The following is a 71,256-nucleotide window of genomic DNA, read 5'->3' as shown; positions in this document are numbered from 1 at the left end:
GTCCTCCCATGAGACGGCAGCTGTCAAACAGCTAATAGGCCACAGATGTGGCCAGATGTTGCCCCCTCCCAAAAGCACACATCACAGAGACGAACACAGACAGAACACACACACGTGCAACTGCCCAAACCCCACCTAAACACACTTGCACACATACTGTACATACATGCAAAACATTCCCCAACTCAGTGCAAAAACACAGCTTCCCTGACCGGTTAACCTGGACACGCATAGAAAACACTAACACACTTCCTGGTCCCACCGCACCTCAAACAACACAGCTTCTTCTGACATTCTGCAAGCCGCCTTCTCAGGCAACATCAACACACATTTATGCATGCATGTACAAACACACACATTCAAACAAACCATCAACTTAGGCCAAATAAACACACACCCACCACCCCATGCAGTGTGTATGGTGTGTGATCCCTGCTGTCTCCCCTGTTGCTTCCACCCACACTGGCTCTCGTGTGTGTGTGTGTGCGCGTGCGTGCGTGCGTGCATGTATGTGTGTGTGTGTGTGTGTGTGTGTGTGTGTTTTTCCGTGGGTGAGTGGGTAATGAATGTGTTGCAGTGTAGCTGTCATATGCTTTGTGATGTAGAAGGTACTATGTGAACCCTTAGGTGTTCATGAATCCCTGTAGTTGAGTTGTAATATAATTTGTGGACTAAAATAAAGTAAAATAAACACTCAAATGTGTGTCTGTGAATGCGTGCGTGCGTGCGTGCGTGCGTGCGTGCGTGCGTGCGTGCGTGCGTGCGTGCGTGCGTGCGTGCCGTGCTGTGCTGTGCCGTGCATGCCGTGCCATGCGTGTGTGTGCGTTGAGCAACCAGAGAGGCCTAGCAGTACTATTGGCCATCTGCTGCCTGTAACAGAGCACTAATGACATTCTCTTCTCTGTGGTCATGACCGAGAGTTTGCACACTTCCGTTCCTTGTCTGTGTTAGTCTGGCTCCCCCTGTGACCCTTTACAGGTGCAGGTTATTGGTGATGCGTAACTGTGTGTGTGTGTGTGGGTGTGGGTGTGGGTGTGTGTGTGTGTGTGAGAGTGTGAGAGTTAGAGTAAGAAGAGGAACTTCAACCACAAGAGAAACCGCTGTTTGTCGTGCACTTCTCTCTCTATATCAAATGCAAGTCTCAGTGATGAGACTTGGGGAAACTAATCTACCTCTGATTCACGCCTTTTATGGAGTTGTTGTATTCATTTCACCAACAGCAAACACACAGAATGCAACAGCATTTCATATAGATAGATAGATTGGTCAGCCCTATTTTCAAGACAGTAAAACCAAACCAAACCAAAACTGATCAAATTAGAAAAACTGTTACAAGCAAAGTGCAAAATCTAAACCACAGAAACAAACATACAGTATAAGTAAACCATAAAATCGTAATTTGGTGGATAAAGGCCAATCAATAGATGCAAGAGCTTGCGGAGAGACATTTTCATGATTTACATGTGTGCTTTCATGAGGGCAAAGTGAATTACAGGCCACCCTTGTACATGTACTAATTCTGTAGCTCTGTAGCATCTTGTTTACAATGCAGGGACGTAAAGCCACAGCCTCCTGGGCAGAGACAGAGGGTCTTTGACCCTGACGACATTCCTTGACAGACAGCCCAGTAGTACACTTTTTGTGACAGCGTACTGGGATAATAGTGCACTGGGCTAATCGAGTGGCCCATGACAAACGGGTGTTAGAGATGCCAGCAGCCTCTGGGAGCTGAATAATGCCACCCTGCCAAAGTGACATCTCCCCCTGGGAACGCAGTAATGTGTGTGGGCCTGTGTATGTGTGTGTGTGTGTGCATGCTGCGCCGCGATAGGCCCCCTTTCAATAACAATATCCCCTGTTGTTCCCATTTTAGCTGAATGGGTGCATCTCTCTCTTTTTCCCACACTCTCTCTCTCTCTCTCTCTCTCTCACTCTCTCTCTCTCTCTCTCTCTCTCTCTCTCTCAGTCTCTGACTGCCTATCTCTGGCTCTATGTCTCAATCAATCTGTGTTGATTTGTCTGGACCACCAGCTTTCTCTCTTTTACATGATCTGTTTCCGTCTCTTCCTAACCTCATCCTCTGTTACGCAGCAAAATCCAGAGTGCTAAATGAACCCCAGAGAGTTCTCAGGAGTTAAATTAAGACTCTGGATTTGGCCGTGTGCATGTCTGCTCTGCAGACACTAACCAATGCATCAATCACCAGCACAAAGGCCGCCAAAGTAAGCATCTCCATCCTGGCAACCCCGGCTTCGTTAACAAGAATGTCGCCATTCTCCAGCCCCACTCCACCCAGAGTGGATGAGTAAGACCAGACTCTCCAAACAGCTGTTCAGAGACTGATCAAAAGAAAGAGAGGGACTTCTTTTTCCCCTACCGATTCTTTGTTCACTTCATCCACTTGAATTCTATCCGTCACCGACAAGGCCTCTTTTCGAGTGCACTCCCAAGCACAGTGAATTCACCAGTGGAATCTGAATTTAGGATTTTGTAGTGTATTATATGTGACATTTTATTGCACAAAGCAACCGCACCGCCATTTCATTAATGACATAAAGTTAACAAATTAGGAGTCTGAACACAGTGGCCTATATAAAGTGTACACACACGAGAATCCCACACATCCCTTTCTATCATGAGTCATGCAGATTATAAAGCCTAATTTAAACTACTTGTATATATCAATCAATCAATCAAAGTTTATTTATATAGCACGTTTCATACATCAAGTGAAGTTCAATGTGCTTCACAGAATAATAATAATAATAATACAGTTTAAAAATAAAGAGAATAACAACAGTCACTCGCCCAACAATGCGTAAGCATGATTTAGCCCTTACTCTGCAATATTTCGAGACTCAGGTGGAATCCCCCACTGTTTTGCGGATCATCTTGACCCCTCACCCCTTTGTTCCATCCACTATCATTGGCTACCAGAGAATAGTGCCCTCTTGTGCCCTCTTCCTTGAGTGCCTTCTTACAGGAAGCTGCACCCTGATCCTGGGCGGTTTGTTTTGGCTGAGCTTAAAAAGTACAGACTAGATGAAACACTTCCCTCATACTGTATCTGCCTCACTATCTCTACTGGGTGATAGTGTTGGGCAGCATTATGAGATTATGATTATGAGAGATTTGCCCCCTGGGCATAGACGTGTAAAAGCCCCCCCCCCCCCCCCACCCCAGTCGGGCAGGTACGCTGACTTGCAGCCAACAGCACAATAACTAAATTCACCTGTACCTTAACAGGATTTACAGCATATATATACACAGTTGACTGCAACAGCATATTCAGACTCTCAGGTGGTACCCCATGCCAGATCCAACACTGTCCCATAACCCACTTCCCCTTATCTGGTCCGAACATTCCCCTCTCCACCGCACCTTATAGTCACAAACCGCGGTGTAACGTTTGACCATCAATTTACCTTGAGCATCACATGGAAAAACCTCTGTAGGTCCTCCTTGACCACAATAACGTCACAAGATTCTGTCCCACCATGACCCACTCAGATCAAATCAGTTCATGCCTTTATCCCCTCAAGGATTTATTTATTTATTGGATAGGGTCCATTTGGTTCAATTTGTTAAATGAACACTGGGGATTTTACAGTGTAGAAATGATCACAGTTATGGTTTGCCTTGAGCCATTGTTTTGAGATGGGTCTTAAAGGTGGGATACTGTGTATGTTCAATATTCAATATTTATTTTTGTTGCATCTTGTAAGATTATTTGATTTTGGCTCCTCAACATTGTAGAGGCAACAACAATAGCAAAGACATTACTAAGAATAGAAACAATACTAAGTAGAAGGTAAAGAAATACAATTATATGTAGATACATACTACACTTTGCAATGCATGAAAATGCTGTGTGTATGTGTCCTATACTTCTAAATATTATCCATGTGTATGTGTGCGCACTGTGTGTGTATAAATATGTATTAGTATATGTACATTCATGTGTGCATAATGTTTGTCTCAATGTCTCATGTCTCAATAGGCAAAGTGTCGTGCCAGTGTGTAAATACTGAGGTAGGGGTGCTACTGTATGTGGGTAGATACTGCATGTGCTATGTGTGTAGACATGTGCTACATGCATATGTTCCTTATTGTCTCCGCCAGGCCGAAAGGCATGGCGAGAGAGTATGTTTTGCACCCCGTCCGTCCGTGAGTGTGTGTGTGTGTGTGTGTGTGTGTGTGTGTGTGTGTGTGTGTGTGTGTGTGTGTGTGTGTGTGTGTGTGTGTCCGTCTGTGACCAGCTAATCTCCGGCACCGTTGGCTTGATCGCAGCGAAACTGTGCACACACACTACCTGGATGCCAATTCAGAACCTTTGCCCCAAAGTTTTCACATGGGCCTGTTATAGTGCCACCAGGAGGCCGTTTTTTGCAAAACACATTTTTGGACAGTACTCCTACAGATTTTGGCCAAACGTCACGCAAATCGGTACACAGTATCTCTTTAGTCATTAAACGAAACTGCTCTTTCAGATTTTTCATATTCCATCATGATTGGCTAAGATTGGCTTCCAAAGTTTGCAGGAGTGCTCCGTTTTGAACAAAATGCCTCAAATCATGAACACAGCATGCAATTTCTGTGAAATTTTGCACGTACATTCCCACTAGGCTGAGGAAGAAATGCCACTTTAAATGTTTGAAATCGGCCTTATGGTGGCGCTATAACAGGCTGATTTGTGTTTTTACCCGTAACTGCACCAATCTGTGTAAAACTTTGTATGTGCACTCCCTAGAGACCAAGGAAAAACCTTTGCCCTGCATTTTCCACATCTGCCTTTTATAGCGCCACCTGGAGGCCGACCTATGTAAAACCCATTTTTGGATATTAATCCTTCAGATTGTATCCAAATTCCGCACAAATCGGGTGATCTCTATAGTCATGTGATCAAGACGGTTCTGTTTGATTTTTCATATTACATCCTGTTTGGCTAAGATTGACATCTAAAGTTTGCAGGAGTGGCCCGTTTTGAACAAAATGCCGCAAATCATGAATGCAGCGTTCGATTGCGGTGAAACTTTGCACGCACATTCGCACTACGTTGAGGAACTAATGCCACCCTTTCAACACTGCACTATTATAGCGCCACCAGGAGGCCAATTGTTGCACAACATTTTTTAAATATTTTTCCTACAAATGTTGTCCAAACATCACGCAAATCAGTACATATTTTCTCTTTAGGCAAGTGATCAAGACGGATCCGTCCGATCCGTCCGATTTTACAAATTCCAGCCTGATTTTCGAATTCCGAACATTGCTGGCCCACACTAACCTACCTGACCTGGCGGAGACTTGTGCTCCGAGGAGCACTTTTTCTAGTTGCAAATGGTTTACTTACCTTTTCTGAAAGCATATTTTATTCTAATGTGGTGCGCTTACAGTATATATGACACTTCACAGTTCACAGGGTGCCATAGATAGGTCTAATGGGTGTGATGTAATAGCCTGGAAACCAGACAAATCTGCCATTGCAAAAAAGAAAATGCCCTCAGTGATATTAGTCTGGCCATGCCAGGCTAGTGATGTAATGGTCATAGACATTTAGAGTTCGGCGGTACTCCATTTTGCATGTGTGCGGCTTCTATACTCATTATAATCTCATGGGAATGTACATTTTGTAGACTTCACAAGCTTCAATTTCTTAAAAGAACGATAATAGGCTTAAGAATATATCTGCAATACATATAGGACATCCCCTGATTTTCACAAGAGGTGGGCCCCTATAAACTGTTCAAAATAGTTTATGTTCATGAAAGGAGTCTCACTTGTCCCAGTTAAAGGCCTAACACACTGGTTCTCAAAGTGTGGTCCAGTGACCCTCAGGGCCCAGGGGTCCTTGGACCCTTTACAGGTCTGTATCTCTGAGAATGTACAAATGTACATTCCAAATCAAGTAATCAAATGGACCCGTGGTTACATTTGTACACTCTCAGAGTTATGGGTGTCCTTGAAATTAAAAAGTTTGAGAACACCTGGCCTAGCTCTAAAACATATTTAAAAGAGCATACAGTCAAATGCTATAATGTTAGGGGCTCCATTCTGTGCCCTGCGCCATGGATCCTCTAAAGGGCCCTATGCATGCAATATCCTAATCCTAATGTAGGCTACTACATATATGCTGAATAGAATATGAGACACATCCTAAGCATCCTCGGCTGATATGGCCAATTGCCTCCTGAATCTGCATTTTAGCATGGTTGCAGAAATAGTTCTACCAAGTCCTCTTTATGTAAAAAGATCCTGTTATCAAAGGCTTTTCCACAATGCCTGACACAGATTTCAAAGGGAGTGGATACAACACCAACTTTGTGATCTGACACTTTGTAGTGGCATGTAAAGACCCACTAGCCATCCTTTGAAGAGTCACACAAATGACTGATAATTCAGCTGTGCCTCTAAGAACGCGGCCCTGTATCTAGACAGCAAGCACATATGAACACATTATTCACAATGTTCTCAACAACCAAACACAACCATTCTTTTTTTCAAATCAAGATCCAACTTGAAGGCTATACTCCTAATAGAAACTCTATCGCAGAGGAGGACCTTTTCAGTAGTGTTCTTGTGATAGACATCCACCTAGTTATTTGGTGGGCTTGTTAACACTGTGTAGAGAGCTGTCATTTTTCTAGGCATGCCTGAGCAAGAAGGGTTTCTGGGAGTTCCCGTTCCACCCCTTTTTCCTCCTTAGCTTACACAAGACTCCACCGTGGCTGTCCATCTTGGATGCGTGAACTGAATCCAACTTTTAAAAGTCTGAGAAATGCAGCCGAGAAAATCTGTTTGATATTTACAAATGTTCTCTCTAAACCAATTTTCTTCGCCAAAAATAACCAATCTGCAAGCTCACAATGCATTGCGTTGCGACACGTTGTGAGCTTGTAAATCTGCTGTTTTGATGAATGTTCACCTCCAGAATAGGGAGGCTAGGGTTCGTGTGGTTAAAGTGTAAGCATTGAGAGTCAAATGAACTGTGTGCAACCCACAGAACAGAGTTAAGCAGGCCCACTGTGAGCGACAGTGCCCCCCAGTTAGGCCTCTCCTGTGTTTGTCTTGCTGCTGAATCCCTGCCTGCGTCCCCCTGCTAATGAATGGACATTTAATGATCTGAGAGGGCCATTCAATTGAGTGGAAAATGTGCAGGTCTGTAGAGCACCGCTCCTCTTGTCATAGGAAACAAAGGCACAAACCCCCGTATTCACACACTGCAGAGGGGGAGAGTGGCTGGGGTTGCACACTAGGTCAAGAGGAAGGTGCACACACACACACACACACACACACACGCACACACGCACACACACACACACACACACACACACACACACACACACACACACACACACACACACACACACACACACACACACACACACACACACACACACACACGTCAAGGACCATCAAATTAATAGATATTTGGTCACAGACCCCCATCTGAAAATAATTTGTGCCAGGGACCCCCATACACGATTTGTGTCTATTTATTTATTTAATCTAAAAAATTCAAGATGGTTTGACAATGGCAGATCTACAAGCTCACAAACGCATCACATCGTGACTCGTTTGTCTGCTTGTAGATCAGCTATTTTCAAATAGCACATATGGTATATAGGTTACTCTGGTACTGTATATAATATAAGATATGGTCTACGTCTATCTATTGTCATTCTCTACACCTACTGTATGTCTGTGTATATTGATGTTGTTTCATTGCACACCTATCAGGTTACTTACATTTTCTACACTTGTTTTTTATTCTATACATGTATGTTGAACATTTTCTGGAGGAGTCTGCCACACCAACCTTTCACTGCACATACAGTACTTGCATGAACTTGCATGAAACCTCTTGAATCTTGAATTTTATTGGCTCAAACACCTTTCCAATTGCAATTAACATTCAAGCGTATTTATTTGTGAAGTGGCTGGCTGTCAAAGTTTTATTTGCGTAAGAGTTGAGTTACGACTGTTTGCCAACATGATCCTACTGTATCTACACTTCTTGTGATAAATCAGTCTGTGGATACAGACATTGATATTCACATCCCAAGATGTTTATTGACGTTGCCGCAGTAATATTGCCAATCCAATCTGAACCATCTGCCAGGATCAGCCCACTCACTATAAACAATGTCTATAACCAAACCGGTAAGCTTATTGAAAACAAACACACACGTGTTCAGTAAATTCCCATCTAGAATATGTAATATTTACTTGCGGGTCGTATAAGTTGTCATAAACAAAATGACACCATGTGGTCACCGAGGAGCAGTTGGAAACAGCCAATCAAAGGCAAACAGGAAAGAGGAAGTGCCCAGTGTGTTTATGAAGAAGACTAACTAAGGGATAACCACGGAGCCATGCGGCTTACATAGACTGGAAGGAGGTTTATAAGGAAAGCTCATAAATGATGCCAACTCTCCTGACCACAGTAGGTGAAGACTATGGATGGGAGAGTCTGCTGAGCATCGTTTTTGCTAGTTGGTTTTGCAGGTTATCTCTAAAGGAATAATTCAGTTTATGGCCTGACTACCAAAAGCATTTTCAACTATTTGACAAGAACCAAGGGATGTGTGATATATCACACCCAAATATAAAATACGGAACTATTCCTTTAACCACTTAAACCCTGTAGATTTAGTCAACTGGACCTGAGTTGGCTCTGTACTTTTTCCGTCTACACCAAATGTCTTTGCCAAAAATAGACGATCCACAAGCTCGGCTCTTTTTGGCTAATGTTCCCCCCAGAATAAGCACACTGGGGTTCAAGTGGTTAAACTTTTGATAGTATAATGGACGGAGGTAGACATGGGTGACAGGGTAGAGAGAATCTAGGTTCGAATTCGGGTCATCATGATTATGTGGTCAGTGCACAAAAACTGCACATGCTGGTTGAACTTCCAGGACGCTTCTGTGTTTACTAGTCGGATTCATTGTAGCATTATTCACTGGTCTGTCCACAAGATTACATTAGGCTTGTTCTCAGCACACATGCATCACCTTTACTGCTCTTTATGTCTACGTAATTGTACGTAATTGCCAGGTTGAAGAATAGCAGACCTATTGGAAGTCGATGTTGATAGGAATATAATTTTCCGCTTCATAACGTGACAATGTGACGTATTGGGACAATCATAAGCCACTTGTCCCTTGTCCTCTCGTCATATATATCTTCACAGAGATAATATATGACAAAGTACAGACATATGCCTGTGTTTCCTCCACTGTCTTGCTCTTCCTGTGTCCACCCATAAAGGTAATGTACCACTTCCTCTGCTCCGTGACGTCCGAGAAGAATGAATGAGGAGACTGTTTAGGTCTGGGGCCTCCAAAGACAGATAGCTGCCCCTTTGGTAAACATTACAGACAAGTGATGGCATGGGCTTCAGGGCTTCACAAGGTTGTTAAGCGTCAACTTGTGCGGTAATATGTCCCAGGAGAATAAGGTAAAATCTTGACACATACCTTCTCTGGTCCCACTGGAAGACAATTTGTCTTTCTTGTATCCATGGGATCATTTAATCTCATAGAAACAATCCCCTGCTGGAGTTTGAGGGCAAACTTCCCTGATTGGGTAAACTGGTTTCACACTTAACCAGGGTTTAGATTTGATGTGTGGTTGAAGGTCAAGCAGATGTCATTCCCTAGAGAGATAGCCCCCTTGACCCATCCAATCCCCCAAGGTCTTATACTCACCGCCAGTATACACACAGCTAGACTCCACGCGTGATGGACGAGACACTGTGTATATTCTTCATGCATTTTCCATTGTACTCATTAGAGTTGCTCTCGTTCAATGTGAGATCCTGTGCCGTGTGTTATAAGACCTTAAGGCACCAAGCTAGGTTAAACTCAATCCCTCAAAATGTTTTATTTATTTTTTTATCTTGAACTTCTCACAGAAAACCCATTACATTATCACAACTGTTTCTATGTGCCAAGAAAGGAATTCTGTTCTGGTATGACTCCCTTTTTTAATGATTAAGCACCACTCAAATAACTCCATTGTACAGTAAAGTCTTTCAATTGCGTTCTTTTTGTCTCCCCTAGTAAATAATTTACTTCAAGGTTCCAAATGGAACCACAAGGGTAATATTTTACTCTCTCAGATTGAAATGAACAGTGAGGCTTTTATTGTGTATTAATCATTCCAATAAGCATTGGCGTGAGAGACTTGGGTGCAACATTCTGTTACTGATTCTTTTTGGCAATTCTCCTTGCTGCTGACATCCAGTGCTACTGCTACTGCTTAGGAGTTGGCATTGGGGCATAGGAGAACAAATGAATGGCTCAGCCCGGAGTGCATTTTTGGAAAATAATAAATTCCACTTGGAAACTGCACCCCTCCTCCCGCATTTTAAAATGGCCTGATAACGTGAATGGTTTTACAGTATCTGTGAATTAATCGCTGGCATGCCAAACTTGGGCTGTCTATCTTTATCTCACTGCAAATCCAAGAGTGGAAAATACAGTGGAGCAGAGAGGAACTGTGAAATGTTAACTACAAGCATTGTACGTGTGTTGTTTTGCCCTGGATTACGAATGTACAGTATGGATTACGTGAGCTTGAGGACCAGCTGTTTTGTTTCCAAAACAGAGCAGTATGGCTGGCTGTTGCCTGTCTTTCAGTCTGCCTCTCTGTGTGTGTTTCTCTCTTCTCACTGAGAACTAAGCTAAAAAACAGGTGCCCTCGGACAGTGGGAGAGTGGATTGAACCACGCCTCTCACCTCAGGCTATACATTCCTCCGCTCAGCACAGATAGGAGACATGACAGACAGCAAGCTGCTGTGTGGGTCCCAAATCCCTGCTGCATTTCCTTCCTGACACACGCACACACGCACGCGCACACACACACACACACACACACACACACACACACACACACACACACACACACACACACACACACACACACACACACACACACACACACACACACACACTCATACACTATACACTCAAAAAACATATGTGGATATATCTAACATACTGTAAGTACACTTGCAAGAAGGAAGTTAGAAAACATGTATCATGCACGGCCACATGAAACCATTACACCCCCCCCTATGAAGATTTAACAAGCCTTTGCAGAGAGAAGAAGAAAAGTCAGAAATCAGAAAAAGTCATAAAAAATGATTTCTGTGTGTAGGGAATAGTATATATCATATAACAACAGCCTATTTGCTCCGTTTGTCATCTATAGAACATCTGTAACACATTAAGGGAAGAGGGGGGGGTTGATGATGGGAAATCCATCAGCTAGTATGGAAGCTTTATCTCAGACCTCAAGATACATGATTACAAATTTCATTCCAAGATGATATATACACCACTTGAAAGATTCTTCCTCCAACTCTCCCCAAAACCTGTAAGACCTGTCTGCAATATCTCTCTATCCTTCCAGAGAAGGTTAGAGGAGAATAGAGGCATCTTTATTCCTATTGTGATAGATTTCAACTGTAGGCTGAAATTTGTTATAATACTACTGTATTGAACTTGAAAATGTAGAGTTTTGCTATCAACCCCTTCATCTTATGACTTTATATTGGACCCCCAAGTCAGAGGAACTCATGTTGCCGATAACTCTCAACACATTAATTTACTCTCTGGTTCAGGGAGGACACATTATGTAATAATAAAAATAACAAAGATATTTTACAGTGTAAAAAAAAAAAGACTGTATCCTCCCTCCATACCAAATGGTGATTGGTAGTTAAGGCATTGCCATTTGTTTCCCTGCTGTTATGAACATTTGTTGAGGGAGATTGAACACGTACGGACAGAATACTAATATGATTGTCCCCTCACTTGGCAAACAGCTGTGTATTAGAACAGTACTTAAGCCATCAGCGGTAGAAAGAAATTGGGAGGAGCACTAGCTTGTTCAGGCAACTGCTTGGTGCATGCAGTGTTGCCATGTCCACTTATTATGAGCGACTCCCATGTAAAAATTGGTTTTAAAAAAGTTATAGTTGCTTATTTGGGCTTGCTGTCTAATGTTGTTTAAAACAGTGGTTCTCAAACATTTTCATGTCAAGGACCCCCCACTTTATATGTATTTGTCCACGGACCCCCGTGGACAAAATGTTTTGTGCCAGAGGCCAGGGATTGGTGTTTTTAAAATGTTTCAAAGATTTTCCATCGCATCAAGACGTGTTGTGAGCTTGTAGATTGGCTATTTTCAAATAGCCGATGTACTGTATATATAGAGTTAACGCATTAAAACTGTGTCATTTTCGATTTTTGCGTTGGCTATTCAAAAATAGATATACAAGCTCACAGCGTGTCACTTTGTGCCACGCTGCGAGCTTGTACATCTGCTTTTTTGAAAATTTTTGAAAAATCGAGAAAGTTTAAGAACTATTGATTTAGAAGGCATTTGTGGAATCGGCCTCAGGTCTTAATGGGTTAAAGTGGTTTGCTGGGGACCCCCGGTGTGTGTGATCATGCAGCCTAGTCGCTTCTTTTGGGCTTGTTTTCGTAGACCTGGCAAAACTGTGCATGAGATGCTGCAGAACGCACCTTACTTGAATCTACCATGCATGTATTTTCAAACAATGTTCTCACGTGAAAAACACTGGATATTTGTTTCTTATTGCTTATTTTGTTCTAAAAATAGGTTATATGTGTGCCGAATAGGTCAGGTTTCAGCAGGAGAGTGTGTCGATGTTCATTGTCCTTTGTGTCCCCGGGGAAAGCAAAAACGTTCACTTGATATTCTAAAATGTAGCCAAGTATTGAGGAAGAGCCAAAGCTTGAGAGGTTGTTATTCTCACAGCAGGCCTACTGTACCTGTCTATACAAACAGAGTAATGAATCTTGATATGGTTACACAGTGTGTGGTTTTATATACTTTGTCTGTGTGAGTGTGTGTGCTGTGTCTGGAGTAAATCAGCGCTTTTAGTGGGTGCGATCCAGAAATGAGTGGATCCCGTATTCTCCATGTGAAAGGTCATCTGAGCCTGGCGACGGACTTGGTTGGAGCTTCAACGGAGATTCACACTGCCCCCCCCCCCCCCATCAGACACCACAGTCGCTTTAGCACACTGGGCACATAGCAACCCGCGGCTCCATGGCAACACCTCGCTCTGTCGTCGAGGTGCAGCGAGGACTTGGTGTGAGAGCGTGCTGTGTTTCATATTCTGCAAATGAATGCGTTATGTGCTTCAGTCTAGCTTATCTGAATTCATATTCATGGCATTCACGCCCACGCAACGTTAACCCATGTGAACTTCTTTCAAGGACTTCTGCTCCTGTTTATCCGCGTTACTTTGATAATTTCAAGGTTGTACTGTAGTGTTTACTTTGTATCTTTCAAGGATTTAGGCATAAGACTCGGAGTTGCCTTCATTATCCAGTAATGGAAATACTGCTAGTCAAGAGTAGGAAGAAAGACAAGAAAGAAGCCATACAATACAATACAAAATTATTATGGAATTATAGATTAATAAAGAATCCTGCACACACTTTCACATTCAATTGACCTCTAGTCTAGTGCCTAGCATTTTACAATACTTTGTTGTAATCCTAAAATATACACCTTTTGGTGACAATTTCTTTAGTTCTTTAATCTTCTGACATAAAGTTCTGACATAGAACTTCTAGGCAGGTACAATATCAATCAATTTCCATTTGTTATAGTACTGTATAATCCGACTATAATGGAGCATACTGTATTCTAAGTGCTCTTTACTCATGCTGGCCAATAATTGCTCCTTGCCTGGCCAGTGCACTCCATACAGTATGGACTCTCCATACATACAGACTCAATGACTTAATGACTACTGTAGTTCATTCCTCCTATCACCTCTTTACATCAGGAAGTCCAGATAGCATCCCGCGATTCCCGCCCACCCATGTCATCCACCCCTCAGCCCCTGTTTCAAAGCATGCATAGGGGGACGGGACGGAGCCAGTCAGCATCCACAACAAACCACAAAGCTGATCCCAAACTTCGGCATATAAACACACTTAAAGTATGTAGGCTTAACCTCCCCAATTAAACGGATATTACGAGGGAGAGCAAAAACACAGGAATAATGAGACGTGGGGAATTCTGTTTTTCCGGGACAGTATGGGAATGAGGGTGGCGGTGGATTTGAAGGGGGTGGGGGCGCAGGAAACTGGGAGATAAATTGCAAATTACATTCCATGTGTGTTGTGGGCTTGGGCTGGGACTGGGGGGGGGGGGGGGACTGCTGTAAGGGTCTCTGGGGGTGGTGGCTGTTGCATTAGGGCCTTTGTCCCTGCAGTTCAGAGAGACTGGTGTTGGCTTACAGTGGGATCTAGGGAACGCTCAGCTAAAAGCCGGAAGTGCATTGTTACTGTATGGTTACTGTAATTGTAGGAAGGGGCTGTTTTTACCCTATGTTTTTGTACAAAATGTGTTATATATATATATAGTATGATTGTTGTTGTTGTTTTCTTCACTTAGCCTAATTTTGAATTATTTGCGACTATGCAACTGTAGAAGTTGAAAGTTCCCACATTTGTAAGCGCTGTTCATGAAGCATGCTACCTATATGCTTGTTCAGTCAAGTCATTTTCTAACAGTGATTTAAAAAGGAAGTTAAGGTTTTCTTTCAAGTAGGCTATTCTATAAACTGCATTCTCATTGCATCTGTAAATATAATAATGGCCACATATGTATGACTATATACTAGTTGACTGGTGTGCAAGAGCATCCATACATCAGTGTAATCATATACCTTATGCACCTGAAAATATTTTTTTGTGATGATAATGAAGAGAGGATCTGTATCAGCTGCCAGTCTCCCGACTGACTCAGTTAACATGGTAAAAGGGTGGGGTTAAGACCCAGAGGGGTTGGGATCAAGTACCCTCTCTACCCCTCTTACAATATGAAAGGGAATCGATCACACAGAACAAGATATAGGCGTAGGTCGCGTTGCAGTGGTTAAATTCCTCTCTAATGTCTCTGTTTGGGACGTTGTTCTCGCTTCGTGTCAGCGTGGTCAAGCTGTGCCTATGTGTGCATGATCTCGTGGACCTGTTAAACATCACTTCTGTGCCAGGTGCATGTCTCGATATGGGATGTTAGTATGTTGACACTGTATACACTGACATGTTGTGCGTTTGGTTTGAACACTGTTACGGTACACTTTGACAGGTGATATGAACATGCAAACACAATGTAAAAGCCTGGATGAAGTTAAAACACTTTCAACCTGGCGTCCCTAAACATAACCTCAGTAAAACTATGCATAAACCTAACCTTAATCTAAACGTAACCTCAGTAAAACTATACCTAAACCTAACCGTAGGCCTAAACTTAACCTCAGTAAAACTATGCCTAAACCTAAACTTATTCCTAACCTTAACCTCAGTAAAACAAATACAAGAATACAAGAACCGCTGGGGTCGAGCGGTCCGTGAAAAAAACATTCCGGTTACCATCTCTACTAGGCCCCCTCTTGTTTTTGCCCTACACTAAATATATCCAAGAATAGCCGATCTACAAGCTCACAATGCATGGACGTGTTGTGAGCTTCTAAAGCCGCTATTTTCTCTAAATGTAAACAACATAGTTTAACCAACTCGGCTACACTATCTCTGTATCTTAGAAATAGCTAAGGGGACATATCTCTGAACAAAAGGAGAGCTCTGGTTGTCAACCTGTGGAATGTGCAGCAGGGGAAAGTAGTATTTCCAAAGGGCATTATTTCATTGGGGGCAGCAGAGGGATTACTTTAGGAAGCAAGAGGAACTCCCAGACTGTGAGGAGAAGCAGAGAGTGGGAGCCGGCTCTACAGCTGGAGGAGGTCAAAGTAGCGGTCCATCCACTCCCTTTATATTTTTGTCTTCCTTGGGACTGACAGTAGGAAAGCTGATATAGAGAGATAGCATAGTTGAAGCATTCTTGGGTGGGTGGGTGGAGGGGGGTGTTAACCACTAGGCCTACATTATCTCTGGCTACATGGCATGAGATTTCATCCAGGAGAAGACAACCTGTTGAAAGGTCACACATTGTGGTGAAGATACGAGCAAAGTGAGGGATAACGCAGTAAGGCACAGTCCCTCAACACCAGGGGTCCCTAGGGAAGACTTCAAGAAGGGTAATTGGGGGAAGGGTGCAAGGGAAGGGGACACTTTTAAAAACCTCTTTGGCCCATTCCCTGACCTCTCTAAGGGGATTAAGGGTTTAATGAACTACCTATTGGAGGCCAGAAATTTAAGCGACACGCAATAGAGCAATGTGGAGGGTGGCTCTTATTGGAATGCTCATGTGAGCACGCTGAGAACAAATACGCTGGCCCTGAGGAGTTGAGTCAGGAGGCTCACAAGGCCACTGCCAATACTCATTAGAAACAGCAAAATAACCCACTGCAATCACACAGTCCCACTCCAACACAATGTTGAAACACAAAATAAGCCGACAAGGTAGTTTTACCCGCAGGCTCTACTGAAATAAAATGTCACTCACAATTGTGTGAAATGTTTGAAAAGAAACGATACAAAAAAATAAATAAAAAAACTGTGTTTTTTTGGACTAAAAGGATGCAACAACTTCTGAATCCATCCAGAGTTATACAGCAGCTAATTACTTTGTACCGTAGTTGTTACAATGAAACATATTGTTATATAGTTGCACTAAGGTGCAATCATGTTCAATTTGTACCTTAGTAGTTACAATGAAACATTGTTGCACTGAGAATGTTTCATCTCGCCATTATTTATCCAACTCCCACACCTTAATAGCAGCTTGCCTGGCGAAAGTACTTGAGTAGTACTTCGTCGTACGACCGTGTCACTGTCTGTCACTCGCCAAAAATCGGGCTTCAGGCGACATGGATTTATTGACTGCAGCTTGTGATGCAGCGGATTAGCAATAAAATCGTGCACTTTTTGTAAGAAGCGTGAAACTTTCAGCATAGTTAGTAAATATCATAATATACATTTTCAGATGTGGAGGGAAGTCTGATTTGACCACTGAGAGATCAAATCCAAGATGGCCGCCATTCCACTAGGTCTAAATGTCAAACACATATAGTTTTGGAACTAAATACTGTAGAAAAACCTTTAAGGTGTTCTTTCCAACTAAGTTGGGGTTGCCCATTCATTTGATGATACTTTGGAGATTGCCAGAACCCAAGGACATACATTTAAATCCAGGTCAAATTACATACTGTAGAATACGTATATTTTAGCTTGGAAACTGGATTATACTGCAATATAGTGAAACTTTACTTCCAAATTAAAAGAATAAACCCATGGTGGTAGTCTATTTTAATACTATATTAAAATGACAATAAGGTTCAAGGTTGTTCTTTATTGTCACATCTTGTGTACAGGAAAGAGAGAAAAACAAGACATTAGTGATAACAAAAATATTAGTGATAATAATGATAATGATAATACATTTGAGTGCAGCTTTGGAACACTTGCATCGTCCAGTACACCCTTTTGTGCAGTGACAGCGGATCAATTCATGGCGCAATTTTGCTTCTGGGGCGAGTGGTCCAAAACGGGTGCCATCCAGTTATTTCCATTATCCAATCAGAAGTCTCTGGCATCTCTGGTTCCAGGACCAATGCCTGGTTCCAACAGTTGGCCTGGTAGCAAATACGCTTGATGTGTTGCTTGAGTGCTGCCTGCGTTGGAGGAATGTTCTCTACTAGTGTTCTTGACTTCTGTGTGAAGAGCTGTTTCATGGCATCCTTCACTTCTGTGGACTCACTGGTTTGGTAATACACGAGCACCACAAATTGCTCTAGCAGGAACATTGATCCTTCACTGACCTCACTTGGCATGCATAGGAGTTCACTGAAAGCTTCATTCACCTCTGGGAATGACTTCCAAGTTTCCCAGGCAGTCTTCTTTCCTCTGCCAGCGAACGCAGATACAGTGTCACACCCGGTGAAAGCGTGAAAGACTGGGAGAGTCAGACACTGTGTTGGAGTCATTGTGGCGACCATTTCATGAACAGCTACAACATGTACTGAAAGTTTGATCCAACACCAAAGGCAACCCACTGCTCATCGGGACCCATCTTGCTGAATGAAGCCAAAGCCAGTACTACCACATCAATATCAACAGTACGTATGGTCACCTTCTTACACCCCTTTTACACAGCATCTGACACATGCAGAAGCAGACGAGTGTCAGCGTCCTCTTGCGAACATTGGGCAAGAAAGGCCAAAAACTTCCCAAAAGAAATATTAAAAATAAATGAAAAACGTTACAGAAAAAAACACGTCCCCCTCGCGTATTAGGAGGGCAGGGTGAGTCACCAGAACCAAGGACGGGTGTTTTTGATGAATCTAACATGTTAGAAATTGAGTTTGAAATTATAATGGGTTTGTATAGGAAGGGGGCGTGTCTGATAAAAATTAACATCAAATATGTAAATACTGAATCAAGCAACTTAAAAACGGTCTGGGGTGTTCACAAAAGCCTGAGTAGACGATAAAATGACCCAAAGTTTTTTTGAAAGTGAAATATCCCTTTAAGTTGGACTATCGGCCATTTTGTTCTGAAAATGAACATTATGGCATATACCAACTATGCTGAAAGTTTCATGCTTCTTACAAAAAGTGCATGATTTGCTTTAAAAAAAAATGGGAGCTTATCCGCTGTACTATGATTGAAGCTACACTTCACTTGTTCATGTGGGCGTGTAGAGAGGGGGACAGGAAAGGGGGGATCGGCCGGGGGACAGCAGGCAGCACCACCACAGAGCATGATGCACCGACACCTATAGGCAGTATACCACTGCAGAGTGCGAGAGGCGAAGGAGTCAAGGACGTTCTTTCATTTCAATGGGGTGCTTATAGTGAAGCCTACCTGTTGGATCCTTATAGTGAAGCCTACCTGTTGGATCCGCAGTGAGGGAGACGGCGGAGCTTACAGACCCCCCCCCGAGCGTCGGGATTCAACTAAATCTCCAACATGGCACGAAGGCTGTTGCTGTTTGGATTCTTGGCGGTCTCTTTCTGCAGTGGATTTAATATTGACGAGCGGTTCCCGGTGATCAAAGAAGGGAAGACGAAGGGAAGTTTCTTTGGACTCTCGGTCGCCCTGCATAAACAGACGAAGGGACCCAAATACCTGTAAGTTACCAGTGCATCAGGTGATCTCAGCCTACTTGTCCCACTTTGTTCAGCCATGTCCTACTTTCTTGTCAGTAAACGTTGTCTTCCATTTATAGGCATCAAGATATAGCTTAAATGATAAAACAGCCAAATGTGGCTTTTTTTTACGCTTGACAACGCGATTATACATAATAAATAAGTTAAAGCAACTGAAAGGCATTTGCACCCGCACACGGTGATGAAACATTGTCAACACCTGTCCCTTCATTTAGCCTACATGGAAATGAATGTGTTTTGCGGTTTGCCTTGCGCTTTCCAACTTTTTAAATTAATATTTCGATAGACCCCTACATTACATACATCAACATTTCCCTCTATTATGTCAGCCACCTGTTACTGTCTGTCTGCACAGTGGGGCTACTGTACCGAACCAACCGGTGGGGCTTTCCCATATGATCTAATGATTTGCATTACGTCAAAAAAAATTATCTAGTCTAATAAATCTCAGCATGTGGAGTCGACAATGCACCTGGTAGACAGACATGAGAAGAAAGGCTGCCGTCCTTGACAATGGCTTGCAAGTGTGCGCAGTCCTTGAAACAGGATTCGTCTACGTAGGCTACTGCTTTCCAGTGTGCGGAAGTAATACCTGTGTTGCTGCTGGACTTAAAAATGAATAGATTAATTGTAGTCACGTAGTGAGCAACACGCACCATGCTGTCAAACCTTAACATAGCTTTTAATTTATTAGAGATGTGTTGGTGACTACTAATTACAGTAGGGTGTAGACCAGTGTTTCTCAAACTTTTGAATTACAAGGACCCCCCTTAACTCTGACAGTATACAAATGGAACCAAATGGACCCATTAGGGTCCATTTGGTTCCATTTGTATACTGTTGGAGTTACAGACTTGATAGGGGTCAATTTAGAACCCCCCCCTCCATTTGTAAACTGTCAGAGTTATAAACTTGATAAGGGTTAATTTAGAACCCCCCCAAGGAACCCTGAGAGTCCCCGGACCCCACTTTGAGAACCACTGGTGTAGACTGTGTGTGTGCTTTAATATGGCCTGTGTCCTCATAATGTTACCCTTTACTGTTTCTTTAACAACATTCAGTTTGTCTATTTGTTTATTTATTCCTTCCATTGACTAGCATGACGACCCAGTGCCTCTATTTATTATTTATGAATACTGGCTTCTTCAGACAGCAATAATAAGTTAATAACCATTCTATTATCACACTTACTGCAAACAAGTGCCAAAAACTAAAAGTTAATAAGTTAATAATAAGCATTCTATTATCACACTTACTGCAAATAAGTGTCAAAAACTTAAAGTTATACATGACTCAAGGGTAGGCCTATTATGAGGTGGGGTTTACATGCCTAGGGGACTGTCATTTGCCATGTCTGCAGGCTACACAGGTGGGCCAGCCAGGTGACCCTATAGATAGTCTGTGGTGCAGGCAGTAAAAGGAATCATATACCCATGAAAATATATCCTCAAGCAGGGCTACAGCATGAGGGAAATATGCTACTCTACACATACGAAGATATTTCATTTTAGCGTCACAAGATAATGTCTTAATTCCCTCATATTGTATCAATCTGGGCTACCTTTGTCTTGATTGATTGAATACTTTATTAGTCAGAAATGTAAACAACATGGAGGTACAGTAAGACATTTAGGCTAAAAGGATAACACAAAAATGTCCTGGGAACTTGTTTCTATTGTGGTCCTATACGTATTCAATTCATCAACATAGCATAGAATATTAACACATCAATACATGTCATCAACAAATACAAACAACTAGAACATACACATTCTGTTCTGTGTTCTACAGCCATCAGGAATGCAATAGAAAGCTGTGACGTGCTGTAGCCTATTTGACTTTCTATTCCATGTGTCCTGAGGCTATTGCATTCAACTGTGACAGAACTGGATTTGTGTTTCACAAATAAGTGAATCCATTGCATTGGTTTGTAGCACTTCCAGGTTGTTCTTACCTACAGTGCTAGACGTATAACTGCTCACCCATAGAATCAACACTGATAGTAAAGCTTTACATAGAAGTAGAGGGTCAAATAACACCTTTATTCTAATGCTATTTTAACCCAGTAAAACTGGGAAAGCTTCCGTGTCATTTTAGATTTTAACCGCTTTAACCATTATTTTATACTTTGGCTATTCAAGAATAGCAGATATACAAGCTCATAGCACGGCTATGAGCTTGTAGATCTGCTATTTTTGAAAAATACTTTGAGATGGGGGTCCACAGACCAATACATATAATTTTGGGGGTCTTTGACATGAAAAGTTTTACCACCACTGATATAGCAACACACTTTTTTTCAGAAAACTGTTAAGATTTAGGAGACATTTGTAGAATCGGCCTCAGGTCTTAATGGGTTAAAGCGAGATGATCGATGTTCAGGCTTGTATATGTTAGAAGCCTTCCTGGTCTTCCAAATGATGTCAGTGTAGGATTTCCTTTAGCCAATTAAAGTGGTGTCCTCATCCTTCCCCATCCGTGATACCACAGTGTTGTCATTTAGCTGCCTATTTGTTTCCTTGATGAAAGTGGCCGTATCACCAGTAAATGCTTTGAAGAGTTATGCAGGAAAGAGGACTGCAAACCCAGCCTCCCTACTTCCTGAACAACGTTTGCTAGAGGAAGCGATGACCAGTGACTTAATACGTTTTCTTTATCTTGGAGCACATATTAGACGTATCAGCCATTATCTCTGCAAAGTGGCAGATTCATGTGGCTTTAGATTTCCACCAAGTGGTAGAAGGGATAGTGGTGTCCTGCTGACAGACACATGATCGATGGCCTATCCTGGGAACCGTCCCCGAAGGGATGGTGTCACCGTTTGCAGGCTGCAACCTTAGATGGGGGACCACATGGCCGTGCTAAACAGGCTAGAGGCCTGGGGACCCATCGGTCCTGTAAAAGGAAGAGTGTAGACTAGAGATGCACTTGCCATTAGCATCTCTTGCTCCTATCAGTCACAACACAAGCCAAGAGTAGTCTCATTTTACTATGGAATATTGCCTATGCTGTAAAAAACAAACAACAACCTCAATTTAGTTTGAGTGTAGTAGAAAATGTATTTTTTATGCTAACCCAAGATGAGAAGTGCCTGGCCATTTGTCAGAGGTGCTCACTTCTCTTAAAGTTAAGTCAATTGAATCACCCATTCACTAAACATTGTCTCCCAGCAGGCCAGCAAGCTTATGAGACCTATTACCCATTATGTATTGACAGTGCTGAGAAAAGAAACGTGTCTATGAGTATTTTACAGTAATTGCCTGCGTGATCTTCGTTGTTTTGGTTCTCTCGTAACTCCGGGATCTGTCTCGTTTCACCACAGCAAGGGCTAGCCGCAAAGCTCTTCATTACACACATTTCTCTCATTTTCAGAGCGAGCAAGGGTGTGAATATTTGAAAAATGTGAGAACTGGGAATATAAACCAGTACTGACATGTACAGTGTTTAAAGTGGGGACTCGTGTGCATGCATGATGAGTCAGCCAGACATTAGGATAAAAGAACTTGAGACAGTGGGTTACCAGTGCAATAAAACAAAACCATGCCTTTTTTTTTCTTTTCTAAACCGCTTAAGTTGTACTCAATTATCCAATTTGGCTTTTGCCAGAAGTGTATCTTCTTGACTCAATTGAAGTGATGTGAAAAAATGTATTTCACTAAACACTGTTTTTGGAATGGGGGGCCACTGGCAATTATGAAACAGACAGTGCTTATTGTTGGGAAGAGCTGCACCTTGCTCATCCGGCGTCTACCTGAGGCCAATTTGTACAGGGCATTCATCTCTCCTCTCTTCATCCCTTTTCCCTCCTATGAACCATGTAAGGTCTCGGAGACACCCCCCCCCCCACTTCTGAGGGCCTTTTTTGTTCTCTATTGGAGCAGAGAGGAGGGACCAGGCTGTCAGCTGGGCATCTATTGGCTCTTCCAGGCCCCTGACCCTGTGGTATGCCTGGAATGTTTCACCCTTCTCTGCACACTCAGACCATCCAGGTTGCAGGTTGGGACAGGACAGGCAGAAAATGAGGAGTTTAGGGAGAATTCGGCAGACACACACCTATGAAAACCCCTCCAATGTTCAATCCGAGCAGACTGTTCAGCCCTCAGGAGATGGGCAAGCTTAGTCTGTAATTTCTCAACAAGATAGTCTAGGTCTTAAGAGAGTCATGTCCTCTGATGCAGGAACATTTGGTTTTATTTATTTTGCCATTTTATATACATATACATCATAGTAGAGACTCCAGGCATCATGTAATGCAAACGCCATCAATTTATTGGCTGAGTATTTGGTACAAGACCTCCTTCAGAACATGTGGAGGTTGAAATGACACAATCCAAATACACTGTAGAGTGGAGGCGTGAACAAGTGCACTCAGTCAGCAATCAGGAAGTCAATCAGGCATCATCAATATAGAGTCATGAAAACTGACCAATAATAAGACCATAACTACATGAACCCTAGTGTCCCTATTTCTGGGCAGGTCATATTTGGCAAAAATGGGCGAACATTTGGCAAAAATAGCCAATCTACAAGCTCACAACGCATCGCAACAGGACGTTTATAGATCTGCTATTTTTACAGAAGACATTTGGTGTACAGAGAAAAAAGGAAGCGGCCAAGGATAGACCTCCAGCCTCTTAGTTTTGGTTAGTTAAGGTTAGAGGAAAGGTGGTGAGAGCATTACCTTTTACCTCCCGAATCCATATATAGCATTACGGAAAGAGAATACTGCTCTTTCTTCGACCAGCGCCTCTGTCTGAAAGCCATGGCCTGAGGATGTGAAACTCAGTCATTTAATTTGACGGGGCCTTCCCTTTTCTCCTGCGAGTTGGAGATTTGAGTGGTGGTTGGGAGGATTTTATAGACATGCACACACAGCTGAATACAGCATTCTGTTGGAACATGTACAGAACATGTATATTGTGTTCTCCTCCATGCCTGTGTTTGGCACAAGGCACATATCTCACTCGCATCCATCTTCTCTCGACTTTGGTACAATGCCACAGATATTAATGACTCATTCGTTTTCCGTGCTCGAAAAAAAATACTTTAAACCTGACATCCCTATTTTGGGCGTGTCATTCGAGGCGAAAAATCTGAAAAACCTAAAAAAGTTTCTAAATTCAAAAGCAGCGAAAATAGCAAATCTATGAGCTTGTAGATAGGCTATTTTCACTATTTGTTGTACAAAGACGTTTCTATGGCTCAAGTAACCACTTGAATTGTCAATACAAACATTTTGAGGTGAATGTCCATCCATCCGACAGGAATTATAGGCCATGAAAGGGCATTCTGCACCATAACTGAGTGAACTAATGTGTGTCACATGAACTAGAGTACAACTTAGTGCAAATGAGGAGGATGGATGAACTTGGCTGTGGTCCAACATTCCGTCATAGAGAGATGGTAGTGGTCGTTGCCTTTGAAGAAGGTCCATCAAAGCATGAATGGTCATGGCACAATGACAAGGACTGTGATAAGAGTCCTGCACTGTCCATTATACCCTGATGTAAACATGACAATCAAAGGGAGCACTGATGATTAAAAAGGAGACTCATTTCAATTACAATTGCTCATTTTACGCATGTAAAGATTCTGCACTGCTTCGTGCTTGTGCAGAGACTGATAGTCTAGCTAGCAGTTGCTGTAGCTGTATACTGGAGCTAACTAGATTAAATGTATATTGATTGCTGGTTGTCACTAAATTAGGCTAGTTTCTCCTCTTTCTATATTGATGTTGGAAAGCGTCAGCTGAGGGAAACTCTATCGCTCCCTGTTGATAACACTTATTTGTTGACCAAATTTGGAAAAATGCTAAGAAATGCTCATAGCTCATGTTTAAGCCTTGTTATCTATAGAACAGTGGTTTTCCCATTTTTTGTGCACAAGTCACACTAAAGGGAAAGTAAAAATTTCAACACTTTTCATATTGTTGTATATACTGCAGTAATAATGTGTGATTATCATAAAATCCCAATGCACACCTGGACTTCTGTCTCATGGAACACCGTTTGGAAACCACTGAGAATGATGTGAATGACTCAAATACTTTGTCAGTTCTGAGAAGGGCTTGTGATATTGCTTTTTATGACTCAACTGTCTGGGTATGTCAAACAAAAAAATTGTCCTCTCTCCCTAAGAATGTGTTCTTTGTTGGTCACTATTATATCTAAAATCATGAATCATGAATTCTCTTTTTATATTTTCAGTATCTTTTTGCGTGACACTGTTGTACGACTCATCCTAATTGATTTTAACAAAATCTATTAAAATGTCTTCATGTAAAAAACTCAATTATTTGATTAATTGAAAGAGTAATCGATAGAGTTATTGCTAAGAACATAATCGATAGTTGCAACCTTAAATGGGATATCCCAAGGCCTTTCCATATAGTTTGTAAATATAAAACGACATTTATCCATGGTGATTGGCCGTAATCTGTATGGCATTTATTGCCCGTGTCCAATCAGTTGGCGATGGCATAACATACTTGTCTGTTGTAGCAGTGGAATGAATGGCAGGTTCTAATAACATGTTGAAATGAAGCACAGCACGGAGCACAGGCACCCTGCTGACCCCTACAGAGGACAGTCCCTCTGTTGGGGCTTTCACTGGAAGGTACCTGCGGTGAAGACGGTTCTATCACAACAAACTTGGACCGGATCCTTTTTTGACCCCCAACTGCCCAGTTGTACAAATGCACAGAAACAGCATGCAAAAGAAGCTAGTATGGATGCACCTCAGGGCTTATTGGAGGGGGGGGGGGCGGGTTGCCTAGCCGTTGAAGCCATGCTTCAATACCTTTCAGCCTCTGCATGTCATTTTTCATCTTTAAAGGACATGCAACACCGAGGTATTGGTTTACACTTGGTATGCGTGTCTTTTTATCCTTAAAAGTGCATATGAGGTAGCTTTGTGGTGTTTTCCCCATTAGAAGTGACAGTATTCCATGTCACAGTGCACAGCCTAAAACTGACACTGATAGTAAAAGAGAGAGAGAGATGAAGTAGATAAGACAATAACGAGAAACTGTCTGCTTCGGTGGGTTGTAACAGGACGTCGTTCCAGCCGTGTTAATAATAGCAGCAGGGGCGTCCACTCCACACACAGGCTGTACCTTCAGCCCACAGGCTGAAGAGAGACTCGTTATAGTACAAAATATGGTACCTGCCAAAAATAATCTCATTGTTAAACTCGTCAGCAGAATGTCAGCTGTCAGCGCTTATAGCCACACTGAGCCAGACCCACCTGCACCCCACCCTTTCCCCATACTGCACTGTAGCAACAAGAAGGGTCAAAATGGGTGAGATAATGTCAGGGCATTGTAAATTCCACTATTTTATGGCTCCATGAGGGAAGTGTGTGGGGTATATAAGTGCACTGGGTTGGTTTGCTCAACGTGGGGGCCACTGATTTTTTGTTGCCTTGTAAAGATTAGGGAGCTGGGGGCCTGGGGCACCCAGAGATGTGTGGAACGAGACACAGAGCAGCTGTGCGTGTGCGTGCACGTGCTTGTGCATATGCTCATGCACTTGTTACGCCTGTGTGTGTATGTGTTGTTGAGTGTGTGTGTGTGTGTGTGTGTGTGTGTGTGTGTGTGTGTGTGTGTGTGTGTGTGTGTGTGTGTGTGTGTGTGTGTGTGTGTGTGTGTGTGTGTGTGTGTGTGTGTATTTCTGTCTCTCATGAATGGCAGGTACTGTACGACGTATATGCTTTGCTGTATGCATCTGCAGCAGCGGTGTGGACTAACCATCACTATGACATCAGTGTGACACAGTATTACCAACAACCTACACACTGATGCCGTACGCTGTGAGCTTATAGACATTTTCGGTCTTCCTCGTTATCATACAACAAAGCATATGCATATGTTTTGTTGCTAATGAAAGATGGTTTACTGTGGGCTAGTGTATCACTCAATAAAATCAGTGTTAAATGAACAGTGAGTATTTAATGTAGTGTGCCATCATGTGGTGACCTACCACATCCAGTCTGTCACACAGGCTCTAAATGAGTTTGCTCTCTTGTCACTGTTTCACGGATGGCAGATGGTGGTCTGCAAACAGGATGTTTGTCAAGTTGAGATACACCGGATAAATTGTGTTTGTTTTCTGTGTGTACAGGATAATAGTGTTAATCAAACTCTGCGATAGTAAAAATGGACCCTAAATAACCTGTAAATGTAAAATGTTTTACACTCATTTCTGGATCAGTTTTTATACAGTTCTATAAAAAAAAAGAACACTGAGGATTTTGCTGTGTGTGTGTGTGTGTGTGTGTGTGTGTGTGTGTGTGGAGGGCAGGTGCAGGCTGATATTGGATGGTCTTGGAAAAAAAGAAATGGCACCGTTCCATGTCATTTCCCCTTGTGATACACGGTATCTGGTTGAAATCAAAGCAGTCCTTGCTCCATTTCCTCTGCCAGCCAAACAATCTCCCCCAGAGACTGAATTACCATTCATCTTATTGATGTCTGCATTTCACTTCCTGCATTTCTCTTTTCTGTGTTTTGCCATTTGTACCCGAGCTGTTTCCCGGTTTGCTGTCTGAAATATCTGACATCATTGTGAACAGCTACAGTGTTTGAGTAGCGCCACAACGTGAAAGCGACCACAGGAGAGAATGCTGGGAGAAGGGAGAGGGCAAAGCAAACAAAAGCTCTCTCTCTCTCTCTCTCTCTCTCTCTCTCTCTCTCTCTCTCTCTCTCTCTCTCTCTCTCTCTCTCTCTCTCTCTCTCTCTGCCTTTAGCTCATAACTTCAATGGCCTTCACCGAGCCTGAAGAAAGATAACTGAAATATAGATGATACAGCGGTGTATGTGCTGTATACTATATTGTAAAATCCCCTCTCTATACTTATCTCTTTTTTTGGTTATCTTTGTCATAGGCCTTCTCTTTTACGTATATTGAAAATGATGGGCCAACCAATACCAACATTGACAGATACAGACAGCCTAGCAATATTTTGTTATTTATGAACCTGTTTTTCACATAACCAACAAGAAACCTATAGATTTAAGGAGCTTCTTTTATTATGACATTTGTGTTAACTATACACTGTACGTGTATATATAATTATCAAGCAGACAAGCACTACTGTGATTTTAATGTTATCAGCTGATGCACAGATTATAGTCAATGCAAAAATTGGCCTATTCAATTATTAATCAGATACTGTATATCGGAGCAACACTACTCTTTTACATAATCTTCCTAGCAGTGCCACAGGCTTACTTACTTACTTCTGCCACTTGTGCTTCTTGTCATTGTATAGGTTAAACTAATGTACACAGAAAAATCAATGTTAAAATTGCACCCACTTGCAGGTGCATTTTCTCGAGTTAAACTGACACTCAGGGTTTTGCAATGTAGGCAGTGAAAGTTGTGTTGCACTCATAAGTTCCTTGTCAATTTGTATCAGTAAAATGCCTTCAAATTTAAAATAGGTAAACTGGTTATTACAACAACAAAAAGTCAGAAATGTGATGGTTGTTCTATCTGGGAAAAAAACATCAGCTCAATGGTGGGAATGTGAATGTGTTTATTTTGTGAATGACAGGACAAAACATGTACAGTAGCTATGTAGTTATATTCTGATTGTATCAATGTCAGCGACAAATTGCTTGGCCGCAAATTAGCATCAGGTAATCTCCGTCAGGTAATTGTGCCCATGGTTCACCACAAACCACCTTTCATTTGGTGCTCAATCTGCTCATTCAGCTTTGGTAAGGAAGGATTACACTCACTAATGGTAATGAATGATACTAACACATTTGAAAGTATAGGAAAGACATTTACATAGATAGAAATGCTTAGCCTCGTAATGGTACTTCAGAGCGATCATATCATCTCTGCACTCCAGAGCTGACTAGATATGATCATACCATTACGGGGCTAAGCAATGCTTCCATGTCAAATATGGAAGAGGAAGTCATCAATTCATGGACGGGCCTCTGGGCATTTTCTCAATAGGAATATGAAGAACCAATGCATCTTCTATGAAAAATGAACGTTTGCATATCCTTAGCATCCATAGGGTGTTACATTACTTATATATGGATCTGGTTAAGCAGCTACTATAGCCTCTTAGCCCTGTGCTGCATTAGGTTGTACTCCTATGATATTCATTCTGTAAACTGATATATAAGGTCGCATACTCGGGTAACGGCAGTGCATTAATAAACCTCACAATGAGGTATTAACGCTATAAGTTTAGAACACCAATTAAGAAACAGAATGTGTTCATAAGGTTTCTGAGTGGCGCACACGCAACCCCTGGCACTGACCGGTACATTTTTACACGTTGAGAGTTACACTGCGGATATTACTGTGGCAGGTGTTGTGAGTCATATTGTGAGTGTGTCTTTGTCCGATAGCAGCAGGTTGCTTTACCACACAGACCCTCGTCACAGAGGACTCATCTGCTAGCTATGTGTGGGTACACACAAAGTGAATGTGTTAACAGGTGTGTTACTGTTAATGGTAAATAGCCTGATAGCTGTGTGTGTGTGAGTGTGTGTGCTCACGGACCACGCATTCTTTTGTAAAAGCCACAGTTTGGTGTTTGCTGAAAATACAGTCAAGTGAGTTCACGATAGTGTCGCAATGAGTTATGGTATTGTATTGTATAGCGCTGTTGAAAGACAGCGTGTATATTGAGAGAGAAAGGCATGAATGAATGATGGGTGGCTCATGGACACACGACACAGACATACACAATCACGTGTGACCAGTCATGTGTGCTTCCATGTCACTTTCCAGTCTAAGAGCTGTAGTAGACAAGACCAGACAGAAGACCCTGTACAGTATCTCTTCTTACACAGAATACACACCATCTCTAACATATTAGCCAATGCCCCATCTTCGTTCAGAGTAGTCATTACTCCATTACAACAACATAAATAGATTCCAGCCCTTGTCCCCTCTTGTACTAATGCTTAATTTAATCTGCAAAATTGAGTCCCCGCATTCAATATTATCCCCATCTATTCGCTTAGCAGGTCTAATCGGGTCAAGTGGCAATGTATTTCCTGGAATCGATACGGTTCGCCCATAACATAATTTAATTATGCCGTAGTGAAGTACTGCAAGGATGTAGCACAGGTGTGTGTGTGTGTGTGTGTGTGTGTGTGTGTGTGTGTGTGTGTGTGTGTGTGTGTGTGTGTGTGTGTGAGAGTGTGAGTGTGTGTGTGTGTGTGTGTGTGTGTGGGTGTGGGTCTGTCCCCGCATTAATGGAAAACAGAAATAGGTGATTTAAGGTTAGAGTGATGTTCAGATTTTTTTCATATGAGTGTGTGTGTGTGTGTGTGTGCGTGTGTGTGTGTGTGTGTGTGTGTGTGTGTGTGTGTGTGTGTGTGTGTGTGTGTGTGTGTGTGTGTGTGTGTGTGTGTGTGTGTGTGTGTGTGTGTGTGTGAGTGTAGGTGTGTGTTTGTGCCACAAGAGTCTTTCCTGTGTTTTTTTGCCATGGAGTTGCCATGGCTGCTAGTGAAACTCACTGTAGCACCACCGCCGCCTCGTAAACTAGGTTACGGCTCCACTTTTTCATACCCCGAGGGCTGTTGGCCCGCCACACCCTGTGACGAAAAGGCTGCCCTAAGCCTTATCTGGGTAGGTGATCAGTCACTAGTGTAAGGTTGACATTTCAGGCACATGCTTGCACAGGCACTCATTTAGGCACGTTTGCTTGCACATAAACGCAGAAGAACGAATAAGAGTATAGGCAGCACACCTTACACCTACAGTCAGCAAATTATGTAATACCGGTATTTACTGTTTCTTGTTGTATCGTTCTCTTTCTCTTTTTTTCTCTCTATTTTTCCACCATTACTTCTGACTTCCAGAGTTCTACTGTGCTGTTGTCTGTCTAACCGACCCTTACATGTCATTTTCATCCCTTTAGTTAAATTAACTCAGGAATTTACTGTGCTATTGTATGTCTGACAGACCTGTGCTATGTGTCTTATCTTGCTGTTTAGACTGGACCCATATAGACATGCTTGCACAGTGAATGAGGCTCCGCAGCCATCTCTTGCAGACACGACTGGCTGGCCCTGCACATTGTCTCTCAGCACTAGTCGTGCAAAAGCCCATCAGATACGAGACGTATGTTCAGACCAAACATCACGCTAAAAAGAGGCAAGAGTAGTCGGTCAAGGTTTGTGTACAGTATGTTTTTAAGTAGGTTTTCCCAGGTACCCTTGCTTGCTTGCTTGCTTGGTGAGAGTCGGGTAGGAGGAAGGGAGAATGAGAGAGATTGTGGCTCACTCACTTTGAGTTGCCTGGTTGCTTGCGCTGCCTTGGGTGTCCCACAGACAGACAACTGTTTACCAAAACAAGACCTTGGAGTGTCGCTTTCCCTTCTCGTCCTTTCTCTCCTTGCCTTGGTCTGGCTCTGAGTTGTTGATGGCTGTAGTGCAGTGGCTCTCAAACGTTTACGATTTCAAGGACGCCCATAAGGCCATATTCCTTGTTACAGACCTGTAAGGGTCCATTTGGAACCTTTCCCAGGTTGCTTTCCCAGACCAGCTTTTCATTCTCTTTTCATTCTCTTTTCCTTCCTCTCTTTTCCCATTTTATCCTCACTCATAAATCCTGAACTTTACAGTCCTCTTTTCCTGTTCTTCTTCCACTCTCTCTCTCCTCTTTCGTCCTCTTTTTTCTGTTCTGTACTTTGTTCAATTAGAGTCTTTATATGAGGCATGAAATTGGCATTCAGGTGACTCATCGTGTGTGCTCAATGCTCATCATCACCATAACAACATACTGTACATATGAACGGTATTCATCCCCTACCGAGGGCTCCCGGCACCAAACGTAGAGAATGCAGAGTTCAACCTTAAACTCGGGTGTATGTGCGCTCTCTCTCTCTCTGTCTGTCTCTCTCTGTCTGTCTCTCTCTCTCTCTCTCTCTCTCTCGCGCTCTCTCTCTCTCTCTCTCTCTCTCTCTCTCTCTCTCTCTCTCTCTCTCTCTCTCTCTCTCTCTCTCTCTCTCTCTCTCTCTCGTTGGCGGGGCGAATTTCAACATGTCCCCGCAGTTGGAATGCAGCTGCTGGTTGTCATCCCATCCTCCACCTCTCCTCCACCTACTTCTCGCCCCTGCCACCCCCGCACACACACACGCGCTAGTGCGCTCGCACACACACACACACACACACACACACACACGCACACGCACACACGCACACACACACAGACACAGACGAGCCTCTTGACAGTGTGTTTATGAGAAGGTGCTGATCAGGGAGGTAGGAGTGCACACATTGTTACATGAAGGGCAGGCAGGGAGCAGCGTGTGAAAGACAGGGCCGTGCTCTGTTTGGCCTCGTTGGCCTGCTATCACAAGCAGCTTTGATAAGTGAGCTCTGTGGCGATGCATTAAAACCACACAGTAGGATTCTTTTAACACTTAACCCATTAAGACCCGAGGCCGATTCTACAAATGCCTTCTAAATCAGTAGTTCTCAAACTTTTTCGTGCCAAGGATCCCCAAATTGATATATATTTGGCCACGGACCCTCAGATATATATTTGGCCACGGACCCCCACATCTGAAAAGGTTTTGTGCCAGGGACTCCCAGAAGAGAAGATTTGTGTAAAAAAAAAAGGTTTTAATGGGTTAAACCCTGTACACTTTGTTGACCGTGGTCCCCTAAGATGGGCCTATCCATGGCCACCTCATTTATTCCGTCTACACCAAATCTCTTCGCCGAAAACAACCGGTCTAAGCTCGGAACACGTCACAATGCATACAAGTTGTGAGCTTGTAAGCCCGCCTATTTTCACAGAATGTTATCCTATTATGACACTTGTAAAGACAGTGTCTATATGTCAAAAACCTGGTGTCATCATTTTGTTGGAATTGTCACAACAAACATGGGTGACCCATGCGTCCCCACACCAGCGATATAGCATTTAGAGACCATTCTGCAACGTCTGCAGTGCTTGTGAATCAGGTGAGACTAAAGCCTCGCCTCACCTTTGCTTAGTCTGGCATGTGCTCAAGCAGTTTACATGTGGGGTTTAGGCGTTTACATGTACATAATAATGTTATTTACAATTAGAGCAACGGTGAATAAGCCTGAAATCTGTGTAACAAGTAGAGGCCAAGTTGCCGACCAATAAGGAAGAGTGCAAAGGTCAGTGTGATACAAACACAGGTATAATAGTGGAATTATTAAGATGTGGAGGAAGATGAAGAACAATATCCCGGTGCTTTTGAAGAACCTTTGCAGTACAGTGTTTACTGAATCAGGTCAGATACTCCGCCACGCAAGGTGTTAATTGCCAAAAGATATCTGCTCTAGAAGCGAACAACGTGTCGGCATTTAGATCAGTTATTTTTTGCCAGCGTCGACACCGTCATACTACAGAGTATAAATCTGGCTTAAATATGTAGTCTGCCAGTCTGCCTGTGAGCTTGTCCTCATCAGCAGTGATTAGTGCTGGACTGTAATCCGGTCCACTACTCTACTCGGTCCAGTTTGGAGTGACACAATGAGTCTGGGGCTTTCGCTTGTACAAGCGACAAGCGTTGTTTACTTTTCTCGTTGTGCAAAGGTCAGAGAGAACGTTCCTTTGACCGTTTCTGAAGGGCTGCTAAGACATTTAGAGCCGTCTCACTCTCTCTGTCTCTCAGACGGGTTCTCTCTACCTGGCTTTTTGTCAATTTATCTACTCTCTCTTTATGTACTATCTTAGTACATTTCTCTCTCTCTCTCTCTCTCTCTCTCTCTCTCTCTCTCACGCTCTCCGTCTGTCTGGATAATCCCCCATGCTAATGGTGCCTTGTTCTCCCAGTCGTCTAAATCTTTGTTTTGAGTCAGTTGGTGTGAGTTTACAGTTGAATAACACTTTGGGTGGTCATGATGTCTGATTTAACAGACTGGCAGAGAATCATGCACGTCACTGTACATGTATTCCAGCACACACACACACACACACACACACACACACACACACACACACACACACACACACACACACACACACACACACACACACACACACACACACACACACACACACACACACACACACACACACACACACCTGCGTGCGGGCGTGCACTTGTTCTCTCTCTTGTGTATTGTAATACAGTGGGTCCTAATGCCACTCCAGTTGTACACACAGTGGTCCTTCATGTCCTCGACCCTCCACATATCTGTCAGCCCCACTGCCACTCCAAACCTCTGTGGAATTGATCGATTGATAAGTGATTACCTGGGCCATGGCCGTTTCCGTCCTATCATTTGAGATAGATGCAACTGAGAAGCCATCTTGGCTCTTTCTGGTCATCATCATTATAGTCTCTCAAGCCAGGCAACTCTTCCACAGTTTTTTAATGCTTCCACAGTCTGTATAACTCCGACCTCGCAAGTATTGTACACAGGACGCTGTCATTTGTCATTTCTGTTCACTAAAAGATTTTTTTTACAAATCTTTTAGAATTTCCATTTCTGTTATGCAGCAAGCTAGATAGACTTCAACTAATTTGGTTTCCAGTATAATTATAGGTGACTGCAAATTGAAAGCGAAACAGAAGTGTGTGTGTGTGTGTGGGGGGAGACATGCACTTTATTTTCTGTGCACTGTCAGTGCTTCCGTTATTCAGATGTTAGGTAGTAGCATTTGAAAAATGTGTGAGCCAACAATTCTGTCTCGATAGACTTAAATCATTATGACAAGGTAATTCCTAATAATGCCCGTTGACAGGGAGAAGATCGAGGTAATTGCTCGTCTTTGTTTCAAATGATGTAGTTGTGTTTGGGACATTTTGTGCTTCTGAGGTACAATATTACCAGAGCACTTGTTTTGGGGAGCCCAAGGGGAATTTGAAGGGGTTCCAGGGGATCCCCAGCTAAATGATTGTATATCAAACTGCGTGTCCTTGAGAATCACTGTGCTAGAGTGTAGTGCTTGAGGCAGTCACTCCTCAAAGCATGTGTGTTCATACTAGTCCCCTCTGGGTTTATTACATGGTCCTAGTTATTCCATAACCTTTGGGGTCAAATAAAGATACAAAAAAGGGGTATGAACTCCCACAGCTCCTGATCTTAGGCCAGAAATGATATCCCTAATGGATAACACTTTGGAAATGGTCACAAGATAATTGCACGCAAGAACATAAGAGGTATATAGGCCAACTCACTTGACTGAATCCCAAGCGAAAGAAGATCGAGATGTTTCTGAGTCTGTTCTGTGTTCAGGTTAATACATTGTGACACAGCAAAGGCCAAATGTTTATTTTTTCTGGCCCCTAGCTGACATGCTCATGTGAGTATTAAGGAAGTATAGGGGCATTTATCAGCTAGCTGTGTGTGTGGGTATGAGTAAACACTGAGGCCTGCGTTGGCGTGGTCAGTAGAGCCTGTCTCCTCTATCTCTATAATCAAAACCCACCACACACCCCTTCCTGCCTCTGTAGGTATGGCTCACCCAGTGTAATATTATAAACCTGTTAGTCATGCCTCCCTCCACATTTGCAAATATTAACCAAGCAAATCACCCGCACCTGCAGTTCCGTTTTTTTTTTTGTCGTTGTGAGAACCTTGATCTGTCTTCAAGTTATAGAACAACTTACAGTTGATTCACGAGAGATAGTTGGTCTTAAGGCCTTTGCAGACAGGGTGCGATTTTTCGCACGGAAAAAACGGACAATATCATTTTTTAAATGAACACATGGTTCTCAATGACCTCATGCACACCGGCTCCGAATTTACCGTGCGGCGATGCGATTTTTTCCAATCGAACCCAGTTTGATTCGTGCATCTTTTCGCATTCGGTAAAAACTGATAGACTAATCGCACCCTGTCTGCAAAGGCCTTTACTCTGGCACACGTACTGGACAGTAGCTTAAAGGGGTAGCCTATAGTTTTTTATATATCTATGTAAAGAGTCTGAAGCCTAATTGTTTCCGCCAGGCCGAAGGCGTGGCCAAGACTATGTTTTTGCCCCTGTCCGTCCGTGTGTCAGTCCGTCTGTGTGAAACTTTGCACACACACTCCCTGGAAGCCAAGGAAGAACCTCTGCCCCAAATTTCTCACATCGGCCTGTAATAGCACTACCAGGAGGCCGGTTTTTGCTAAACAAATGTTTTGATATTACTCCTACAGAATTTATCCAAACATCACACCAATCGGTACACATTATCTTATTATAGTCATGTGATCAAGACTGATCTGTCCGATTTTTCATATTCTACCCTGATTGGCTAAGATTGGCTTCCAAAGTTTGCAGGAGTGGCCTGTTCAGAACAAAATGCCTCAAATCATGAACGCAGTGTCTGATTGCCGTGAAACATTGCTGGCCCACGATAAGCTACCTGCCCCGTTAATGACCTGTGCTCCTGGGAGCCGATTCTTCTAGTTTATACTTTTTTTCATAGGATTTTTGCTAGATTTCCCACTTGAAAATGACTTTTTCATTCGAAAATAAGCTATTTACTGGTGACCTGATAGTCTAGTGGTTAATGCGCATACCACTCTAATGCCTGACAGTGAGTTCCTGGTTCGATTCCTGGCCGACCGGACAAGTTGCTGCATGTCACTCCTTCTCACACACACACACACACTGTAAATGTTTTTATGACCCAGATCGTGTGGTTTTTGACGTCAGACTTTGGTACTCTCTATTATGCCCATCAGCCTTAAGGGAGGTAGGTGTGTGTGTGCACATGCGTTCTGCCCTACAGGCCAAATTATTCTCTTACCACCTGGATGAAGGGCTGTACTACACCCTCAAGCTACTTAAAACAGCTTGGCTCTCCTTTTTTTTCCTGTTGACACAGTTTTTCTTTGCCAGTAATTATGTCAGCGCTTGATTAGCCTTGCAAAAAAAACATTCACAGGAAGCATTGTTTCATTGAATTGTGCTCGACATGTCACAATCGTACCATAACAAAGCAATATAGATTGGTATATTGATTGATATTTTGTTTAGCATGTTACAGTAGCTATTAGCTAACGCTGCTTGACATAATGGCCCCTATACTTCAAATAGGTGCACTCCCCCCACCTACAAAGAAGGGCTAATAAATCTTGTGCTGACAGTAAAGGCTATGTTCTACCACAGAGCCTTGTAGAGGGAGTAATCCCCTTTCTTCAAAGTTCGTCAGCGTGGTTAAAAGGTGCTGATGTAGAGGGCGTTTGGATGAGTGGGCCAAAAGACAGGGTTCAGTGCTCTGTGTGGGCGTTTAGGTGTGTGTGTGTGTGTGTGTGTGTGTGTGTGTGTGTGTGTGTGTGTGTGTGTGTGTGTGTGTGTGTGTGTGTGTGTGTGTGTGTGTGTGTGTGTGTGTGTGTGTGTGTGTGTGTGTGTGTGTGTGTGTGTGTGTGTGTGTGTGTGAAGAGAGAGAGCGTTGTCGCGCCCAGACTTGCCGCAGTTCACGCTCCAACTCCTCCACTCTCATCTTTTAGTTCACAGGTCATGTGACTGCTCTCTCTCTCTCAGTCTGAGTAACATCACGTCACCAGGCTATCATTCCATTTTTAAGCAGTGCCCGCGTTCTCCAAAACTGTATCCAGTCATTTCTACACATGCATACAATACATGCACACACACACACACACACACACACACACACACACACACACACACACACACACACACACGCACACACGCACGCACGCACGCACGCACGCACGCACGCACACACACGCGCACACGCGCACACACACAGACTGTTACCGTAGCTGATACTCTAGACTAGATTTGCAAACTGGCAAAAATAATTGATCCTAGTCTACTGTGTGTGTGTGTGTGTGTGTGTGTGTGTGTGTGTGTGTGTGTGTGTGTGTGTGTGTGTGTGTGTGTGTGTGTGTGTGTGTGTGTGTGTGTGTGTGTGTGTGTGTGTGTGTGTGTGTGTGTGTGTGTGCAGACGTGGTGCAGTCATAGAGCTATATAAAAACTAGAGGATGGAAGTAGACTCTCCTTCCGGACTAAACCTTTATAGAGCATGCACACTAGGGTTTCAGGCCATAGAAGTATGCACAGTAGAATGCAGAACCAGATTTGGCCACTGGTTCATTTTTTATTCCAGAAGCCCCATGCAGTCCTGGGGGCTTGGCAGCAGTGGAGTAAAGAGGGGATCTGGTCCTGTCGGGTCAATTGGACACCTATCTGGGGCCGGGACACGATTCTGGGACCTGCTATTTCCCAGACGGCCTCCCTATCCATTCAGCTATGGCCACTACTGCACACAAGTTTGAAAGTGGTTAAATTAGTCACTAGAACATCAAAGGATATCACGGCCTACTGGCTGCTCCTTTGAAAAATACCGCTGCAGATAAAAAGCTGTTGCACAGTGAACAACGTGCTATGTTGCAAATGTACCATAGGCCCCTATGCTTCTTTGTAAAACTGGTCACAGTTATAATATCCGGAGTGAGATAGGCTATCGGTTTTACTGTTGTTTAGACTTGCCGTATGGTATCACCTGTGGTCATATGTACAGTATAATCTAGCGTCTTACCCTACTTTCTGTTTCCTGCAGTATGTGTTGTATTGTCTAAGGTCATAGGAAATGTCTATGATTCAACCTGAACATAATCTGACCATCTTCTGTGTGTGTGTGTGTGTGTGTGTGTGTGTGTGTGTGTGTGTGTGTGTGTGTGTGTGTGTGTGTGTGTGTGTGTGTGTGTGTGTGTGTGTGTGTGTGTGTGTGTGTGTGTGTGTGTGTGTGTGTGTGTGTGTGTGTGTGTGTTTCCAGGCTCCTCGTGGGAGCGCCCAAAGAGAAAGCCCTGTCGTTGGCGAACGTCAACGAGACCGGTGCTGTCTACTCCTGTCCTATTTCCACGGAGACCTCAGACTGTACCAGAATGGACTTGGTCACATCAAGTAAGCACTGCTACACCAAAGCAAAACTGTGGGATTGGCAGTCACAGGATTTGAATGTGGAATGGATTTTCTTATTATTATTATTTCTTTCTAAAAAGAGAAGGCGGTCCAATGCCCTTTGTATATCTTAGCTGTCGGCCGTTTTTGTTCGTAAATTAATGCCCTAGCTCCTTCGTCATACTACAGTGTCACAAAAATTATAACTACATTGGGTCCATTGGAATACAGGTTTTTCTTTTTTTCATTTTCTGAAAAATGAAAAAATGCTAAATAATATCAGGAATATTATATGAGATAAGACATGAGGTCTTTACCTCTGCAGTATACAGGCAGTTCTGGGCATGGACAGTTTTTTATTAGAAACGCTAAATGAAATCACTAAAAGCACCCCCCACATTGCACAGTACAACGGAAAAACGTTATTACCGGCAAGGTTACCAAGACCTTCTTCATGCTGCTTCATGCTTAAAGAAGGTCTTGGTGCCCGAAAACCAAGTTGGGCAGTGCTTTTATTGCTTTGGTTTGTCATGTGCGCTTTGCCTACAAACCTGTCACAAAGACATGTTAACCTGATGTAATTAGAAACATTAGAATTGACTTTATGCCAATGTATGAGTGTGTGAAATTGTTGACACCTATCAAAGCAAAGCTACCAGAATTTTCTATGTTTTACGCATTTAGCTAATGTCTCTCTTTGAGAGTGACTTCTAGTAGAACAATTTAGTGGCTTTCCTCAACTCACATTCGCTACTGGGGTTGAGTCGTTGAACTATGGTTTTCCCTATATGAAATTGTCTCTCTCCTGGCATCCCCACCTTCAGGCTCAGAATTAAAACTTTATTATTGTCCGTTTTGTGAAAAGAAAATTGTGCCTTTCCCATTAAATTCCTGACACAAAATACAAAAAGGAAGTCTATGGGTTTCCGTTCCAGATAGACAGTCTGAACCACAATTTGACCCACATTTCGTGCCTGCTAGATTTTCATCTACAGACACTTACACTTCCTCCACATCTGCAGAAGTCTAATTATATCAGACAACTCAATCAATCCCCTGCAGTTTTATTTTAATTCTTTCTGCGTAAGAGTTTGAGCGACAGATTGCAGAGCCTCAAGCACTTCATACTTGCATTATTACCCAGCACATCCTCACTTCTGTTTTTTGCATCTCTACAGCATGCTTTCAATGGAAAAAAGGCTTGAAAGAGTAGTCCATCTTAATTGAGGGTTATTAAGTGATATACCTTACTACCTGCAGGTGAATAGAGCCCCCGGAGGTTGAAAGCCTTAACCATAATAAGGGGATTCTCCGTCACTTTTGATGTTTGATGTCGGTGTTCTCACGGTGCATTTTTGTGGTGAACATTTGCCAGGGCATGATCTGGGTTTCAATGGAGCATGACGGGTGTCTTGCCTTTACAATGACTGTGATCGTCCTAATACCTAATTTATGCTCTGTCATACGATGGCGTGGCCAACTAAAAATAGCCAATCTATAAGCTCACAACGCATCGCATCCGCAACGCGCTGTTAGCTTAGATCGGCTATTTTTGTGCAGCGACACCGTCTTATGATGCAGTATAAAGTGAGCTTAACCTTGATGAATGTTTTGGTTGCTTTGCTATTTCATGGATGGTGTGACATGACCGAAGTTGTATTGCACTGTGCTATCTAGATGTAGTGCAGAATGTCTGTGTGATTAATTGAAAACTTGCACACTTATCATAAAGCAGAACTGTATTGACAGGAACCATACTTTTCCAAAACAAAAGAAATGTGTGAAAAATTGCAATTAGCCTACATATTTTCCCCAATTTGCTCAGCCCATTTGGGTCCATTTGCGCGATCTCAGAGTTAAATTAAAACTGAGGATTTGACTGTGTATATTGAATTGCAGGGCCAAATACTTAGATTTTACCACGGTTGGTGCATGGTTCAGAAGAAACAGGGTTATACTGTACTGAACACACCAGTGGAGAATGAGTAGGATCAACCACATTGCCATTATAGTGCAGATTGTACACTGTGCCCTGCTAACCTGTCATTTTTTTGCAGCCGAACCGTCAGAAATGGTAGAGGGCATGTGGCTCGGAGTGACAGTGGCCAGCCAGAGAGACGCGCCAGAGGGACGGGTGATGGTGAGACAATGCGCCATTTAATTTCAAGTTTAACTCATTGGCCGCCATTATCGCATTAACGCGATCTAATAAATAGCGCGCTTGGCCGCCAGGATCGCATTAATGCGATCTAACGTCTTTACTGATCTTTATGCTCTGATCACGCTATTCTGTTATGAATCAGGCTAAGTTTCGGGTTCCACTTACTTCAACCACCACTGCATCCGGTTCCATGACTTGGGTTCCGTTTTCGGTTTTACATTTTTCCCCCCAGTCATTTTCGACCATAATAGGGAAACAAACGGTTTTTCACACGCTATGAAAAGCGATCGGAGACCTCCCCTCCTATAATCTATGGTCTGGGTGACGAACAGTCATCCCCGTTGTGCATCACAAAGTAATTTTCGCCGATAACAGAATCTGAGACATTTCACTTCCGGTTCATGTGTTTCACTGTGTGAGTGGGTCTGGGAGGGGGCGAGTGTGATCGAGAGGCGATCAAGCTTGGTATGTGCTGCTCTCTGGTGGTGGAACGATCAAAACGATTCAAGTGTCAAGGTAGACTTTCTAGATGTGAATTAAATAACAAAATAACGAAACAAAAAAACACGGAAATCGCTGGCAAGGGCTGCTATGAACGAGGTTTTAACTCTGGCAGTCAATGAGTTAACCACATGCTCCCTAGCGTCCCCTATTCTGGGCATGTCATAATAAGCGACCATTCTGAGAAAATAGCCGATCTACATGTGGGCTTGTAGACAGGCTATTTTCGGTGCAAGAGATATGGTGTAGAGTACCCCAGTCAATGAAGTATAAAGGGTTTCAGTGGTTAATTTACCAACATTCAGCACTTTGGTCGGCTTTGGGCTGTTGTAAATGTGCTATACAAATAAAGTTTGATTTGATTTGATTTGATTTGATTTGAACATTATTCCTGCAAACATGAATTATAATTAAATGCTACAATATGTAAGGGGTGAAACATGGACTGTGTGTAAATGTTGCACCTTTACACACTTTCTTCAGATGAAAACAATGACACTCGTTTATTTAGTTCCTTAGCATTAGACAAACACTGTTTGCTCGAACACAAATGCTAAGAATGTTGTTTAGAAACGACATGTTTACCTGGTATCCTAGTTACGTGTAGCACCATTGTTTTAATTTGCACTCTATTTACTTTACCCTGTTGTTTGTCGACAAGGGTTCATGCTAATTACTCCGGTCTTGCACTTTGTAAGTCGCTCTGGATAATAGCTAAATGCCCAAATAGTAAATTGTTACTTTGGTGAAAATACTGTATTATTTGGAGTAAGACTATGGTATTGTGTTGTGTCACATGCTGCAGTAAGAAATTGCAATGTAATGCTGAAATGCTTTGATAAAAGGCTACTGGTGTGCAGAAGTATTTGCAAAAACGAGAAATATAAGTCTATGTGACCAAAACATAGTGAATACAGGAATTAAATATTAAAATTCAATTGCATTGATCTCAGTCTGAAAAATGATTTTAGAGGTTGTCCGATTGGACAGAGTGCAATTTGTAACAACTATACGCTGAGAGAAAACTATACGCTACCACACTCTGGTGTAGTGGCAGCCAGCACATTTATACATTGTAAAACACAAAAGCATGTTCTGTAATACACCCCTATCTGCTGTCCAAGGCATGTGGCCACCGATATGTGAAGCTCATTGATGGCGGTACGGAGAAGCAGCGGCGAATGGTGGGAAAGTGCTACATTAGGAGCAATGACTTGACGGTCGACCCCAGCGACATATGGCAGGATGATGAGCCCAGGGTGTGCAACCCCAATGCCGACTTTGAGATGGAAGGCATGTGCAACATGGGCATCTCCGGTGGCATGACCGACACTGATATCTACATGGGCACTCCAGGAAGCTACTTCTGGCAAGGTGGGCACTAAAGAGTTACCCACAAAGAAAGAGTACTTTGTGACACCAAAGAGTACGGTGAATAGAACAGTGGAAGCCATATAGAAGCTCCTCCTTCATGCATTTAGTCTGTATATATTCTGCACTGATATAGTTTACAGTTCTTTCTCCAATGTTGCATACTAGAAACTAATTATATTAATAACATTCATTCAATCACCAAATAAACAACAATTCCTCAGGTATGGTGCAGGTACGGCAAGCGTGCAGTAAAAATCAGGTCTTCTACAATGGCTACATCTATAAAGCTAAAAAGTGTGTGTTTTGTGACTTAACTTTGAAATAATAGGTAGGTTTGGCAGACATGGATTACCACCCGTCGGAAACTACAGTGCTTACAGAGTATTACTCTAACAATAGGATTATTCCTGTCTGGGAAAAGCAGTCAATTTTGTAGGAAGCAAGTAATAACATTGTTTGGTGGTTTGTCTTTTATAAAGGTAATGTTCTTGTTACGTGGAGAGACCCAGATCCTGACCGCCAGTGGAACGTGAACAATAGGGAGTTTGGACAGCTGAAAAAAAAAGACAATTACATGGGTATGTATTCTAGCTTCTGGCTCCTCTAGCTTCAGCGATGAATGGGATAGATCCAGGAACGTATACAAATGAAGCGCACTACGTAGTTGAAAAACTCCAGAATACATTGAGCGATCACCGATCTAATGTCCAGAAGTGTTTGCCACATACACATATGTGTAGTTGCAGCTAACTGTACTGTATGTATGTATGTGCAAAGAAAGTAACAATACTCTCTGTATGTACTGAACGAGAACCAGAAAGAGGAACAAACATGTTTATCTACACAGTGACAATTTTTATAATGAGTAGAAATGTCCTTATAAACAATGTATAGAATCCCTGTCAATCATCACTTATCTCCCACTGTGTGGCAGTGTCTATATCTGCAGAGACCCTTCCCTCTACCTGTATTTTCTTATTTTACTATATTCGTGACATTTCTCTGAGTCAACCTTTGGACAGTAGTCCTTTCCTTACTTGGCCTATAATGCTCTAAAATGTCTTAACGTCGGGTTTCACAGGTTATGCAGTTGTGGAGGAGAAGAAGTTGCTGATTCGTGACGAATACACAGTGGTGACGGGGTCTCCCAGGGACGAGTCCAAGGGCTCTGTGACGCTGGGCAGGCAGGAAGACGCCTCGTTAATAGCGGAGTTGGTCATCCCTGGAGAGCAAGTGGGCTCGTACTTCGGCAGCAGCCTCGCTGTCACCGACCTGAACAGTGATGAGTATGTTACAACGTTAGGGATACCCCATTCACCACAGTGTGTCTGCAGGCCACATCAGCCAATAAGTGGCTTATTACCACATCATCATATCACGTTGATATTATATTATACAGTAATATTATAATAGCCAGTTATTTTCTGCACATCGATTAAAACAGTTCCGCACCTCCTCATAATCATAAGCACATAATCTGAAGGGTAATCTGGGAACCCTCTAAGGGTGCCCTTTAAGAGAAAACAAAACCAGAGAACCAGAGAGCTCTTTGCCAAAAAGAAAATCAATTTCTGTCTCTCTGTCCTCCTAATTCGAATTCTTACTTCTTACTATTTATCATTATTATTATGATAAATAGAGGTTTGGGCCGCTTCGCGGTCCGATCAAAAGATACAGCGGCCAGAAAGAAGGAAAGATGTTGTGGCTAAAATGTTAAGATGTAGTAGGAAATGTAGTTTTTTATTAACCGTACATTAAAAAGTACATTGAAGGCGGGGAAAGAAGCCTATATTATTATACAGAGCTCTGATCAACAGTCTGTGGCAAGTTTCAGGGCAAATGGAGTGATCGTGTGTTGAGCAACCCCGGACATATTTTGGAGGTCATTTCAATTAAAGTAGTAGGATAATGATTATTATCATCTTTATTATTATTCACTTGTATTTGTTTGTGGGTAGTAACATCTTGGTGAATCTGTATCTTATGCTCTTAATGCAGCAGTGCTCTGTAAACTCTGGTCTATGGTGTAGCTCTGGAATCTGGTGTTATGTGAATCTGTATCTTATGATCTTAATGCATCAGTGCTCTGTAGCTATGGTCTGTAGTGTTGGAATGGATGACCGTGATGTAAAGATGAGAGGAGGGAGGCTGCTGCTCTTCAGCAGCCTAGATAAGGTGTCTGTCATGATGACATCATAGTCCTGGCATGTTCCCCTGTAATCCAGTGGACCCCCATTACTCTTGAGATTGTACAAATGGAACCCCAAATGGACCCTTACTTGTCAGAGTTACAGACCTGTGAGTGGTCCCTGGACCCCACTTTGAGAACCACTGCTGTAATCCATGAATGAAACCTGGTTGGGTATTTGTTTCAATATTATATCAAGACAGCATTATCCCAGCATGCAATGAGCAACAACTTTTAAGGATCTGTAAAAAAAAATTGTAACAGCATCTGAGATATAAGATTTGTTACATACTATATATTGTTTATTTTCAAAAGGTGGGTGTTTAATCAGTGTGTGTTTTGTTTGTTCTAGCTGGAACGACCTGATTGTGGGTGCTCCGTTCTATTTTGACCGTATGAAGTTCGAGGGTGGAGCTGTGTACGTCTTCATGAATGAGAACGGATCTTTCCAGAAGACTGCTACCATGGTGCTGAAAGGCCCTGGTTACTCTGGCTTCGGCTTGGCTGTGGCCGCCATTGGGGATGTCAACCAAGATGGATTCCAAGGTATTGAAGTGATTGGGATGCTGTATTAATCCCAAACCCAGAATGACATTATTGAAATTAGAAATTAAGTTTATTGTGATTTTAGAGTTAAAGGAAATCATCAGTATTTTTTTTTACACTCGGTTCCATCAACGTTATCCATCACTGTCAAAACGTGCTATATATTCTGATTGTAACAGGGGTCTCCCGTCTCTCCAGCTCTTTAATAAACAGAAAATAAGTTTTCAGGTGGGTTGACAATTCTTTCCAGTCAGGAGAGAGTACCAATTTATCAGCTTCATTTTTCATTTTAATAGTGATTCAGTTCCAATTTTGTCTGCTCATTGTCTGCTCATCCAATCCTGATTGGATACAATTGGTATCCTGACCTGAAAAGGCATTTTTTGTTTACTAAAGAGTCGGAGAGACAGGGAGATCCCAGTTACTGAACAAATAGCAATGATCAAAACAGAATATAGAGCTACAAAAACGACAAAACAACTACACTTTAGTATTGTTTCATATTTTCTTTAGGTCAGATGTTAAAAATACTGGTCATATGCTGGTCATGGCTCTAATTGTGAATGTAAGGGAAATAAGCAATTAAAATAAAGTTATTATTCTAATTTGTGTGTAATTTACTATATGATTTAACCATCATGGTTAAAACACTTAATGACTTTGAATGCAGCATTCTTTTACTCTTGTATTTTGACAACAGTGGGTCAATTCACTTCTCTACACTATGGAAAGGAAGTAATTATTTTAGAGTTACTCAGTGATTATGCTTTGTTAAACAGGAAAAAAATTATGTGGAATTTGCCCACAAAGGTATTGTATGTGCAGCAGTGCATTAAGCATTTTTCTTATCTTGCCAATAGTATACGTATATAACAAGAGACACATTATTGCTTGCCTCAATATCTTATACATGTTTAATTAATACAAATGCGGCAATTTTATTATCTGAGAAGTAAAAATTGAAACTAATTGTGGTATTCTCCTAGTTGCTTTCTTGTGCCACCTAGAGGGCAGACACCTTGCTTACACAAGGCTGTCATTGCAGTCTTTCCTTCAGCCTTGATTCTATGTTTCATTAAATATCCCTACCAATGTACTGATGTTTTCCATAGATTTTGCCGTGGGCGCCCCCTTCCATGATTCAGGAAAAGTCTATATATGGACGGGAAGTAGGAAGGGAATCTCGGAGGAGCCAAGTCAGGTAACAGCCTGGTGGATATTATTCACTGTGGTGGCTATAACTCACATTACATTCAGCTCTACTGAAATATCCGTTTTTATCCTCTGCCACCCTCTACAGGTAATTGAGGGTAAGTCAGTGGGCAATGGTGGGTTCCAGACTTTTGGCTACTCCATCAACGGGGGGATGGACATGGATGGTAACAAATACCCAGACATCCTCGTTGGATCCCTGGATGATCGCATTGCCCTGCTCAGGTAGTGATTATGAGAAGATATTCACAACCCAGGGAATTTTAAATATTTACTGTATCAAACCAGCACTTGTAGTATTGCATTCTTCATCTTATGTTGCACCTGTAAATGTATGTGTTTTGCACATTGTTGCTGTAATTACTTATTTAATTGGGGTGCTTTTCTTTCCTTTTTTTTCCAATTCATTAAATTGTTTTCTCAGAGCTCGTCCTGTTGTCCACCTCTTCAAGAACTTCACTGTACAGCCACTGATTGTGGATGTCAACCAGTGTACCCCTGGGAAACCAGCATGGTGGGAAAATATTCTATTCTATTCTATCTTTTCTCAAAAGGGAAATGTGTTTACAATAAATATGAAACACACCAAAACACCACAACTCATCAGACCACACAGGGAATGATGCAGTTATTTATACTTGGTTGTGAATTGTGGCGTGCACGGGAAATAGCCAATCTGCAAAACTCTGCTATTTTCAGTGGGTCGACTCCGGCGAGCAACTTAGTATAAATCAGGCTTTAGTTAATAGTTCACTACAGTGCAAACGTGTTTATTCATCACTGCAAATGAAAAAATATTTTGCAGCGCAAGATGCAACTTTTTTTGGGGATACATTTATTCCTGGATATCCCTCTAATCTTACATTTTTACATTGTAAAATAGAAATTCTGCAACCTCTGCAAAAATTACATCATATAGGCCTATCATTGTTGCCATTATAATGTTTGTATAATGGCAGTCCTTTGTCTCTTGCAGTATTACAGCGACTGTGTGTTTTAACTACACCCTCAGCAATGGCAACAAAGACTTCAAGAAAAATATCAGTAAGTATCCTCCTTTACCTATATATATATATGAATGAAAGCAATCGTATATATATTTTAAATATTCACAGGTGGTGTATAAGTCTTTCTATTTAAAGACTACTATATGTATTAACATTCAAAATTAAAAAACAGTAAACGTTGTGTATACTGAAGTCATGTAATATCCCTGCAATCTTTGTTGAATGTGGGAATGTTGACCATTTATTCATTTCTCTTGTACTTAATTTCTTAATTTCCCTTGTACTCACTAATAATACGTCAACCAGTGCGTCTCACAACCCAAAAGGAGGTTGAGATTTTCTTTCAAGAATGATTTCAATTGTTTGTTCTAGTTTCTCCTGGATTTATGACCAACACAAAGATTTTTATCCCTGTGTGAGATCAGTAGAGAATCACTGCTCTTGTTATTTTTTTAATCTCCCCGTAGCGGTGAAATACACAGTGGAGACAGATATGGACAGGAGGAAGAGCGCTCGTATTCTGTTCGCGGAGAACAAAGATGACACCTTCACAGGCACCCTGAACCTGCCCTCCCACAAACCTAAATGTGTGGTGCTGCCGCTCACTGTGGTGGTAAGGAACAGAGACACACATACACACTATTGAAAGCTGTGTTGCCATGTCCGCTTATTATAAGCGACTTTGGGCTTGTTTTTCTGTAAAGTTGTTTGTACATTTAGGCTGCCGCGGGTTGCGTTTTTTTTTCTTTTTTTTTAGTTGCTTATTTGGGCTTGTTTCCTAATGTTGTTAAACCAATTGTTTCATTTGAAGATTTCATTTGAAAATAGCAGATCTACAACTCACAACGTGTCGCATCGCGACATGTTGTGAGCTTGTAGATCTTAAATAGCCGACAGGTTTAAAGTGCTCATGTGTTAGTCGCTTCTTTTGGGCTTGTTTTCATATACCTGGTTGCTTATTTCTCTCGCAAAATCTGGCAACACTGATTGAAAGGCAATCTGTTGCTGTTGACCTACTGTAATAGCTGGTCATGTGCCACTGTTTGACATGAACTAAGAGCCATGGTTGATTCTGCAGCCAAATGTGAGGGACAAGCTGGAGCCTGTGGTCTTTTCGCTCAATGTGTCCCTTCAAGAGCAGAAACCCAAATCCAGACGCTCTCTCCAGAACCTGGACTCCTTCCCAAGTCTCAGCCAGAAGCAGAAACTCACAGAAAGAACCGAGGTATATACAGTGAAGCTGAGTTTATCTATTGTCTGTGTGTGTGTGTATGTGATATGACTTTCTCGCTAAACTGTTTTGCTAACCTCCACAGATCAACTTCCTGAGGGAGTGTGGCTTAGACAACAAGTGTACGAGTAACCTAGTGCTGACAGCTCAATATGCAAGCGCAGAGGGAGACGTTTACCCCAGGTAAATGAGACACGCATGTGTGCATTTAATTAGCCGACTGAGTTTCATTCCTCAAAACTGTGTTTGAAGGTGTGGTGCTGGAAGGAGTGAATTACTGCTTTGTGTCAATAATACCGTACAACCTGCTGCTTGCTGACTGCATGTGCACGGTTTTCCACATGCTCAGGCAAGACAAGCGCCAGGTGCTGCACTACAACAGCAACGTGAAGAAGATAATGCTGAAGGTGAAGGTGACCAACTATCCTGCTCCGGGGAAGCTGGCCGAGGACGCTCACCAGGCCATGTTAGACGTCACCATTCCTGACACACTCCGATACTCTGGTGTCAGGTCCGAGGTACGTCCACCAGAGGGCAGCATTACATCTATTATTGCATCCCCCAATCCAGATTCTCAAACTTTTTAATGTCAAGGACCCCCATGATACCTCTGAGAGTGTGCAAAAGTTCCCATTTGTACACTCTCAGAGTTACAGATCTGTAAGGGTACATTTGGAACCCCCTCAATTAACCCTGAGGGACCTTGATTTGAAAAAAGAATGGTTGTGTTTGGCTGTTGAGAATATTGTGAATAATGTGTTCATATGTGCTTGCTGTCTAGATACAGGGCCGTTCTTAGAGGCACAGCTGAATTATCAGTCATTTGTGTGACTCTTCAAAGGATGGCTAGTGGGTCTTTACATGCCACTACAAAGTGTCAGATCACAAAGTTGGTGTTGTATCCACTCCCTTTGAAATCTGTGTCAGGCATTGTGGAAAAGCCTTTGATAACAGGATCTTTTTACATAAAGAGGACTTGGTAGAACTATTTCTGCAACCATGCTAAAATGCAGATTCAGGAGGCAATTGGCCATATCAGCCGAGGATGCTTAGGATGTGTCTCCTTCTATTCAGCATATATGCAGTATATGCTGAATGCTCTTTTAAATATGTTTTAGAGCTAGGCCAGAGGTTCTCAAACTTTTTAATTTCAAGGACACCCATAACTCTGAGAGTGTACAAATGTAACCACGGGTCCATTTGATTACTCGATTTGGAATGTACATTTGTACACTCTCAGAGATACAGACCTGTAAAGGGTCCATTTAGAGGGGTCCCCCTCAAGGACCCCTGGGCCCTGAGGGACCCTGGACCCCACTTTGAGAAACTGTATCCTTTGATTATAAATAATTTTTTTTTTTGCAGTCTATTGCCAGATTCTTTTTTCAAGCTTTTTTTTTTAAGATAAAGTGTCAGTTTTTTTGTTTTTGTTTTCTTTACAGTGCCGTATGTTGACACCATTCTCACAAAACCCACTGGTTTCACATTTCTGCTCTCTTTTCTTTCATTTCTCTCATATGTAGGACCCCAATGATGTCATTGAGTGTCATTTTGAGGACACATTGACATGTGAACTGGGCAACCCATTGAAGGGCAACGAGAAGGTATTATTTTAATAATCACACAACAACACTACAATGTTTCATTACTGTATGCTACTGATTTGTCTTCACTGAGTTGGAGTTAAAGCTGCACTATGTAACATAGTGCCGCTTTAAGTTGAGCTTGGTTTTATTCTCACCCATTCTCTTTCTCTCAAACTAAACTTCTTCATTGTAGTTTAGTTTGCCTGCATAATTTAAAAAGTCTATATAAAGTATAAGAATTACATTTAAAGCTGCACTACTGTATGTAAGATTTGTAAGCAAATATGTGTTTTAGTAGGTCATCATGGTAAAAAACTAAAAGGTGTTTACCTGTCTAAATAATGTAAAGGATTAAAAACATATGAGATTAGCACACCATCCCTGTTTCAAATGCTGTACAGTGGTGCAATTATTGAAACAGTTATCTCTCGCTGCCACATGGGGCCGCCAATGTACGCAAAGTGTGCAAACTCTCCAGTGCAGCTTTAAAACTTAATTTAAAACATAATTTAAAAAAATGTCTTTTGTGAGCAGTCTCCCTTTGTGTCGCTGTCCATTTGTTATGATAGGTGGCACTGCAGCTTATCTTTGAGACAACAGAGATCAATCTGGACACGGAAGAGATTGTGTCCCAGTTACTCCTGTCCACGTAAGTATTACTAAGTAAGCATATCTGCATACAGACAATATACTGTGTAGATAATACCTTGAGGTACAAATGTAATTTAAAAATAACTACATTACACTATTGTACATTAGCTTACTATTCTAGTCTATTCCATACTATACAATAAGACAGTTTACTGCCTCTATATTACAAAATGACTGCACAACAGTAGCCTGGGATCCAGCCTGCTTCACTACAGTACGTTCGGCAGATTTTTTTCTCAGTCTGGAAAGCCTCCTATCTCCAACATCCAATCAGCAACGACGTTGCCTACGTAACATATGTAGTTCCAGTGTAGTTCTGCAAAACGAGTCAAATAGGAGCCTTTCCAGACTGAGAAACGAAGTGAGAAAAAAACCTAGTGAAGCAGGCTGGATCCCCGGCTAGCACAACAGTATACACATGAACATTTCAAGTGGGACTATCTCTTTCTCGCATCTTTTTGTGGCAAATGTATAATATTTAATATATTTAAAAGTGTAATTGTGATTTCCTGTTATGGTCCCAGTTCTGGTTCAACACTATATTGGACTGGATACTATATTGAAACAAAAACATAATTTCTGTAGATTGGAGGAAATCTTTAGGAAATAGAACAACATCTTAATTGCCTGTATAGTTTCTATTGCGGTTGCAGCACAATTCTTTGTACATTTGTTTCACATCGCTAATAACTCAATATGACTGGGGAATTGACATGCATTAATATGATCTGTGTGATTTGTTCAGTCTGAGTGAGCAGAGTGACCTGGTGGCTGTTCCAGTGACACTTCTCATTGAGAACAGCATCCTCACCACCTTCTCCATGTGAGTACACAAGATCATGTGAATGATAGAGTAGGGCTGCAACAGTTAATCAAACTAATGCATTTAATCGATTATAAAAGATAATCGATAACGAGAGTTATGCATATAACTAAGGTTCTACGAATTCCGGATGACCGCCAGAGGCAGTGTTTTCAACACCTGGATATCCATCACGCGCTCGCGTATGGGTCGAATATTAATACCAACAAAGTCACTCGTGACCTGTGTGCACGCACGCCACCTATATAGGTGCGGGGCACACAGCGTTCATCCTCCTGAAATCTTTTCGTCGAGAATGAGATTCCGAGTGACAGTCAACTCTGGCGGTCATCCGGAATTCGTAGAACCTTAGTTATATGCATAACTCTCGTTCTACTTCATTCCTACTGACCGCCAGAGGCAGTGTTTTCAACACCTGGATGACTAATACCAACATAGTCACGAGGAATCTGCGCTTACCGATGTCGGTTTGCAGATAGAATAAACAGACAACACCACAGCCGTCGCCACAGGATGCGAGACGGCCAGGTTGACTATATAGAGGAGCGGGCAAAAGCCCATGAAAGATGAAGCCCATTCGGCTGCATCTCCTGGCCTGCTCCAAGCCTGTATCACTGAGGGAGAGGCTCTGGCAACACCCGCGGTCAAGAAAGGCCTTGGGGGAACCTAGAGGCCCCCTGAAGACGTACATTTGCCTGAACGCCGCAATGAAAGTCTCCATTAAGCCAAGGCACAGCTGTGCCCTTCCTCACAGACAAATACAACCAAACTCCAGCCATCACAGCTATGTCCTGCCACAGAGCCCGGACGGGACACAATAGGCAGGTACTAGAATGCAGTTGCTCCAACTCTGGTTGAGGAGCAAACTAACAAATCAATAGGCTAGCTGACGTGAAATGCAGAAAGCCTCTGAGGACGTAAGGAGGGGTCGGCCATATGGTAAACCAGACCCATCGGAATCCCACTTTAACAGTCTCTGGCAATGGCCAGGGCATGAAGCCCATCTACTCACTTTTGCAGATGGAGCAGTGAGGACAAAGAGTACTAGCAGATAGTCATCTGAGAGCAGCCCGATGTACCGGCTGGGGACAAAGCTTCCAATACCACAGGCAAGCATCATGAAGGCACCCATGCAACCTGTGGGGGCCACACGCGGAGAGCATCTCAATGGTAGAGAGGCTGAACCCTCTATCTAACATCATCCGCAGATATCTAGGGCAGCATAAGCACAGAGCAACGCTCCAACCTATGCAGTGGCCCTTGTCCCGACTAGAGCACAGTCTACACTCGCTGGCGTGCAACGCCCTGGTGTACGATGCACAAAAATCCAGTAATTTTTGGACAATAGTTTTGAATTTCAGTGGTCAATGACGCAGCCGAAGGTTAGGAGTGAGGATGCCCCATGCACCTCCCCCCCTAACTGTGACAGGAGATCTTGTCTCTGTGGAGAGGCCAAGGCACTTCATTGAGAAGCTGCAGTAGGCCAAAGCATCTTGCCCTAACGGACTGGTCTGTCCCGGAAGGGAGACCTACAGTCAAGAACGCGTTATGCCCTCAAGGCTAACGGTACTACCGCTCTGCCATACCTATGCACGTGATCCGAACTGCTATCGGATCCAAGAGGCTTCCAGTGGGAAACAAGTCCGCAGCCTGGACTGTACACCCAACAAGCGCATTGCTATGAAATTTGCAAGATGAGGCAAGGTCCACGAAAGGAGCTTCCAAGCCTCCTGCAGAGACTGACTGGGTCAAGCGCCCCAGAAGGCAGACTGTTGACATATTGTGTTATTGAACACGGCATAAACATCCTGAGGGCCAGGTGCACTGCACGCAGGTCCAGTGCATTAGCGACACTGGCTGGAGACCCTCCTCATTCTGTTGCAGTCTTGGGGTTCGAGGCCCAAGCCACAAATATATATGCACATTTGTACATGCGTGAAATTTGTCCGCTGTATTTATTTACCCATCCTAGAACTACTAGGAGCAGTGAGCAGCCATTCCCCGGCGCTCATGGGGCAATTAGGGGCTCAGACAGGGACACACATCGACCCACTTCTGGCCTGGCGTCGAACCCGGGACACCCAGAGGCTCTGGCTCACTACCAAAGTAGATAGTGCCATTTCTCTAATCATGCAAGCAAACGCCTAGAGTGACAGGCGCTGTATAGGCGCTGGATAGGCGCTGGATAGGCGCTGTGTCTGCGCATCAACACTCGCATGCCGGAGGGCCAGGGCGAGGTAGTCAAGGGAATGTCCAATACGTCACATTCCAGCCGCTGTGGCATGGCTCTAGTTAGCAGATCAGAGACTAACACTGTGGCCATGAGCAACGGTCATCCAGCTCGACAGCTTCATCTAGTGACACCACCAGAGAAGCAATGCTCACAGTTTACCGTTTAGGCGTTTAGCAGGCGCTCTTAATCCGGATCGACTTACAGTAAGGTAATGTAAGTAAAGTAAGCAATGTTGGCATCAACCACCAGCCTTAGGTCTAGCCATATTGGGCTGTACTCCCCATGGCTGACAAGTCCTTGGTTAGAGGTTCTGGAACTGGCCCACATGCCAAATCTCATGATGTACGGCACCAAGGGTGTACAATGACGATAGTTGTTGGACGCATCCATCTAGGGCTAGGCCAAGCCGTTATATGGCCAGCTGGGCTATGTACTCTCAACGCTTTCGTCCAGCGACAAGCAGTAGCGGAGTGGGACACACTTACTATGCTGAAGCTATGTTGCTGTGGTCCGCACGTGGTTCCTCAAAGCGGCAGAATGGGATACATTCTCAACGCTGACCCCTTTTTCCTTTCGTCCAGCGACAAGCAATAGCCGAGTGGGACACACTTACTATGCTGAAGCTACGTTACGGTGGGCCGCACGTGGTTCCTTTCCTTTTCCTCTGGCCAGCGACCAGCAGCAGCGGAGCGAGACACACTCCCAATGCCAGCGGTATATTCCAGTGGGCGCACGCCGCAGTGGCGTGGTACCTCCAAAAGCGGCAGAGCGAGACACACTCTCAACGCTAATACTTTCCACTCCTTTCGTCCAGCGACAAGCAGTAGCGGAGCGAGACACACTCCTAATGCTTACGCTATAAGGGCGGTGCGCCCGCCATGGTTTCTCAAAGCGGCAGAGCGAGATGCACTCTCAACGCTAATCCTTTTCCCTTCTTTCGTCCATTGACAAGCAGTAGTGGAGCTACCAGCAGCAGCGGAGCGAGACACACTCCCAATGCTAGCGGTATATTCCAGTGGGCGCACGCCGCAGTGGCGTGGTCCCTCAAAAGCGGCAGAGCGAGATGCACTCTCAACGCTATATTGCTGATCCTTTTCCCTTCTTTCGTCCAGTGACAAGCAGTAGTGGAGCGACCAGCAGCAGCGGAGCGAGACACACTCCCAATGCTAGGGGTATATTCCATTGGGGGGCACACCGCAGTGGCGCTTACAAATGCAAAATACAGCATGCAGCTGGTATAACATGACTGTCAGTCATTATTTCTTGTTTCCTTTTTCCCTGTCCAGCCTCATCATGATTTGTGTGCATGGAGATCTCATCTTAACAAGCTCAGTGCTTAATGAGTTTTCCAATTTAGTAGACCTTGTACTGTGAATTTGTACTTCCATGTACTGCTTTCAATTCAGTGGCCAAGAGTTCGTTATCATGACAATTCCTCTAGCTGAGAAAGCGTCCCGAGGGCTCAATGCTAGCATCCCTGTGGGAGGCAAATCCGCCTCAACCAGGCCAACCCAGTCGACCTTTCTGCCAGCAGTATGCCGCTGCAATTAGCCAAACATTCACAGCCATAGCCTGTGTCAGGCACCATAGTCAGGACATGACTGGCGCAAGTAATGGACCTTCCCTTCTGGGACCAGAGGGGACCAGCAATTGTTGCAATAATCCATGGGTAACAGCAACAGAGTGAGACACTCAATACTACTGATGACGTAGCCGTAGCGAAAGCGAGAATCATTCAGGCTACAGTGTCAAGGACACAGTATGATAGTCAAGAAGTGGCAAAGCGAAACACACTTCAATCGTCATATATAATTATTTAAGAATATTGCACTACCAAGCACATAGTATTATCTGGATATCAGCAGAGCGACATACTCTCAAGCTACGATATCAGTATTCACAGTATACTGCATATGTTGAATAGCAGTAGTGAGTACCGGGTACACACAGTATTAGTGGGTAACAGCAGTAGAGTGAGATACACTTAGTGCTATTGATAACGTAGCCATAGCAAAAGAGCGAGAATCGTTCAAGCTACAGCGTCAAGTACATATGTACTTGTTAATGTATTCCGTTGTCTTAGACCCCGGGAAGAATAGCTGCTGGTTTCCCTTTTACCGCAGCTAATGGGGATCCATTGCCAATAAACAAAGCTTATTGATTATCAGTACCCAGAGTACCATGTTACTAATATGTAACTTCGTCGTGGCAAGGAGCGAGAACCACTCAAGCCACTGTGTCAAGTCATGTGTCAAGTACCCACAGTATGATAAAAGTGATGGCAAAGCAAGACCCACTTGAACCATACCAGTATTATAATTTCATTTTACTACCAAGCACCAAGCAGTATAACCTGAATAGCAGCAGCGAGTCACACTCAAGCTATGATACACACTCAAACTGTGAGGTTAAGCACACACAGTGGCAGTATTGGCATATATGCTGCTTCCGCTGTCATTGATCAGCGAGACCTCTTTTATCCCATTAAGACCTGGAACTGTGTCTTTTTTTTTTTTTTTCGCTAAAAAGCATTATTTTACACTTTGGGCTATTCAAAAATAGCAGATCTACAAGCTCATAGCGCGACACCAAGTACATGTAGTAACAGGTACACAGTATATCGTCCAATAACGACAGAGTGAAGCACACTATGGATGTCCTTTATTAGCTGCAGCTAAATTATATTTGGACTGGTTAAATTGGGTTTGAACCAGGGACCTACAGACTTGCAGGTAGACAGTGTACTGACTGAGCCATTGGATAGCAATCAAGCTAACAAGCGCCATATGTCTGCGTCAGAGTGAGAACCACTTCCAGCAAAAACCTTCACAGAAGCGCTCATACAGTGGTGTAAAGTAACTAAGTACATGTACTCAGTACTGTACTTAAGTACAATTTCGAGGTATTTATACTTTAATGGAGCCCAGTTCTCTGCCACTGCGCTCATTAACGCTTTGGTCGTCTCCTCGAGGCGAAAGAACACCTTCTATGAGACACATTAACGGCGCACTGCAGTGACATTTTCGGTCATTTTATTTTGAAGGTTCAGTCTGAAACGTCGGCTCAACCGACTCTAAACCAATCAGAAGGTCCCATCCCTTCAAGCTATGGGACGTTGGATCTCAATCACTTCAGCCGTGCGCAACACGGCTAGTGTTTGTTTACAAGTGAGAGAGAGACGTGAAGCACGTCGGATATGCTCAAAGCGGCAGAATGGGATACATTCTCAACGCTGAATACTTTCCCCTCTTTTACTTTATTTGTCTGTAAACAGCACAATACATGCACTCACCGTCGCCAATGTACAGCTATGGCTCCATAGTTCAACACAACGGTGGTGCGGGGAAAGCTCACGGTGTTATTGTCGTTAGCTCCAATGCTAGCAAGCAGCCGCTAACGTCTCCATTCACCGTCCCATGCTTTTTTCTTTTTCTTTTTTTTTTTTTTTTTTCCTCCTTCCTTCCTTGTTCCTTTCCGAGAGCCCCTATGAACGGGGTAACGTAATTCCATGGTAGCAGGCTACGCAGTCTCTGGAGGACGGTAAACCGTAGCTCCAACCTGTTGGTTACGAAACTTCACGCGTAGCTGCAAGTAATCGACCTACGCTCTGGAGGCGAAAAGATGAAAGAGGATGAACGCTGTGTGCCCCGCACCTATATAGGTGGCGTGCGTGCACACAGGTCACGAGTGACTTTGTTGGTATTAATATTCGACCCATACGCGAGCGCGTGATGGATATCCAGGTGTTGAAAACACTGCCTCTGGCGGTCAGTAGGAATGAAGTAGAATCAATAATAATCAATGGGAAATTGTCAAACTTTCACTTTCCCCCCAATTTTGTGTTTTTTTAAATAGAAAATAGCAGATCTACAAGCTTGTAGATGGGCTATTTCCAATTTTTTATTTTATTTGACACTGTTGAACAACAAAGTATTAAGCAGGGTTTAAGTGGTTAACCAGACTTTCAGACTACTTTCTTTACGTCAATTTGTTGATATGTAAAATATGAAACAGATTACCGAAAAACAATGCTTATTAATCATTTGATTAATCAAAAAAGTAATTGACAGAATAATCACTATGAAAATAATTGCTATAAAATAATTGCTATGAAAATAATCGCTATAAAAATAATCGCTATAAAAATAATCTATAATTGCAGCCCTCTGTTCATAACACATGATGCTTGGCATCAAAGTAAAAGTAAAACATGACCCTGTGAGTGTATTAAAGTGAAATATCCCTTTAGTTTTAAACAATATCATGTTTCATTGTTGTTGTTTTTTTAACCGTCTTTTACATAGAAAGTGTCCTCTAACCTCTAAGCATCCTCCCTCCCCTGCAGAGACAAGCCCAAGCTGCAGCGCTCCTTCAGTGGCGAGGTGAAGGGGGAGTCGGCCATGAACAGCAGCAGTGACGTGGGCAGTCTGGTGGAGTACACCTTCAGCGTGAGTCACCTCCACCACCACAGACCACATTACAAACAGGGCTTTTATGTTGCATCTGCGTGGGTACACCGAGCCACGGTGGCCACAACAACCCCACCCGCTCGCTAGAATCAGCAGGTTTATTCTGGGCAGTTTTAATATCACACACGGGGGAAGGATTATTTGATGACCTATGTCTGGTGGTCTGGTCGTCAGCTCACAGACAAGATCTACTGTTAGTGGTCGTTGCAAGGTCTTTTTTCAAACCTTTATTTGACTAGGAAGTCACATTGATCTCTCTTTTTTTTCCCCAGACCTGGCCAAGGAATAGCAGCCAAAAACAAACTTTTAAAAAAGAACATTAAAAAACACAGTCCAGCAATTAAAGTGAACAAAAGCACACAAAGGCACGTCAGTGCAGAAAATAGTTCAACCAGAAGAGAACAAAATTATGCTTGAATGTGATTTATTTAGGGACAGACGGATACAACACTTTATAAGACATAAACCCTGTCAGTAAGGGATTTAACTGTATATTAACCCATTAAGGCGTTTCCGATTCTACAAAATGTCTTGTAGTAATGCTACTTTAAAAAAAAAAACGTATGTTTCTATATCAGTGGTTCTCAAACTTTTTCATGTCAAGGACCCTGAAAATTATATGTATTTGGCCGCCGACCCCCATCTCAAAATATTTTGTTCCAGGGACCCCCAGAAGCAAAGATTTGAGTAAAAAATGTTCACTTTAAAAGAATATATATATATTAATTTGCACACATTTTGTCGATTTTTCAAAAATAGCAGATCTACAAGCTCGTAGCGCGGCACTCGGTGCCGCACTATGAGCTTGTAGATCTGCTATTTTTCAATAGCCAAAGTGTAAAATAATGCTTTTTTAGCTCAAATCAAAAAGTGACACAGGTGCGTTCCCGGTCTTAAAGGGTTAATATGTCAAGAATATCTCCATATTAAATATGAATCATTAGATCATTAGATCATTATATTAAATATCCCTACCAGTGGAGATCCTGAACACTGGTGGAGATGTCAGGTGTCAGAGGTGCACTGAAAAGGTCTTTGCACACTGGGGATGTGAACCATATGAAAATCGATTCATTCATATAGTTGATGTGTGTAAGGACCTAAAGATAGTGGTACGTACTTAGACAAAGTTGTTACAAATGACGGGTATACGGATGATGGGAAGTGTATTCATAGGTTCATATGAGCGCTGATCAAAAATACATTTCTCAATGAGCAGAATAAGAGTGGGAGGCCTTGGGAGGGTACCCGGGGGCATTTAAAACATATTTTTTTCAGTGGCGTTGGCCACTGGAAACAGAACAGTGGCCGCTGCCGGCTTTTTGGACGAGGGCGGTTCGCAGCCAGTGTGTTTTAGCCTGAAAGCTTCATTGTAATTGACCATTATTAACTGGGGTGCGGCCGGGATGGCGTAGCATTCACCCATAACAATCTCTTAAGCAAAGCCTTCGTTTCACCCCACTGCATGGTACTGTATCACACAGCACATGAATCCCATCCATGAATTTATGGACTGTGATGACTTTTGTTCCCACCAGGTGACAGTGTTGGGTTCACCTTTAGGTAACATGGGAACGCTGGCGGTGGAGTTTGCGTGGCCATTCGAGGTGACCAATGGCAAGTGGCTTCTCTACCTGACGGAGATCGTCGTCAAGGGGACGTCACAGACACACTGTGTTCCCGGTGATGATGTTGTCAATCCACTAAACCTCACTGTAAGTGAAGTTTATATTCTGATGAAGAGAAATGAAGGTCTTGTTCCCTGAAAGACACCAAAAAAAAACCTACTTTATCTTAAGTGGAACAATGTTGATAGATTTGGGAGACCTAAACCTGACTTTGTCACCACAAATTGGACGTGAACTGAACTCAAATGAACTGAAATTTTATGAAAGGGAAATGAACTGCAGACTTTGCAGTGAGGCGTGAAACACAATCGTAGCTCACAATAAATGAACGCACAACATTATGTAAATGGAGCAAACAGGGTCTTGTACTATGCCACCCTGGCTACTTTCTTTTCCCTAGTGTCCCTACTTGCTGTTCTGAGGTCAGTGTGAACAGAGGTCAGTGTGAGCGAGGTCGTACAGTGTGAAAACTCCTCTGTGCCAAAACCACCGTCTCTCAGAAATAATATTTGGAAAAACCTCGGCCAGACAAGAGCGCTTACTCACAGGGTCCAAAATAGAGTTTGGCTTATGTATAGACAGTGGAAATGCTATTTTGGGAAGATTCTGGGAGACCTATAATGTCTTTATCGAAACCAGCAATTACCACCAAGCCCAGTGATGTCATGTGTTTCTTTGTTTTCCTTTGTCTCCCCCGCCGCCTTCCAGTTGTCCGAGGGCAAGCGCAAGCGTCCCAAGCGACAGATCGCACTGGACGATGGTGACAACAACGTCCAGCCACATATACTTGAACCGCAGGCGGCCATCACACTTGGCCAGGCTCATCGAAAATCCTACTTGTTGGTGAGGGCTTGGCACTGCCTTAATGGAACCCTTTAAAACTGCTGTCTATGCAGTACAACTTTTTTGGGAACATTATGAGTAGAATTTCATTACAATTAAGGAAATAGCTTTGCATAGATCGTGCCTTTTTAGATAAAAAAGTGTGTGTAGCAAAGCTTAACCCATTAAGATTCTGCAAATGCCTTCTAAAGCTCTCACTCTTTTTCGTGTCAAGGACCCCCCAAAATGATACAGTACGTATTTGCCCCCATCTGAAAATGTTTGTGCCAGAAGATTTGTGTTAAAAAACATTCTAAATTATTGTATGTATGTATGTGTGTGTGTATGTATGTATGTAGCTGTAATGAAAAATGACACTGATGCTTCCCCGGTTTCAGTGGGTTAATGGCAGTAGTGACACCGATTTCCTCAGGTCCATTTGGTTATATTTGCACACTCTCCAGAGTTAAATGAACACTCTGACTTGTGTTTATATGCATTGTAATCACTGTTGTTGTTTTTATGAAGGACTGCTCCTTGAGCTCAGCGCGTTGTGTGACCTTCACCTGCCCTCTGCTCAACATGAATACCTCAGCCAAGGTCATCGTCAGGTCCCGCATCTGGAACAGCACAATGCTAGAGGTCAGAGGTCACAGGCTGCAGTACACATTTATTTCAAACCAATAACCAACTTAATCTTTTTTTTCAATAGTTTTCTTTTACATTTGTTAATGAATCGAGATTCATTAACAAATGTTCTAATAGATTTTTTTATAATCAACTAAATTAATTAGTCTTATTTACCATTTAAGCCCTATATTATTCTCCGTTGTACAATGGTGGCGTACAAAAATAGCTCAAATAGCTGATCTACAAGCTCATAGCTCAGGCTCGAGCTTGTAGATCAGCTATTTGCTATTTTCATTATACATTTATTTTTATAATCATTCATTAATCGTAATCGAGGCAAAGGCTTGAAATAATACTGATGTAATACTGATTTGAAGTCAAATCTAAATATACAGACTTTCATGTATTATTTGTCCCCATCGCTGTTGTGTTTTGAGTTCATTAAGGGATATATACTATATACCTCTAAGCAAGTCTTTGCATGTGCATAACTAGGTACAATCTGAAAAAGTTACCATAACCAAGTAAAGATCATTTAGTAAATGATCTTTACTTGGTTATGGTAACTGTCTCCTTTATGTGAACATTTACACTGTATCATAGTGTAAATGTTCACAGGGAGGAGACACGACCTGTGAGCCCGTGGAGCGTTTAGTGAATCAGTTTAATGTCTGTCTGCAGGACTATCCCAATGCAGGGAGGGTAACGGTCAAGGGTCAAGCCACGCTGAAGCTGATCACAGACAAGCCCACCATCAAGATGGACAGTGTGACCAGAGAGGTGCGTGGTACTGGTGACTATCAGGGTTCCATTGTTAAAAAACACAACATTTTCTTAACCACAGCTATGTTTGCTATATGTTATGATTATATGACTATAGTCTGCTACTGTATATTGCTATTTGAATCTTGATCTTGACACATTTTGACTGATGTGCCAAAAACAGGGACACCAGGCTGAATGTGGTTACCACATATTTATTAAATTGTGGTATCAGACATACTGTACATATATATCAGACAGTCTACATTTCCCAAAAGGAAATGCATGTATTTAATTCAGTCTGACCAGAAGCAAAAATAAAACATATCCACCAGAAGGGGGATATCAAAATCAGAGGCATGGACCCCTGTCCCCCCCAGCAAATCAAACCCTAGACACACTGTATGTGTGTTTGCCTCCCACAGTTCGGAGTGGACATAGACCCAGTGCTGGGCGAGGAGACGCCTTACGAGGTTCCACTGTGGATCGTCATAATTGCTGCTGTAGCGGGGATCCTCTTATTAGGAGTCATCAGCCTCGTCCTGTGGAAGGTAAGATTGCCTTCACTCATATACATATTATAGAACTAGGGCTGGGGATCCGGAAACCGGAGGAACCGAAGGAACCGGATCCAACATTTGAGGAACCGGAACCGTTTCCGGAACCGGTTCTATCAGACAGTCATAGCTGGTATGTGGACTTCACGTCTATTATGCAATTACAATACTAGTGGTTCTCAAACCTTTTAATTTCAAGCGCCACCATGGTTCCATTTGTACCCTCTCAGAGTTACAGACTTCCAAGGGTCCATTTGGAACCTCCTATAGGAATTGTTAAAGGGAACCGTTAAGGAATCGGACCGTTAAAGGAATATAGTTCACCCAAAAATGACTTATTTGAAAACCTTGAATTCATGGAGATTTAGATTTAGTTTTTGTTGCATTCCTAAACAAAAAGTGTGGTGACCGGGTGATCGGTCAATAGGAGACTCAGTAGTCTGCGACAAAAACTGAAAACTCTCCATGAATTCAAGGCTTCATGGGGTGTGTAATTGATAGAAAATAAGTCATTTCGGGGTAATCGTTAAGGAACCGGAATCGTTAAAATCCTAAAGGATCCCAACCCTATATAGAACTACACAGGGCAATGCAAGGCGGGAACGATACAATTCACCCATTGCGCAATACTCCTGTTATGTCATGTACTCATTGTAGTCGTGGTCAGAGCCACGCACACCTCATTTCACTTCGCGCTTTTGTTCGCGTTCCTCACCATGACCACAGCTCGTACTTTCCGTTCCATTTGCTCACGCTCCTGCCACTTATATTGGCGGTGCGGCACAAATAAAGCGAAGCTCAGCCAATCGGTAAAGCTGGCTGTTTTCACTAGTAATCAAATGTCTCTCTTGGGCCTCGAGCTAAAACGTCTGGGAACCACTGCTCTATACAGTAGGTTGAGCTGATTTGTCAGCTCAAGCTATCGGTTATTATCCTCTGTTTGCTTTTATCAACCTCCTTAAAACATGTGTTTGCATCCTTGCACATACAGGGAATTGCTGTACAGGGTCTAGTGTATGACTGAACACGTCAGTCTAATTATTTTCCTTTTTGTGTACTGTCACCATGATTCTTTTTTTTTCTTTTTGGCAAAGAAAAAAGTTTCCACATTGTCTACACGCTGTGATTGTTGATTCAGAACTTGCAGATTCAAGAACATGCCAAATCTAAAGTAATGACTTATTGTATATTAATGGTGTAGCCGTCGCTGTCTGCGACCTCCACATTGAGCTGCCTGTCTGACCCCCCAACCCACCCCCACCCCACGTCCTCCTCCCTCAGTGTGGTTTCTTCCGGCGGGCGAGCAGGAGGGAGATGTACGAAGCCAAAGCCCAGAAAGCTGAGATGAAGATCCAGCCCTCTGAGACAGAGAGGCTTACCGAAGACTACTGAGGCCCCCCCGGGTCCCCCCTCTACCGTGGGGGCCTACGGCACACACCTATAGGGGCTCTGGGTAATATCTGACTCCATCAAATGGATGCGGTTACATTAGTAGTGGGGCTAACTGCAGGGAATGACTGATTTCACGTTCTTACTTCTTCCTTACTGCTAACTGTGTCATCTTCTCCTGGTTGACTGACACCCTTTCTGCTTCCTTTTCAGCCTAATACTGTGCCTTACTCCACTACTAACTATCTCTTATGCTTGTCTGCTCTTTAACCTTCTGCCTGGCTTGACTATGACAGCTGTAGCCATTGTAAAAGTCACCGTTTTTATTGGACAGCTGGGGGATGTTTGGACACCAGCAGGAGCAGAGTTTCTATAAATGTTCTGCTTTTCTGAAAGCAAGAATAAATACACAACTCGATTCCTACTGTTCATCGGCTACTAATGCATTCTTTTTTTTAACTCAATTTGACTTTTCCTCCTCAGCCTCTGACTTGTAGACTTGTAGCATTAATTCTGAATGTTATCCCAAATATATCCCTCTTCATTAATCCTAATCCCTTGTTCTAACAGCTTGGATTCTTCAAGCGGACCATCTACTATCGGATCATGCCAAAGCATAAGGGGGTGAGGATCCGCAAGGCTGAGCGCTACCAGTTCAACCTGGGCTTTCAGCTTGAGGAGCCGCAGAAAAAGTATTGGATCACTAACTGGACAGAGATGCAGCATTACTACTACTGAACTCTCAACGTTGAACCCCAAACGTTTCACCTCCACACCATTTTTTGACATTGGCCAAGCGAAGAGAACATTGGGCCTGTCGTGCCACATGTCGTGGCACATGGAGCAATCGTGAATTCTGGAACTTTATTGTTTGTAAATGCCATAGTGAGTTTCATCAAGACATTGTCCTTTCTTTAGTGCAATATGCTAAACAGTTTTGTTTCAGAGATTGTAAAAGTATTTTTGATGAATGCAGTGTTGTACATTGGAAAAGGGGGCTACTGTATGTTCAAATTGTAAATGATTTTATTATGATTTTATTCTGCTGCCGAATTTGTGTAAGGCTTTTGCATATATATTTCTATTCTTTTGTTGTTGTTTTTCCTGCTGGTAATCTATTATGTCTGTTTTGTCTCTAATCAGAGGAATTAGTCTATTGATTTTCTCTGTGATTGTTAATGTTGTTCTTTCAGCTCTGTCCTTGATTATCACTTTGTGGTTTAACAACCAGCTGGCTCTGCATGGTTATGAGACGGAACCTACAGCAGTAGCCCAAGGGATTATTTTGTACTGTTGACCAACAAACATTCAGTGATGAATGAATAATAAGAGTGCCTTATTTGAATGTTTGTGTTGAGGTTTACAGTAAATAGCTTAGCTTATCAAACACAATTTTGCTGACAGCATTAACTGTGTGTTTGTCAAGCTGCCTTGACAAATGGAAGCCTTTCTCCCTGCTTTCTGGAAACAAATACAGAGCACATTGATTTGGTAGAGAGACAAATGGTTTAATGAAATTTATACAGCATATCTTCGCATTCTCCAGGTTTTCTCCTACAAATATTTCTCATATGCTGCCAGCACTCCAATAGTGGAAAATAGAGGTTTTATGACAGCATGTTCACAGACTGGTTACTAGACAAATAGTCTCGCGTAGCCAGACAACTATTCCACAATCTCTGAATGCTATATAGAGTCTGGAACTACAACTCCCGAAATCCGAGAGAGGAAGCTGGCACTTCCGTTCACGAAAATATATTTTTAAATATCTTTACATTTTATTATTTTATTTCCATTTCTGCTAAGCAGCAAGCTAAATATACTTAGATGATTTGTATTTATATTAGGATAAATTTGCGCGACTCTGAAGACGAAACGGAAGTGGGGAGGAGGCTTCATATCCGGTTTATATTCTAATCATGATCAGAGCTTCCGAGTCCCAGACTGTATGACCGGAAACATTTGAAAATTGTGGGAGGCAACAGTCTGGCCACGCGAGACTACTAGACAAAGGACACACCACCACAAGAGGTCATAAACTTATAGTCTTTCCTTTTGTCATCACGTCGGCATCTTTTGCCGCTGAACAAATACAGAAGTACAGTAACCAGGCTGCAAACATTCCATGACAGGCCTCTGTAGATAAGCAAAATCTGCTTATCCACTTTTGAAAATCCGCTTATCCACTTTTAGATCTAGTCAGCATTTGATGAGGGTGGCAGGAGTGCATTTGAAACCGCTGTGGCCCAAGGGATTGCTATTTATTACACTGTATCATGTGATTACAGTTACTGGTTATCTTCAAGTAATCACATATGGGGAGTCTCAACACTGGAATAATAATGTAGTTATGTGTCTGTCTGGAAGTGTCATGATTGTGAACTATAGCACACAGAGACAGTATGAGTTGTATAGCGAAGGCTGATTTCATGGACTATTTTAATGAACACCTACAGTACTTTTGAATCTGAATGCATATTGCCACAGTTGCTTTTGTTGTTTCATTGCCCCTGTGCTATGCATATCCACAAGCTGCCACTAATAATGGACCATCATCATCGTGGTCAACCTGCAACACTGAGAATAAAAGGTTGATCTCCCAAATATTAAGCATCGCTTTTGGTGAAATGTCATTTGTCACAAAATGTCATTTAATCATACAATATTCTGAAAATATCGATGGATCCAGTCCAAAAGAGTTGCCGTTTTGTCAATCAAGGACTGAATTATCCTACGTTAAAATGTACTGTTGTCCATTGTTTGTACCAACTTGTTTGTATGTGTGTTTTTTAAGACCAGGTGTCACCCTTTTCAATTGTTGTAAATACCATTTTGGAAAGAAACTCTTCAAATGGATCTGGACTGGGTTTTTTCAGTGAAGAGACAAGTCAGTCATCTAAAATGTGTGGCGGCGGGACCAAGTGTTGTGTTACCAGCCTCTGTCACCTGAGAGCCCACAGGTATTCTGCACACTGGACTATCTGTGGACTTCACCACAGAGACCCCATTGACTCACTCAGTTAAGAGGGAAAGACTGAAACCAGTGCACAAACTCCTCTCTCTACATTGGTGTTTTTTGTTATGTTTTTACTGTGCTGTTTCAATGTAATTAAACTGTTTGTAAGGAACTCTCTGGTTCAATTCTAACCTGAATGGAACGGGTCACAACCGTGTCCTCCACATTGGCCTGGAACAAATTAGCAAACCAGAAAATGCAACATGGAATGAAAACATAGTAACACAACAAACAATGTTTCAGACAAAGAAAACACTACATTCTCCCTATCAATGTGATAGCTTTCTCTTATTAGAGATTTTATGCAGTTTATGCAGTTTTCTTTTGCTTTATGTAGACAGGCTCATGTAGAAAGACCAGACTATTTTGCTGTATGAGGTCAACATGCTACTCAACTACTGGAGAGTGTCCCTGATGCCACTGGATAACAAGATGAAGTAGTTGTTGGGGCATTTGCCCTTAAAGCAATGGTCTCTTTTGAAAAAAAATATGTTTGAATTTGTGTGTCTCATTGAATAACTTAATGAGACACTAAACTAATTTGTAAAAAATAATAATTAACTACGTCATACTAGAGTCAAAACTTGGTCTAGTATAGTAGCCCTAGTATAGTAGCCCATTGGGCACCGGACTACTTGGGAACGATGCAAGTCGGGAACAATGCAAGTTGGGAATGAATGCCCCACCCGGTTATGCAATACCCGTCAAACCCAGAGTACCCGTTTTACCAGTCTGTCTGTCCCTTTATTCCCATATAATTATGGAGATCTCTGTATCTATCTGTCTGCCTGTGTCCCTTTTATGCCCATACGTAAATCCCTGATGTCATCATATGCCAATATATGGGCAATTGGGCATACCGGTTTGATCGGTATTTCTGGACAACTGACTATCTGATCGACTTGACGCCAGGCAGGGCACTCTCTCGGGTCGACGATGACACACATGCCGAGTTTGAAGTCGTCGGTCAGATGGTTCTGAACTACAGCCGGCGCATGCATGCATTCTAGTAGGATGTAATCAAACAAATGTCTAGTAGTTAGTCCCCAAAAGCAGAGGTTCCTTTTTGGGTTTCAAGCTTTAAATAAAAAAGTGTTTTGAAGGTTAACATAAATAAATAAAATAAAGTCTGCAGACTGGTAAAATCTCCCACCGGTTTATTGCAGTAATCTGCAATAAACAGGTGGTAGCAGTGTGCAGATGTATTAATCCTGCACCTGGATACTGAACTGCAGTGAATGTGCATGCACTACTACTACTGAAGCATCTCGTTAGTTCATGCAGGGCACGGACGTCATACACGCCTTAGCTGTAATCAGCTGTCAGTCTGCTGACTGTTTTCAATCAGCCACGCTTTTCTAGACTCCAATCAGAGCTCACACTCTCAACAGGGCGGCTTCTTTAAATATGGCTTCTTCAGTCATTAGATCTCTGCTTCTCACGCTGCTTTCTGCTGCTGCTTCCTCCACCCCAGCCTCCACCTTTTAGATCGGAGTCTAGCATAGGCTCAAAGATTATTCTGATTTAATGTCTGCTGGCATCGCATTATGCTTAGCTAAAACTAGGGAACATCTTAAAGAGATGTTAATGCCAAGTTTAACTGTATTCCATTTGTTGCAATAAATGGTAAATCTACTTAAGACATAAGTGTTCCTGACTGAACCCCTTTTAACATATTGCATTTCAAAACACAATAACTCATACGCATATAGGGCCCACATGTGTTCCCCCGTAATATGGTGCCCTGTGCTGCAGCCCCATGAGCTTGTGCGTTAGCCCCCGAAACATGGGAGGTCCCACCAGAAGAGGAGGGAGAAGGCCTCTTGGTGGCCAGAGACTTCTGGGTGGTCCTCTTGTGGGTGTGTAGGACTGACAGAATTGGTTAGTGATTGGTGAGACCTCAAGATCAAGATGAAGGCAAGAATATGCATGTCTCTGTGACTGTGATCTACCCGGATCTTCTACGATAGGAAATGAAAGATGGACAAACTGAATGTGCCTTCCACTGACAGTGTGAGGCTGCATACTGTAGATGAGGTTGAAAACATTAGGTCCCATTTATCTCATTTGAGTTTCTTCTCCTTGATCATTCAGTGCAGTTATGATAAAGAGGAAGTATCCAAGTAATCTCTCAAGAACAGATTCTGCTCTGCGTTGGAATCTGTCCTGAAGGCTCGTCATAACATGTACGCACTGGGCTACAAGTGGGCGTGCCTTCAGATCAGGAAGCAGGCCGCGCTTTACCCAATCAAGTGTAGTGGGCGGGATTCACGTGTCCGTCGATCTTTCCCCCTCGAAACAAACCCAAACTAATTTAACAATAGCGTCCGCGGAGCAGACAAAACCACGGAAAGATATTCACATTTTAACTTACTCTTTCATCATAGAAACAAGTGGGCTTATAACCAAAACGATCCATGTTCTCTGGGAGAAGTGGTGTTAGTGTTCCGTGTAGAAATATTGTCAGTGGGAATGAAAACATAGTGGCACCACCGGAAGTGAAAGCTGAAGGCAGACCAAAACCCCGGTTTCCTTTGCGCACGGGTGCTACGTCGCCATTGTCCCAGAGCCAGTGAGAGATAGTACAAACAGCAGAGGGCGCTGTTTTTCATTCTCACTGGCTCTGGGTTCCCAGATTGGTATCCAAGTGACCCTGTCCACACATTCATTGACCTGTTCAGATATCAGCAACCGAAAACAAAATCCTTTTCAAACATGAAACATCTCAGCCCTGTGTTGTTGTCATGAGGCCTATTGAACTTAGCTGTGGCTACTGCTTCGACAGAGGTGAATGCTTCACTTGGCATGTTTCTTGAAGATGGAGATGTACTCCTGTACATCATCCGGGGAACCCAGGACCACAGGGACTCGCTGGTGGATGCTGGTGGGCTGCACATCCAGAACATTCACGGCTCCTGTTGTGGCCATCCCTCCTGCCTGCTCTACGATGAACGCCATGGGGTTGCATTCATACAGCAGCCTTAGCTTGCCCTGAGGACTCTTGACATTGGCGGGATACAAGAAGATTCCTCCATACACTAAAGTACGGTGAACATCAGCTACCATGGACCCAATATACCGGCCACCATATGGGGCAGTGCCGTCCTCTGGGTATTTCTTCTTCTGTAGGTACTCTGTTACATCTGGATAGAAGTGCTGTGCATATCCTTCATTCACACTGTAGATCTTTCCCTTCTTCTTAATTCTGACATCTCGATCCACAAGGATGAATTCACCAATGGCTGGATCAAGCATAAAGCAGTTGACTCCTTGACCAGTGGAAAGGACCATCATTGTGGCACTGCCGTATAAGGCGTAACCAGCAGCCACGATGTTTCTGCCAGACTGAAGAGCATCGTTCTCACAAGGCTCATCGTCTGTAGTCTTTCTGTAGATGGCAAAGATTGTTCCAATTGACACGAGACAGTCGATGTTCGATGAACCATCCAGGGGATCAAAACACACAATGTATTTGCCCCGCTGTTCTGGTTCCACAATAATGGCTTTCTCATCCTCCTCTGA

The 71,256-nt window shown here is 42.8% G+C and overlaps 2 protein-coding genes and 1 long non-coding RNA gene across 3 annotated transcripts in view; 2 read left to right on the top strand and 1 right to left on the bottom strand.

The window, feature by feature from the left end:
- The first annotated feature begins 18,688 nt into the window (after window positions 1–18,688).
- itga3b (integrin, alpha 3b) lies at window positions 18,689–65,459 on the top strand. The gene is made up of 26 exons (XM_080455951.1): window positions 18,689–19,086; window positions 38,824–38,951; window positions 41,006–41,088; window positions 42,735–42,984; window positions 43,464–43,562; window positions 44,066–44,270; window positions 45,525–45,718; window positions 46,831–46,919; window positions 47,019–47,155; window positions 47,355–47,444; window positions 47,907–47,974; window positions 48,405–48,550; window positions 49,016–49,162; window positions 49,254–49,351; window positions 49,518–49,686; window positions 50,692–50,772; window positions 51,324–51,403; window positions 52,151–52,228; window positions 58,807–58,909; window positions 60,469–60,645; window positions 61,267–61,401; window positions 61,909–62,022; window positions 62,692–62,790; window positions 63,198–63,323; window positions 64,611–64,782; window positions 65,289–65,459. Exons 1-25 carry the CDS (start codon window positions 18,926–18,928, stop codon window positions 64,719–64,721), a joined length of 3,168 nt encoding a protein of 1,055 aa, XP_080312077.1. The 5' UTR covers window positions 18,689–18,925; the 3' UTR covers window positions 64,722–64,782; window positions 65,289–65,459.
- Window positions 65,460–65,465: 6 nt separating this feature from the next.
- On the top strand, window positions 65,466–67,846 carry LOC308105297. Its single transcript, XR_013934895.1, has 2 exons — window positions 65,466–66,349; window positions 66,718–67,846. It is a non-coding gene; the product is annotated as an uncharacterized lncRNA (long non-coding RNA).
- Window positions 67,847–70,530: 2,684 nt separating this feature from the next.
- LOC308104297 (fructose-1,6-bisphosphatase 1-like) overlaps window positions 70,531–71,256 on the bottom strand; it is a gene marked incomplete at both ends in the record, with an annotated part of 1,014 nt that continues 288 nt past the window's right edge. The window contains one exon of the mRNA XM_080454695.1: window positions 70,531–71,256. This exon is cut by the window's right edge and continues 288 nt beyond it. Within this exon, the coding sequence (XP_080310821.1) occupies window positions 70,531–71,256 (726 nt within the window).

Source organism: Gymnoscopelus braueri, assembly GCF_963280865.1.
Source record: "Gymnoscopelus braueri genome assembly, chromosome: 17".
NCBI lineage: Eukaryota > Metazoa > Chordata > Actinopteri > Myctophiformes > Myctophidae > Gymnoscopelus > Gymnoscopelus braueri.
Note: the sequence above shows the minus strand (reverse complement) of the source record. Positions and strands in the feature narration are given on the sequence as shown.

What these genes read in the sequence shown, in the direction of transcription:
- itga3b (XM_080455951.1), top strand. Translation starts at nt 18,926, where the DNA reads ATGGCACGAAGGCTGTTGCTGTTTGGATTCTTGGCGGTCTCTTTCTGC. An exon ending in AGGAAGCTACTTCTGGCAAG is followed by an intron (nt 42,985 to 43,463) that starts GTGGGCACTAAA and finishes TCTTTTATAAAG; the next exon opens with GTAATGTTCTTGTTACGTGG. An exon ending in GGAACAGCACAATGCTAGAG is followed by an intron (nt 62,023 to 62,691) that starts GTCAGAGGTCAC and finishes GTCTGTCTGCAG; the next exon opens with GACTATCCCAATGCAGGGAG.